Consider the following 72,089-nt stretch of genomic DNA (forward strand, 5'->3'; position numbering starts at 1 on the left):
TAATAAAACTATGTGTTAGGTTTAATCCTAAAACCCTAAAGGGGTGTGGCACTGATATAATTCTTCCTCCTGGGAAGAAAAGTCTTATATTTAAGTTACTGCCACTGATTCATGCAATTTCTATTTATAATGCTAGTCTATTCCAGCAGGTCAAGGGGCAGGGGTGTATTGGTAAATGTTTAACAATAGTCTCTCCAAAAAACAAAAAAAAAGCATGCAGGGCACAATTGAAATAGTAGCCTATTATTAACATTTTCTCCATCTTTTTAAGTCTACACAATAACATAAAAATAAATTAAGCCCTAATTTATATCACTTGTTGATTTTCAAAGTATAGATACTTACACTGAAAACTCAACAACCACTTTTCAAAGCCTGAAGCTGGCTGTAGCATATCCTTGGCCAAGGGGCTCAAAAAAGAATCCAGAAAAAAAAGGAAAGAAGGAGATGTAAGCTAGGTTTCTCTAAGGGACCTTTTAAGCATGCTCAGTTTGCCTACATGATGCTTTCAGAGTCTCGCACCATGTGGGAAGGGGGAAAAGCCTTCTTTCTTTGGCTGTCTGTGTCTGTAAAACTGGTTAGACTGAGGCATTTGCTTTCCCTCCTGCCATCTTTTTTGACTGCACTCTTATCTGCTTTGCCCAGCATGGATGCCCTGAATTGAACCATGAAAAAAGGATTTGCTTCCCTCTTTTTTTATCCCTGGCTCAGAGGAATGACTCTGGCATTATTTGTTTCTGTTTGTGTTGTTTGTCCTCAGTTTCAACTGCTGGAAGTGATCTCCATGGGACCCAAGAGTTTTAGCCTTGGTGACCATGGAGTCTGAATTACAGAAAGAGTGGTTCATGAGTCAGGCTGTCACAGAAGCTCTTAGAAATGAGAATGCCTGGATTCAATCCTGAGAGCAGTTTTTGGACTTAGAATTGGAAATGAGCTTTATGGGAACTGATCCTTAGTTATGAACTTAATCCCCTTCCCTTCCCCAGAGACTAAGGTACAAAAAGGGGGAAGGGAGTTATGTCTTCCCCATATTGGGAGGGGAGTACTAAATTTATATATTTGTGATTATACTTTTGAAGTGTAATGTTTCAAAGTTAAAGAGACATAATTTTTGGATAGTTAATAATTTTTAAAATAACACTAGCATTTTAATGAAAAGAAGTCAGTGGGGACTCTCAAGTGACAAAAACAATCATGGCTTCACCTCACAGGTTTATATGTCATTGGAAGAGTGGTATTTCTAATCAACTCTGATTAATTAAAACAATTAATGAGCAATGATTATTGCAATGGGGACTGGACCTATTTTATTGAACTTTGTATCATTTACTTCTAAGTTACAGTCTTGGGCAATCAAGGATCTATCCCCAACCAAGCTTGATTAAATAGAATTCACCTTAGATTAGAGATTCCTTGCAAGGCTGGGTAGGATCTTGAGGAGATTGAGGAAAGTTAATTCAATGCCCTTCAACAAACTGAACTTTGAAATGAGAACTATTAAAAAATGGGGAATTCCAGATCTCCTCAAATCATTAGTAATTAATGATCATTTCACTCAGAAGTAAATATTTCTTTGTAAAACTTCCAAATTGTTTAGTCATTTTTCAGTCATGTCTGACTCTTTGTGACTCCATTTGTTTTTTTTTTTTTTTTTGGCAGAAATACTGGAGTAGTTTGCCATTTCCATCTCCAGTTCACTTTATAGATGAGGAAACCAAAGCAAACAGGATTAGATTACTTGTCCAGGATCACATAGCCAATAAATGTCTGAGACCTAATTTGGACTCAAGATGATGAGTCTTCCTGACTCCAGCCCAGCATTTTATCCACTATACTTCCCACATAATAAAACAAAGATATGTTAATATGTTGTTTTTAAAGTTAATATGCAGCCTGCAGAAATTCTTACCTATGGTCTATGAGTGTATGGTCCCGTGGTCTCCATTTGGATTTGAGCTCGGCATCACTAGTTTAGAAAATGTTCTGAGGAAAATACTAGAGATAGAAAACCAGGACCCACATGGGAGGATTTGATTGTTTCTATTAGTACAAATAGAATTAAAACCAAAGCAATGAGACCTCTGAAACTGTTATATATGGACACTATATCATAGATGAGGATGGTGAAGATAGAAATGAAGCACTTGGGTCAATCCTATAACAAGAGGCATGAAGATATTGATAGGATGCAGCTTCTAGGAGAAATATACCAGTAATCCTGAAGACCCCAGACCTTAGCAGTTTTATTGTTCTAACAATCTGTTTGTCAATGATCCTAAAGTCTTCTGGCTTTAGGAACCCTGTACTAGAGTCCTAGAAACATTACTGACTGCCAGAAAACATGTTGATCAGTGATAATGTTGAGATGCCTATTGGACTACTCCTCACTTCTACCTCTGGGCCATAAAATTAGCAATCAGTGATATGAAGAACCAAATCTCTCTATTTTTTTCTGTAAATTTATCTTCTTGCTCCTGGTTCTTTACTAAAATCCTTTTGGAACTTGGCTCAATTCAATTGGTGTCATAATTATAATAAATCTTGCCCCTTGACTTGGAGATGGGTTAAAGCCTGCAAATTCTTTTGAGACACCTCGCATTATAATGGTCTGCAACCCCAACCTTTTGAGGTCTCTTTTGAACCTCAACAGTATGTTTTATTCCAACTTAATGCTCAGGAGTTTTTCCCTTCAGGTGGGCTGTGATTGAAGAAGGAAGAATCCAAATAGCATGATGGCTTAAAGAACACAAATGATATTTGGGAATATATTCCAGATCATATCTCTCTAGATCTTTACTAAAACAGAAATAAATCTGGATTTGGGGCAAAAGAAGCTGGGTTCAAATCCCTGCTTGGACACTTAATAGCTGTGTGATCTTAGGCAAGTCACTTGCTCTCTTTTAGCCTCAGTTTTACATCTATAAATCAAGAAGGTTGGACTAGATGAACTTTCCAGCTTTCCACCTATGATCCTATTAACCTGAGAAGTTGCTCAGTTGAAAACTCTCAAGAAAGGAAGAATAGTTTACTTGTAAGTATTCAGAGTGCCATCTGGTGGCCAAATAATAGATAATCTCAGTTCATTAATTACTTATTTAGCACATCAATTAGTCATGAATGAGCCTGTTCTCTTCTCTATGAAATTGCAGACAGAGGAAATGAGCAGGGTGGTGTAGGTGTCCTACAAAGCACAATCTAATAGGTATCATTCTCTCACACCACATACATAACTTGTGGGAGCACCTAAAGATCTTCAAGGAAAAAAATTAGGGCAACTTTAGGCATTAACTAATCAGTGGTTCTCAAACTTTTGTTCTCAGTATCTTCATGTTTTTAAAAAACTATTGAGGATCTGTTCAAAGAGTTTTTGTTCACATGGGTTATATTTATAGCTATATTAGAAATAAAAGAATGACTTTGAATTTGTAGACCCTCTGAAAGGGTTTCAGAGACCCCAACAATTCTTTGGACTACACTTTGAGAACCACTGAAATCAACTAAATAGGCTAAATCAGTAAGTTAACCAAATAAGCGAAATTAATAAGTCAACTAAAGAAACTAAATCAATAAGTTAACCAAGGCAAATTGATGTTACTAAATAAGCTAAATTAATGAACATATTGACTAAATAAGTTAATTGTTAACCAGACTTACTGAGTGGTAGCCTAGTCTAACTTAATACAAAGGCATAAACAAGGACTGAAAGAGGCTAGGAAATAGATAGATAAAAAGACATGAAGAGTTAGCGAGAAGTATGAAGTGGTAAATGGAGAGAGAGATTTTCCCAGGAGAAGCTGTTACTAGCAAAATGGCAGAGATCTTGTCCTATATCTGTAGGATCCTGCCAGAAATCATAAGGAAAGAGAGTGACAGTGTGATTCATGCTTGGCCCTGGATAGTCTGATGCCATAGCACAGAGAGAAGGAAAGAATCACTTATCAAGTGTTTACTATAAGTCAGGTATAGTGTCACAAACTTAACAAACATTACCTCAATTGATCCTCACACTAACCTGATGATTTCCCATAAATTACATATATATTACAGGTGGGATGAATGATATGGGCTACAGCACTTAGTAGTGCTATAGAAGATAATGCTATTATCATCACCATTTTACAGTTGAGGAAACTGAGACAAGCAGCAATTAAATGAGTGACACAGAATCATATAGCTTGTGGTAGGTATCTGAAATTAAATTTGAACTCTGGTCAAGAACTCTATCCACTGGGTCATATAATTGCCTAAAGTGAAGCTGGAAGAGAAGGAAATTAGGGATAGGAAAAGAGGCAAGCGTGTTATGCAGACAGGAAAGAACAGAAATATAGGAGAGGGAGTAAAAATGGTGTTTGGACAGAGGAAGAAGAGATTTGCAGAGATAGTTTTTTTTGGGTGGGTAATGCCTGGAATGCAGACAGGATTTTATATCTAGAGTAGTCTGTCCAGTGAAAGTTCCAAGAAAAAGTTCATTTTGAACAGTTCTCAATTACTCAGGGACTTCAAGTTCTCTTGAGATTCTTAGAAGATGAAAATAATGCCTTAAATGAAGGCTTGAGAAATCACTAACCTGATTTCATTTATCTTTTATAGATATCAGTTTTCTATTCATTTATCACACATGAATCTGGAAAATCTGTTCTTAGTCGGAGTGAATCTTAGTGAGAAAAAAGCAGAATTATCTTGTATCCACATTATCATGTACAGATAGAGCTATTTTGTTATCACATACAATCAGGAGATTAAACTAAAGAGGTCAACTCACAAGTCTATCTTGTATAAGCAGGACAACCACAGCCATCAATTGATTTACCGATGTACACAATTAGCATAGTTATCATATCTTGTTTTGGGTCCTTTTCCACCTTGCTAATTGCAAGCTCATTAGGAATTTTGCCCATTTTGTGGCGTTATAATTAAGCTTGGCTCCTTGATCTGGAGATGATGTGAGCTTGTAAATTTATTCTGGATAACTCCCCTGCTTTGTGATTTGTACTTCATCATGATTTGTTGCACCTCATTGATAGTGGATAAAACATTAGGCTTGGTGTCAATATAGAAATGAGCTCAAATCCTGCCTCAGGTGTCTATTTGCTGTGGGACCCAGGGCAGGTCATTTAATCTCCCCCAATCTCAGTTTCTTTATCTATAAAATGAGGGGATTGGCACAAATCTAGAGAGAACAGAAGATGAAACACACTGATAAAGAGGTAGGAGACTTAAAAAAACAAATGAGATGTATCTTTTTTTTTTTGTCATGGCCAGTGTTGGAATTGGTTTTACTGCATTGTACATATTTGTGATGAAGATATCCCCCATTTTATTTTTGTTCCATAGAGAGGACAGTGAGAGGAGATAATACTCATAAAAATAAGTTATAAATAAATGAAAAAGTGAGAGGGTTGCAAAGACACCAGTTTCTGGGATAAGAATGCATTATTTGACAAAAATTGCTGGGAAAATTGGAAATCAGTATGGCAGAAACTAGGCATTGACCCACACTTAACACCGTACACCAAGATAAGGTCAAAATGAGTTCATGACCTAGGCATAAAGAATGAGATTATAAATAAATTGGAAGAGCATAGGATAGTTTACCTCGCAGACCTGTGGAAGAGGGAGGAATTTATGACCAAAGAAGAACGAGAGATCACTATTGACCACAACATAGAAAATTTTGATTATATCGAATTGAAAAGTTTTTGTACAAACAAAACAAATGCAAACAAGATTAGAAGGGAAACAATAAACTGGGAAAACATTTTTACAATTAAAGGTTCTGATAAAGGCCTCATTTCCAAAATATATAGAGAATTGACTCTAATCTATAAGAAATCAAACCATTCTCCAATTGATAAATGGTCAAAGGATATGAACAGACAATTCTCAGACGAAGAAATTGAAACTATTTATAGACATATGAAAATATGCTCCAAATCATTATTAATCAGAGAAATGCAAATTAAGACAACTCTGAGATACCACTACACACCTGTCAGATTGGCTAGAGTGACAGGGAAAGATAATGCGGAATGTTGGAGGGGATGTGGGAAAACAGGGACACTGATACATTGTTGGTGGAATTGTGAACACATCCAGCCATTCTGGAGAGCAATTTGGAACTATGCTCAAAAAGTTATCAAACTGTGCATACCCTTTGATCCAGCAGTGTTTCTACTGGGCTCATACCCCAAAGAGATACTAAAGAAGGAAAAGGGACCTGTATGTGCCAAAATGTTTGTGGCAGCCCTGTTTGTAGTGGCTAGAAGCTGGAAAATGAATGGATGCCCATCAATTGGAGAATGGTTGAGTAAATTGTGGTATATGAACGTTATGGAATATTATTGTTCTGTAAGGAATGACCTGCAGGATGAATACGGAGAGGACTGGCGAGACTTACATGAACTGATGCTAAGTGAGATGAGCAGAACCAGGAGATCATTATATACCTCAACAACGATACTGTTTGAGGATGTATTCTGATGGAAGTGGACCTCTTCGATAAAGAGAGCCTTAATTGATCAAAGATGGACAGAAGCGGCTACACCCAGAGAAAGAACACTGGGAAATGAATATAAACTGCTTGCATTTTTGTTTTTCTTCCCGGGTTATTTATACCTTCTGAATTCAATTCTCCTTGTGCAACAAGAAAACTGTTTGGTTCTGCACACATATATTGTATCTAGGATATACTGTAACCTATCAACATGTAAAGGATTGCTTGCCATCTGGGGGAAGGGGTGGAGGGAGGGAGGGGAAAAATCGGAACAGAAGTGAATGCAAGGGACAATGCTGTAAAAAATCACCCTGGCATGCGTTCTATCAATAAAAAGATATTTAAAAAAAAAAGTGAGAGGGTTGGACTGAGTCTCTAAATTCCCTTTTAACTTTAAATTTATGACCTTCTGATTTTTAGAAGTTGAAGGGGCTTTTGAAATTATTTTATTCACCTTTATTTTATAAATGATGAGACAAGGAACCTTGTGATCTCAGGGGTGATAGGTGACACAGTTAACAAATGGCAGAGCTGAAGCTATGATATAGGTCTTCTGAATTTCTGTTCAGTGTTCTTTCTGCCATAACAAGTTATAGTTGAAGTTTTCTCTCTTCAGCAGGATAGAAAATCAAGTATCTGTTCTTGGTGCTGCTGTTAAAATTTCCAATCATACTTAACGCTTTCTAGTTGTGTGACCCTGGCCAAATCACTTAACCCCAATTGCCTCAGCAAAAAAAAAATTCCAATCAATTTTTTATTGTTTATTAAAATTAAAATTCAGTTTTATGTTATTACAAATTCTCTCCCTTCATCTATCCATTAAGAAGGCAAGAAATACAAAAACCTACTACAAATATGAAGTTATGCAAAACAAATTTCTTCATTAACAATGTTCTGAAAAAAAAGAAATAAGAAAATTAAAGTGAAAAAAAGCTTCCCTCTGTGCTTTGAGACTATCAGTTTTCTACACAGAGATGGATAGCATTTTTCATTACAGTCCTTTGTAATTGTCATGGGTCATTGTCTCTTGTCTTTATGACACTGTTGTTACTGTATAGATTGTTTTTCTGGTTCTGCTTATTTCACTTTGCATTAGTTCATATAAATTTTCCCAGATTTTTTTCTAAAACTATTCTTTTTATCATTTCTTATAGTAAAATAGTATTCCATATATCATGACTTGCTAACCATTTTAACTGAGGGGCATCCCTTCAGTTTCCAATTCTTTGTTAACACAAAACAAGCTACTATAAATGTTTTTGTACATATAGGTAGTTTTTCTCTTTTCTTAATCTCCTTGGGGATATAGATTTAGTAGTAGAATCGCTGGGTCAAATGATATGTACAGCTTAATAGCTTTGGAGCTATGGCTTCAAATTGTTTTCCAGGATGGTTAGATTAGTTCATAAGTCTACTTACAGTATATTAGTTTACCAATTTTCCACTTCCCTTTCAGCATGTAATTAAAAAAAATATCATCTTAGTCAATCTGTCAGGTGGTACCTCAGAATTATTTTAATTTCATTTATTTAATTATTAGTTATTTACAGAAAATTTTCACATGACTATTGATAGCTTTGATTGTTTTCACTGAAAAATGTACATGTCCTTTGGCTATTGACCAGTTGGGACTAATTATAAATTTGGCTTAGTTCCCTGGATAGTTAAGAAATGAAACATTTGTCAGAGAAATTTGTTGCAAAGATTTTTTTATCCAGTTTCCTGATTTTTTTTTTTCTAATTTTAGTTGTGTTGCTTTTGCTTGTACAAAAAGGTATTTTTCAATATCAGAATATATTTTATTCTGGACCTCTTTCAGACTTGATTCAAATTACAACTGTCAGAACAATACAATACAAAAGGCAGCTGCTACAGAAAAATATGCCTCAGAGGGATGGAGGGTAGAAATTGGGGGCAAGTCATTATGATGTAGAACCAAAAAACATCTTTAGTATAATTCACATGGTGTAAGATAATATAGAATATCATTATTAATCTTCCCTAGACAATAATCATGAATACTGAATAAAATTCTGTTAAATACAAACTCTCCTACCCCCAAACTCAAAACTGTCTTAGAATGTTTTACATTTTGAGGATAGATTTAAGTTAACTGAATAATTAAAGAAATAATGCAGATGTTTGAGTCCAATGGTATATAATGTTTTCCTGAATTTAACTACAAATTATATATATATATATATGCATACACATGTGTGTATATATATATATACACATATATATATGTGTATATATATGTATATATATGTATATATATATATTATTGGGACAAAAGGACATGCTCTATGTCATCATTGCTTCAATACTGTAAATTTAAAGGCAGAAATGGAGAATATTATACCTCTTTGAAATACTAACCTAAGACACTATCTTTAAATTAAAAACTTTAAATCATAAAAAACTCAAACTAAAAATATAACTTCAACTTCTTACTTAAAAACTTTTCTTTCTTCTCTTTTATCAAATTTGTCTTTAAGAAAGAAACTCTTGGTAGTGAACTGTGATGTATCAGAAAGATCATTAGTAGAAAAGTGTTCAAAAACTTTATAATTTTATGTAATCAAAATTATTCGTTTTAATTCTTATGAACTTCTCTATCTTTTTGGTCATGAACTCTTCTCTTATCAACAGATCTGACAGGTAATTTTTTTCCATGCTCCACCTATCTGCTTATGAAATCACTCTTATGTCTAAATTATGTCCCATTTTGAATTTATTTTGGCATATGGTGTGAGATTTTAGTCTATGTTAGTTTCTACAGATTACTTTTCAGTGTTCCTGACAGTTTTTGTCATAGTGAATTTTTGCTTCAATATTTGGGATCTTGGGGTTTATCAAATACTAGGTTACTGTGCTCATTTTCTTCTGTATATTATATATATAATCTGCTCTATTGATCAACCTATGTATTTCTTATCTAATATTACATTTTTCGCACTAGAATTCACAAAATTTACTCCATCAGTTATGATCAAAAAAGAAGGTAGATAAGTTATCTGTCAAAAACAAGAGATTATGGATTGACATTCAAGTCAATCAATCAAGAAGCATGTATTTATGTTCAAGGCAATATGTTAATCACTAAGGAAATAAAGACAAAAAGAAAACAACCCCTGCACTGAAGGAATTGACATTCTAGAATCTGAGAAAGCATGGATGCGTGCAAGTAAAGTTTAAAGACAAATTATAGTATTTTATTTTTCCAAATATATGCAGATAGTTTTCAGCATTCACCTTTGCAAAACCTTGTGTTCCAAATTTTTCTCTCTTTCTCCTCTCCTCCCCCAAACAACAAGCATTCTAAAATGGGTTAAACATGTAGCATGCTTTTTGTTTTTATTTTTATTTTTTGATAATTGCAACTTTGTAATTTGAAGTTTAATTCTGTGAATAAGAAATTTTCAGAGGAGGAAATGCAATCAATGATCATATGAAAACATACTCCAAATCATTAAACAAGAAAACTAAAAGAACTCTGAGATTCCCTTCCTATTTAATCAAAGTCAGTGGAGATCATTCATTCTAGAGTTAGAGGACCCATGTTCAAATCTTGCCTCTAATAATTATCACTATTGAGATGTTAGGCAGATTGCTCAATATCTTTTGGCCTCAGGTTTTATTGCCTATAAAATAGGACCTATATGGCTTCTAAAGTCCCTTTCAACTCCAGAACTCTTATCATTATATATATGCTTATGAAATTGACAAAGATAAGAAAAAATGGAAGTAATCAGTATTAGGCTATAAGAAGAAAGAAACATTAATATACTAGTGAGCAGTGAATTGGTTTGATTATTTTGGAAAGCAATTTGGAATTATACCTTGAAAGTAATTAAACTATTCATAGTCTTTGACCCAGAGACCATACTGCTGGGCACATACCTCTAAGGAGATCAAAGACAAAAAGAAGTGTCTCACAAACTGACCAATATTGGCCCTAGAGAATATGAGGAGATATGTCTCTTTTTCTTTCTTTCTTTCTTTTTTTTTTTTTTTTGAGAGAGGCACAGAGAGAGACAGAGATAGATATAGACAAATGCACACATACATGCACATGGACAGAAACAGAGATACACACATAGAGACAGAAAGACAGACAGGCAGAGAGAGAGACAGAGACACAGAAAGAGACAGCTACAGGAAGAGGTATTTAGTGATTATAATACTTTAAGACTTTTCTTAATTAATGTATCATGTTTGTAATTTTAAAAATAGAAAGAATAGGTTATGATAATTTATCACTTTGTTATTTTGGTGGATTTTTCTTTGGTATAATCCTCCAATCAAACAGATTCTAATATCTCAACATTTATATGCAATTCTTATCTATCTATGATCATAAATCCTCCTTGAGTTCCACCTGGCATTCTGGGACTTTCAGTCTAGTGATTTTGACTTTGAGTGGATACCAGTGGAAAATATATATTGTCCATTATTATTCTTCATTATCAAAAGATATACAATATATATTATTATTCATTCATATAGCTCTGGTTGATTAATAAAAAATCCATTTTTGTCACTCTCCACAACAGTGGCAAAGCATATTTCCCTGTTTTATATCATGCTTGAATTAGACAAAGTTATCTTTGTTGTCATATCTCAATATGAATTATATGATTTTTAATGATGTGTGCATGGGAATTGTTGAAGGAGAGATTTTAATAAATAATAACGTCTTTCTTTAAAAAGTAAGCAAACAAGCACAGTGGGAACTTATATTTTCTATACCCTTCAGTGACTGTAAAGACATTCTTTGATGTAAACTATCATCATATCACTCTGCCAGTTCCTTTCATCAAGAATGCCTTTGATCCTTTTAAACATAATTTTCCTGAAGATTTTGTAGTGACAGCAAAATAAGCATGTGGTTCTATATTGACTGATACTTTTTCACTGCATTTCATAGCATTCACTGCATGGTAATTATAAGTTCCATGATTTTTCCAAGCATTTGCTGTCTTTCCTCATTTCAGGCTTTTATATTCCTCATTGCCATTAAATGACCAACACTGACTGCCTCTTTATATAATAGGCCTGGTCTAGCCACTTTTCTCATATTTGTTTCTTTTGTGTAATTTTTACTTGCTTATGCAAAACACTGGAGATTATGATGTTGGGTTCAAATGTAGTGACTCCATGTAATTGTTGGAGAAAAGACTGTTATAAAACTGTTGCCAGATTCCACCCTCTCCCCAATTTCCCTTTGTTTCTTCTCTACCTAGTTTTCTCTGGAAATGCCCTCAACTGATCTTCTTAATTGGGTCTCTCAACAAGGATTTTTTTGGGTAAATTTGTTTTTTCTTTTACAGATTCTCATTTCTTCATAAAGTTATTTTGCTCATAATTTCTATCATCATCAGTTTAAAAATTCGTAAACATGTTTATATTCTAATCTACTGTTGATCCTGACTACTATATTTCTTTTTTGCTAGGAAATTAAGCATTTTCTGGCTGAAGCAGTTAGTCTTTTTTTGGTTTCCTTGTGGCAATTTATTTATAGTAATTAAAGCTTTGAAGGAGATAGTAATGGCTTTTCATCTTTTTAGTCATTTTCCAATTTTCAGCATTTATATCTTATTATATAGTTCAGGTTAGAGCTGTCTCTGGTGCAAGTCATATCTGATTCTCATTTTTCTTTTTTCTTTTCATTTGGTATTGATTTTGATCATTACTCTAACAAGTTGATAGTCTTACTGAACTTAAATATCTGACTTTGAAATAAATCCCACATTAGTAACTAGTTGTTTCTTATCTTAGAAATTGAGAATTGTTTTGGTGATATTACTATGACTGTCTTCTTGAAGAAAGCATTCGACATTTATAGATATAAAGTGAAACTTATGTATTGCCTATATGTTTTGGTCTCTCCTCTCTCACTTCTTACTATTGAATTCTCCTTGTCTCTTTGTCTTCGTCCCTCTGTACACACACACACACACACACACACACACACACAGTTTCATATATATATATATATGTATGTATGTATCTTTGAATATATTTAGACTCGTCCTATATAACCACTTTTGAATTAAACTCATTGAGTACTAAAGTATTGCTAATATACTTGGGAAGATTCTTGTTGAATTCTTCATAGAATTTCTTTTACCATCTCATTTTATGCATCAGATATTTCCACAAGCTGTAATTGTCTTCATGGTGATCTTTCTTCATGCTTATCATGGTGTCAGCAAAACCTTAGACACTAACTGGTCTGGGACACCAACTAACAGTGTAATGTTGGAAAAGTAACTTAGTCCCTTACTTATTTTGTTCATTTGTGAAATGGGATAATCATATCATTTATCTACCAGATTGTTATGAAGATCATATGAGATATTTGTAAAGCACTTTGTAAACCTTTATATAACTTTGTAAAGTTATATAAATGCTATTATTACCATTATTTACTACTACAATTAGTGTTATTATTACTACTGCTACTATTACTATTCAACTATTACTGCTACTAAACAACAATAAGAACAACTACCACTACTACAATAATATGAAATGACCAAGTATCTGGGAAGTGGTATTTTTGGTTGCCTTTGGTTAAACAATTATACCCATGTCATCTATTCCTTTTTGTAAATTCTTTGCCTCTCAAAGGAGAAATTGTGAGCCATATTTCTATTTAGTTGTAACTACCTTAATCAGATTTAATCTGATTTTATTTATAGTGAGAAATATCAAGATTGATATAATTTAATTTGTCTAGTACATGTCTATTTGTTTGTCACTGAATAAAAATCTTACATTAAGAAGATTACCAACAGCTAAATTATAATTCATAGCAGTCCCCCAAGCTGTGAGTCTTAGTAACTTCCCCCCCCCTTTTTTAAAGTAACTTTTCTACCACTTAGATAAAAAAAATCATTATGGGAGGGAAAAAAAAAAACTTTGAGGTTTTTGGACAGAAACAAAAACAATTGCTCTTTATACTTACTCTAAGTCATCAAAAGCCAAACAATGACCAGTGAGAACCAGAATGATTTGGGTATAGTCAAATAGCTCCATTTGAATTCCAATGAGCTTTACTAAAGCCTGGCTTTTCAGAAATCATTTTCAAATCTATTTCAAGAAATCATAAATAAAATTACATGGGACAAAGGAGTTAATTGTTCCAATTTTCTTTTAAATGATAGAATAAATAAATAGGGAAGAGGAAAAAAATCTAGTCCTTATATCCCAAGATATCTTGTGAGGTTTAAGTTATCAAAATTTATATTCCTTTGGGCAGAGCACTCATATGTAAGGGAATGATTCTCCAAGTTAAAGGGAGAGGAGGGAAAAAGCAATCAAGGAAAAAAAAATCAGATATAGGCAGTAGCCAAAATCCAAACAGACATAAATTATCATAGGGCAATGACACAGAATATGTTAGATCAGACCCAAAATGGGTTTAAGCAGATGACTGATTTAAGGATTAATTGATGTTAATAGGGTAAGGTTCAATCAAATTAGACCTAGAATAATGAGATGCTTTCTCCAGTACTTTGGATAGTTCTTAATGAGTGAAGTTTCCTGATAGCTTCTGAATGAAGGTGAAGTAAGGTAATGTCCTGAAATCTAGACTTAGTTGTATGGCTTTAGTCTCTATCTAGATGTCAGTTGAAATCAGTTTAATACAGATGTTTCCCTTCTCTTTGGAGATGGAAACATCCTCATCTAGTCTTAAAGTATTTGGTTTCTGAAAGAGTTGGAAGAGTCATATCTTCAGGCATGTCCAGAATACACATTGTATAATCAATAAGTCTATTCTGTTAAACCTTCAATTCAGTACTCTACCAGCATCTTCTAATGCTGAATTGCTATTGTTTTCAAATGTACCATGAACTATTAAGCTCCAAGAACAACACACTCTTCCTGAAAGCATGCCAGTAGATTCTTAAGCAAACGTGGCTATAAGTTTTCTGCTAGCATATATTGTCAGAATTCTGGGCTCTAGGTGAGCACGTAGTCCTAAGAAATGAAAGAGAAGGAGAAAGAGGATTTCAGGGTGAACTGACTCTTTGATAAAGAAGAGGACAATGAGTGGGGAAAAACCCCAAGCATGAAGTGGAATTTGCTGGAATCACTGAAACTTAGATGTCATCCAAATAAATAAATAAACTTCAAAAGTTTATTTGGATGGAATAAAAATTGCATTTAGATGGTAGAGTGTCCAATGAAAGTCTATTAAAAGAGGTATATGGAATAAAAGTCAGGTATTACAAAGGAAATTAAAAGCTTGGGACAATAAAGCTAGAGATCAATGAGAGTTGAGCAAAGAAGCAAGAAAAGAACTTCCACAGATAAGGAGAGGAATGTAGAATGTCTCTTTTACCGTGGATTCATGAGTCAGAAAGCCAGTGTTATTTGTTACAGAATGTGTAGTTGCTCAGTGAAGGGTGGATATTTGGTATTTGGAAAAATTACTAGTAAATAATATAGGCATGCTAATTTCTAGTTGTGAAAAATATTTAAATACATAAACTAGTGGTTGAGTAACAAGGGCAAGGAGCCATGGATTGAGGTGAGAGCAAATATCTTTTTGAAATGGAGAGATAGGATAGTCATCTAAGTTGTACAGTAGTAGGGACTCTGGATGGGTCTATGTTTTTTTGTTATGTCTGAGAGGAGGAGGAAATATGGTGTAGAACTGCTTTATGAATCAAAATACTGGACTTGTTGTCATGAAAAACCTACAGGAAGAAGAGAATATTTGGAATAGTTTCTTGAAGAGTGAAAGCAAATTAATTAGAAAGGAATAGAATATTTGCTTTTCTGAAGTGAGGGTCCAACTGAAATAGATAATATAAATTTATAGTAGACTAACTCACTGACATAGCTTTATGATTTCCTCCAGTTCTTTTCATCAACACATGATTAAAAGAAATAAGGAAGATAACAGGAGTAATAAAACAACGACAATAGACAATAGACACTATGTCTAGGAGAGTTCCTTTTGTGAAAGGGATTACATGGAATAACAGAATAAGATGAAATTTGATATCCAACATATCCAATGGGTGTCTTCCATGGGGAATATGCAGAATTATTTCCTTATCCTTTAATTCTTTGTTTTTCTGTCAGTGTTTCTTCCTGCTTCTTCCTCCAAGATATTGTTCACTATTCAATTAACACAGGAAAGAAACAATACTCATATATGCACTTACTGATTTGGGGGAAGGGGCTAGCTTTGTTGGAGGAGGTAAATTTAAGTGTATGTTTCAGATTGAGATTTCTGTTTAGTCAGAGTCCCCAAGGGTCTGAGGGAGTCCACTTGTACAGTAGAGAATAATGCAGCTTGACAGATGAGGGGAGATCAGCTTGTTTAAGTGAGAACAAAATGGATAAAGGATCAGAGAGTAAAGAGGAATCAGCAAAAAATGCCAGGAAGGTTTGATTGATGATGCAGGCAGAGGAACAGATCAAAGGTGAAAGTAACTAGAGAAGAGAGTGAGGAAAAAATGCATAGTAAGGAGTTTAACTTCGATAAAAAGATCAAAAGAGTGCATTCAGAGTGGGATCAGAGAGTTTTCTGTAACTACTGTAACTCAGGTGAAGCTATAATCTCTCCCTCTCTTCCTTCCTCCCTCTGTCCATCCCTCCCTTCTTCTTTCCCTTTTTCCTTTTTTCCCTCCCTCCCTTCTTCTCTTTCTCTTTTCCTCCCCCTTTTCCTCCCCCTCTGGATTTATGTATTTGATATGTATTTCTTCTGTGAGCGTGTATATGCATACATCTCTCCTGTTCTTAAAGCCATACATGAAGATGAACTCTGACTATGTTTATTGACAGATGTAGGAAGAGGCTTAGGCTTCTGTGTGAGAGTTGAGAGACACCATCACACAGGATTGTAGGTTCCATTATAGTTCAATGGGGAGGCTCTCCAACAGGCTTCCACATTATCTGGGGTCCATCGTTGGATGTGGTTGGCTCCTTTGGCTTGAGGACGCACGATGACAGTCCCTCGGGAAGCCAGAGATGGATCCTCAGAGAAGAAATTGAAAGGGCGGAGTAGGAAGCCCACAGAATTGCCAGGTGTGGCTGTATTAGGGATGTCCTCAGAGTGGGGGATGTGGAGGAAACCTACTGTTACCCAGGCTACCAGGTCCTGTGGGGAAAAAGGAATGGAAATCAATTAGGTGTTTAAAGTTGGACACGAGGAGAGAGCAGGATAATGGGATTTGGGCGATAGGATGTTGATGAGCATGACTTGTTTCAGAAAATATCTCATTAAGACCCAGGGACTTTCTATATTGATATCTAGGCTCCACCTTACATTAAGAGTCAGACCTTTTATGACCTCTGGACCTTATATAAATATCAGGGTTAATAGATATGCCCAATACACTTCTTCCCAACCATGTTTCAGTCCTTTGCCTTGATAATAAAATTGGAGTTTCCAAAGTCCTTCAGAGAGATATAGGATCATACATCTGGAGCTGAAAGGAGCATTGGAGTCCATCTGGATTTTTGAACAGATGGGGAAATTGAGGGCCATGGAGTCGGACTTTTCTAAGTTCAAACAAGTAATAAGCATCTGAGGAAGGATTTGACTTAAGTTCTTCTCAATCCAAAGCCAAAATGCTTTTTCTTCTTTTTTGGATGCCAGACATACTGGTTGGTTTTACTACCCAGAAAGAGGAATTGGTTCAAGCGGAGGAGTTAGACTTCGAGGCAGGGCTTATAAAGGATGAGGCAAGGATGGAATGGGATTTGTACCTCATTCTCAATGTTCTCATTGTTACGAAGAAATTCTTCAAAAACCACAGGTGGGTCCCAGGGATCATTCTGATTGTAGATGCTGCTGCTGACCAGCTCAGACTCCCGGTACTTGGTCACTGCCAAAGGGTACCTGCAAGCCAGGAGGAAAGCCAAGAAGTTTAGGATATTTCCCAATCAAGTTAGGATGCCCTTCCCAGTCAAGAAGGCTGCTATTAGTGAGAGAGCTACGTGTCCATTCTGAGGCTATGGACCTCTCCCCAATCTCACGTTCTTCCCGTCATCTTCATGTAGATGCCTCCCTAATTTCCAGCCTTATTCTCTTTCCCACTAACATCCCGATAGAACTACCTGGATGTCTTTTGGTTAACTCAACGTGTCCAAAATAATATAGTCCCTTCACAATCTTAACCTGTCTTCCCCTCTTTTCCAAGTTACCTAGAGTCAAAACTAGGCTATTTATTTATGAATTCTTTTTTTTCTTTCATTTCTCATTTCTAATTAGCTAGTCGAGTCCTAGTTAATCTATTCTGCAGTATCCCTAACTTTTGTCCATTCCTTCCTATTCCCTTTCCTTCTCATTCTAGATCAGGCTTACGCTTTATTTTAGTAGTTTAATTCCTATCTCATTATATTTCTTCCATTTAGTATATGGGATTTTCAGAACTCTGAAAAGTGGAGAGGTTCAGATTTTTTTGTTTTTCACTTTTTAAAAATGGCTTGGCTTAAAAAAAATTAAAGCTAAACCAAGTGTGTAGATTAAACATAATACATTTCTAAAATTAAAAGTAAAAAGCTTCCCAAACAAATCCAACCAACAAAACCAAAAATATTTCAATTTCCTTGTGATTGTTTTCTCTGACTTTGGTTTTACTTTAATCCAATTTTTGCTTTCTATCATTGTTAGAGTCATATTAGCAAACATTTATTACTTACCATGTGTGAGTTGCTAGGCTAAGTGCTAGGAATACAAATACAAGCAAAAAAATAAAAATAAAAAAGATTATCCTTGCCTTTAATGAGCGTATTTTCCATTGGGAAGACAACCATAAAAGGAAGCTGAAAAAGGTGAAGTGGGAAAAGGGAGTAAGTGCCTGTTTTGGGGATTGGCAGACAAGGACCTGGGAAGATAAGTGAATACAGTTGGCCTGGACACTTCCAGATGGTACTGTCAATTACAAAGGACTCATGATGGAAAATGCTATCCATAACTAGAGAAAGAACTTATGAATTCTGAATACAGATTGAAGATTCTATTTTCACTTTCACTTTATTTGTGTGTATACGTTTATTCCTTTTTTGTTCTATTTCTTTTTTTTTCACAATTGTGACTGATATGGAACTATATTTTACATGATTGCACATATGTAATCTGTATTAAATTGCTTACCATTTTAGGAAGAGGGGAGAGATAGGAGGGAGAGAAAAAATCCAAACTCAAAATTTAGTAAAGATGAATGCTAAAATTGTCTTTATATATAATTGGAAAAAATTAAGATACTATTTTATTTTATTTTTAATAGTATTTTATTTTTGCAAATACATGCAAAGATAGTTTTAACAACCATCTTTGTAAAACTTTGTGTTCTAATTTTTTCTCCCTCTCTTCCTCTCTCCCCCTTCCCCAAGACAGAAAGCAATCCAATATAGGTTAAAAATGTGTAGTTCTTCTAAACATATTCCCATATTTGTCATACTGTGCACAAACAATCAGGTCAAAGAGGGGGGAAAAACCCCGAGAAAGAAAAAAAACAGGCAAATAAATAATAACAACAGAAAGGGGAAAATACTATGCTTTGATCCACATCTCCATAGTTTTCTCTCTGGATGCAGATGGCACTTTCCATCACAAGTCTATTGGAATTGCCTTGAATCATCTCATTGTTGAAAAGAACCAAGTCCCTCACAGTTGATCATCACATAATCTTGCTGATACTGTGTACAATGTTCTTTTGATTTTTCTCACTTCACTTATCATCAGTTCATGTAAGTCTTTCCATGTTAAACTACTATTTTAAAAATGATGGTTCTATGAGGAGAATAATTTTTTTAAATATGAAACTCTGCTCATATAAATTCTCTGTCCCAAGAACTTCATTGAATTGTGTCCAGAATAATATCCAAGAACTTTTTCTAGCAGCAATCAAGGTCTTCCACAATCAAGGTTCACACCTGACTATTAATTATCACTCCCCTACTTAATAAAGAACAGCTTCTTATTATCTCCAGGAACAAATAGAAATTGCTCTAGCATCTGAAAACCCATAAAAATCTGGTGCCAATTTATCTTTCAGGTCTTATTAAAAATTGCTTCTCTTGACAATTCTACAGTACAGTCAAACTGACTTTCCCATTGTTCATAAACAGAACCCCATTTCCCACCTTTGGGCTTTTGCACATGTTTGGAATAAACTCTATACTAATTTCTGCCTCTTAGAATCCATAGCTTTCTTCAGAGTTCAGAGTGCTAGTTTCTCCATAAAGACTTTTTCTAATCCTCTCAGTGGCTATCTAATGATAGAAAAATTTTAAAAAAACAGTTAGCATTTATATAATATTTTATATGCCAGACATTATGCCTAGGTGCTTTGTAAATATTATCTCATCTTTTCCTCACAATAATCCTGAAAGTAGATGCTATTATTACTTCCATTTTTCGATCGAAGAAACAGGAAAATAATACTTAACAAACTTAATCAGGATAACAGTTAGTAAATATCTGAGACTAGATTTGAATTCAGGTTTTCCTGACACTAGGTCTAGCATTCAGTCTACTGCATCTCCTGGTTGTCTTCCATCCCATTAATTTTAATGATTAGATGAGTGAGAGCTAATCTAAAAGTCAAGAAGACTCAAGTATAAGTTCCATTTTTGACACATATAGGCTGTGTGATCCTGGACTGGTCACTTAATCTCTCACTGCTCTAGGTACTCCAAGAAGATAACTGAAGAGAATATGCTGTCTAGGAGTTTCATCACCAGGAAATTTTTTACAGCAATGAAATCACAGATCCTGTCCCTAGCCCCATGTGTATATGTATATATATGTACACACACACACACACACACACACACACACACACACACGTATATTGACCTTCTCCCTTCTCCAAATACCATGTTCTTGAGGGCTGGAGATTTTTGTCTTTCTATCCTTCACATAATGAAAAATTCAGAAACTCAGAAATAGATAATTATATATATATGTCTTGTGTAATATCAATCCAAATTTCATAATAAGGTACTGTAAATATTCCATAAAAGAAAAGAGAAGAAAAATCAGGTTTGCTGGTACAAAGGGAAGACCAAAAAATTATCTGCAGATTATCTAAATTTCAGGGATGCCATCCCTAATCCCTGTGATGAGGAAAGGATGACCATACCTTTTGATTTTATCAAACTGGATTGTTCATTGTTTCCTGAACTGCCTTCACATTTTGCTTCTTCCATGAATTTGCTTATGTTACTTAGTCTTTTAATGTGCTTCTTACCATCTTGGACTATTGAAATGTTACTTATTTTTCAAGGCTGAATTTTCTCATATCCTCCCTTGCTTAAATTCATCTCTCCTTTAGGCTTATCATAGAACTTTTCATTTCTTGGGGTTTCCCCATTTATCATTTTATATTAACGGTATTTGTGCATATCACTTTTTTCTTAATAAATTATATGCTCCTTGAGGGCAGGAACTGTACTTCATTGTAATTCCCTTGGAGCTTAGCACAATGACTTGCACACAGTAGGGGCTTTACTAATATGTGTTGAACTAAATTAAAGCAAGAGTTAACATTCTTGTGTGTAGTCTAATGAAGTCTGTGAACTTTTTAGAATAATATTTTCAAATACATAAAATAAGATACATAGAATTACAAAAGAAATCAATTATATTGAAAGAAGAAAGTAACTTTTTTCCCACTCAAATTCATGAATTCCCTGAAATCTACCCATAGACCCCAGAATAAGAACCCCTAAGTAAGAGAAAGCTCTCTTCCATCACCAGAATGCTCTGGGATCCTTCCCTCACCTGGCCCAAGTGACTGCTCGTTCTTCTTGCCAGTCTGGAGGGAGCACTTGGTCAGCCATGGAATGGAGTTGTATGCGGTAACTACGGTTATGACCCCAGGGGTTCTTCTTGGGGCTGGTGAACAGCAGGAACTTGGGGAGCTTCCGGCTAAAGCGAAAGGCTGCTTGACGCTCCCGGTGACGGTGTGTCCTTTCCAAAACTGGCTGCACCACATGGTGTCCTGGGCTCCAGGGGTTGGTGATGTTCTCTAGTTTCGTCCCCATTGTCTCAAAAGAATTCTTAGTGCCTGAGTGATGTGAAAGGAAAATGAAGAGGAACATGAAGAGATCCTTGGTCTCACTAAAGTGCAGCATACTACAAATCCTCCCTAGAGGCAGAAATATGGATGTTTTAAGTTCTTCAAAAACTTCATTATGTAATTCTGAAGAAACTCACCCAGTTATTCTATGTTTTCTTGTTTTGTAGAATGAGAAGGGCTAGTTTTGACATTTTAAAATCAGGAGCCTACTGGATCTGGCTTAGGGGAGTCCATTGTTACATTTTCAGTGTGAGCACTTACACTTCAAATATTACCAAAAACTATGAATCCCAGCTTGGTTTATTATCTTGCTAGTTATCTACCCTTAAAAAAATGATGGAGAAAAGGTTAATAGTGCTCATTGTATCCTCTGCAATTTTTTTTCTTCCTCAAAGGACTGGTGACCAAACGTTTACAAGTACACCCCTGTCTTTGAGATCCTTTCCATCTTAATCTATGATCTCATTCACAATGCATATAATATAACCAGCTTGATCATAGCAACTGAACATTTACTATGTCCTTTCTTGGGGACTTTCTTGGGGACTGTGAGATCAGAATATAGGAGGAATAGGTGCCACACTCTTTCCACTAACAATTTATGTGAGATAATTGTCCCTATTCAAATCACAAGCTACTTCAGACACTTATTTGTTCTGTGACCTGGGACAAGGTTTTGATGTTTGTTTCCTGCAGTTCCCTCTTTTTCAAAATGAGAATAATAATAGCATCTACTTATCACAGTTGTTATGAGGATCAAATAAGAATATTTGTAAAGTAGTTAGCACAGTGCCTGGCAGTATGTCCCCTCGCCACGTGTGTATCTATACATATGTAGACATACACACATATACATGCACACACTCATATGTATATATGTATATACACCTCCTCCTCCTCTTCATTGTCAATATATATTCTCTATTTACCTAGATTAGGTAATTAGTCTGATTTTCACAGAGTAAGGTTTGGGTGATACTTAGAACTTGATTTCCATAAACTTGTGCCCCAGTTTTCCCCATTTAGCATTTCTACTATATTTCAGGCCTAATCTCAATGCTGTCCTTAAGCTTTTAGGATAGAAATCTATAACTCTATATGTACCATATGATTTATATGACCTTAGCTTCCCTGGCTCTATTACAAGGGATGATAATTAACTCTAAAATGTAGGAATCTGGGCTGGGCAGGTCAGCTCTTTAAAGATTCTCAGCTAGAGTGATTCTGCTGTTATTCTGGCCAACTATCCCGAAAAATCCATCTCAAGGCACTGAGATTGTCACAAAAATTATTTCATTGCTTCATTTGTTTGAATTTCTCTGGGCAAAAAAGCCAGGTTATGATTCCATCTTTCCATTGTGTTTAAAATGGTACAAAGTTAGTTGCTTACTCAGAGAGCAAAGAGAAGAACAAAGCTCCCTGTATGTGAAGTCTCCATCTGGAAATGATTTTATTTCTATACTATGTCATTCAACTTTGAATCAGGATACTTGAGTTTGGATCCAACTCTGATGCTTATGAGCTAGGCTATCATTGGGAATCAATGAACCTCAATTTCATCATCTCTAAAATCAGGATACATTATTCTGAGGAGTCTCTAGGATTCATCAGATTATCAAAGTGGTCTATCATATATACAGAAACACACACACACACACAATATTAAAAACTCCTGCCCTAATTCACTTTAGTTTACACATTATAAAGTACCTGTTGGTGCAAGGCATTTTGCTAAGCTCTGAGGGAATTACAAAGATTAATAAGATATATAATTCCTGCCCTCAAAGATCATACCAGGGAATTTACCAGGGAAGAAAACACATGTACAAATGTATAAAATGGAATGTGGTAATTAGGGGGGCAGTGTGTTGTAATGAATAGTAGGCTAGTCTTGGGAATAGGAAGTGCTGGGTTCAAATTTACCTCTGACACAGGGACTGTTTTTGCCTTTCTTTGTCTCCCCAGAGCTTAGCACAGTCCCTAGCACATGTGTTCAGTAATTTTTAAATTATTAAATCATGAAATTTCAGTTCATGAATCCCATTTAGGTTTTTCTTGGCAAAAACACCGAAATAATTTGTCATTTCCTTCTCCAGCTCATTTTTCAGATGGGGAAACTGAGGCAAATGATTTAAGTGACTTGCCCTGGGTCATATGGCCAGATCACATTTGAACTCAGCTCCTCCTGACTTCAGGCTTGGTGCTGTATCCCACTGCACTATCTAGCTAAACAAGGTCTAGCGTATAGTAAGTACTTAATAAATTCTTATTGACTTGTCTTGACTTGACATACAACTTATGTGACCATGGGAAACTTTTCTTTGCTTCAGGCAACTCTGTACATAATAAAGAGAATTTGCTGATTTCATCATTGGAGAAAGTTGCCATACCAGGGAATTCCCCCATAACCAAAAGATCACCTGTCCAGTAAAAAGGTCCCCTTTAAAAACTCCTCAATTAAGCTTTCACAGAATTGTGGTGAAGAGAGTACTTTGTAACTCTATCTTATTCTCTCAGCTACAATGTATACCACCAAAGAGCATATTGGAGGATTCTATAATATGTTCTTTCTCATCCTCATTCAGGCAAATGGTCAATCTTGATAAAAAAAATGAATACTACATTCAAAGATATTATGGAGAGTTTTTAGGAGCACCCACCATTGTGCTTTCCCTCTTACCGAAAAATTATCAAAAGTCCAAGGGACTGGACTGGCTAATTGCCCTTTTGCATTAGTCTTATTTACCTCCACCCCAGCCCCCCAAGTCCCACCTGCTACATCCAGGTCAACGCGGTAGTGTACTAAGTGAGTGTGTATGTTGCCCAGCAGGTTGGTATGGAGGCGGGTTCCGTGGCGCAGCCCTTCAGGTGTGAAGAAGGTAGCATGGACGTAGCCTGTAGCATGCATCTTGGCCTCCATCACTCCATTGTGGTGAAAAATGAAGTCCCACAGGTAGTCATAGTTGTAGACAGTTGAGGTTGTCCGAAGGACGAGCACTTGGCCCTCGAGCCCCGCATAGAAGTTGAAGCCACCACGGAAATTGGAGTCAAAATGACGTCGGAGGGGCACCCCTGTGGGCATCTCAAATATGCAGAGGGCATTGGGGTAGTGGGTGGGGGCGTCGGAGTCATAAAAGTGGTGGGCATCCAGGAAAGTGGCCGTCGTGGGACAGTCTATGCCGGGCGCCAGCTCGTGACTGACACTGCCCAAGCCCCAGCCCACATCGATGTATTTGGTCTGCATGCCTGCAGGTGTGTGGCCCCCATATAGGGCCACCGCCTCCTGCACACTCACCTCATAGGCGATGTGCTCGCCCCCGAAGCGCAGGTTCAGAATCTGCAGTCCAGTGGAGGAGCGCATTCGAAAGGCGAAGCTCCACCCCCCATAGAGCACAGCGTTGCCCTCCACCCGGTAGCGTGGGCCCTGGGGTTCCACTAGTTGAGGACCAGGCACAGTGGTGGGTGTGTGGAAGTGGCCTCGGGGCTGGTAGGAGGAAAAGAGGGGCTGTTCCTCTGAATCCCCTCTCCTCTCTTCCTTAGCAGGGAGATCTTCAAGGATTACCACGTCCACCTTCCCTTCTTCATGCTTTTCTGCCAAGTCCTTTATGCTGTCATAGAATTTCCCATTGTACCAGACCCGTTCAACCTGCCACTCTTGGGGATCTGAACTCTCATGGTCCACAAGGAGCTCCAGTCCTGTGGGGTGTAAGAAGTAGCCCTCCACAAAGCGCTGCATAATAAACCAAGAACGGCGCTGGCCGGAGGCCAGGCCTCTGGGGGACACATCGGTGAAGGTCAGGCAGTGGTACGTGCAATTGGGGAGCCAGAAGCTTTTGGTATCTTGGAGGAAACGATGTAAGGGTGCAATGGCTTCCATCAAAGTATGGTACAAAAAATCATATTCAATAGTTGAGATGGGTCTTGATCCCCAGGAAGGATTATGGTCAGGCTTGGGGGGTAGCACTCTCATGTAAGTGGGCCAAGGCAGGGGTCCCACAGCAAACTCAGTGATGTTGGGAGATTCCTGGGCCCCGAAGAAGATGACAGCACGAGCCTCTCGCACAGGACGACTTCCATTCTCATCCAAAAATTTCAACACCTGGTACTTCTTGGGAAGCAGCAACTCAATGAGGAATATGTAGTTCTTGGCTATGGTGCCCCCCGTAGAGGATGATAGCTTCAGCTCTTTTTTGGCCCTCAGGAAACTCTGCACCGTCCGCAGCTCATCTGCACTCAGGTCTGCAAATACACTTGCCTTGTTCCTCAAATTCCAGTGGGAGTGTTCTGCCATTGCTACTGTCAGAAACAGCAGCAGCCCGGCAAGCATCCAGGGAAAGCCCAGGGGCCTTGGTGCCATCGCTCTGAAACATAACAGAGGTAGAAAGGATGGATTCCGATCAAGTCAGATCATTGGACTATCACATTTCCTGCCCCAGCCATGCTTTGCAAAGCTGAAGATGTCATTCCCCACCCTGAATATAGCTCCCATTGGTACCCTTCTATTGAATCATAGGAGTGTTAGGAAGGGATCTTAGGGAGAAAGGTCCAACCCCCTTACTTTACAAATGATGAAACTGAGCCCTACATTGGGGAAGTGACTTGCCTAAGATCATATTGTATTACTTAGTGAAGGTGGAATTAGAATTAGAATTTTCATTCCTAGTACCTTGATCTTTTTATACTGCTAAGACTCTTGTCTCTAATCTACTCCCTTTATCAACTGCAATTCCTTTTCCTCCCTTTACCTGCCATTCAATCTCTCTATCATCTGATAGACCCTGATAATTGTTTTCCTGGTCCAGCTTCTATTTCCCATTTCCATAGCCTCTCTTTCAATGTAAGATGTAGGCTGGTCTCCTAGTTGATATTACTGCTTATCATCACAAGAAAAAAATCCCCTAAATATCATTCAATCATGCTATTCATTTTTTAGAAAACTTTTCTGATGCTGATTCTTTATTACCCATTGAGCTTGGCCAAAGTTTCTCAAGATAATTTTTGGCATCCTCCATCAATAATTTGGTCTTTCCAAACCTAAATGACCTATATAAATACCTGCTATTAGGGACAGGAATGGGGAGAGATGGAAGGAATCGAGCATTTATAAAGCATTTATGTGCTAGACATTCTATTAAGCATTTTACAAATATTATCTTATTTGATCCTCACACCAAACCTGGGAGGTGGGTGATACCATTGTCCTCTTTTTACAATGGAGGAAATTGAGTTATACAGACGCTAAGTAACTTGCCCAGGATCACACAGCTACGAATGCCAGAGGATGTTTTTGACCTCAGGTTTTCCTGACTCTAGGTTTGGCACTCTAGCCACTACTCCAAGTAGAGAATAGGAACTAGTTTGGTCATTTCTCACTGAAGTAGGCCAAAGAAATTCCCTCTAGTAATGCAGGTTGGCACCTGCTCTGCAACATGTGGTCTTAAGGAGCTGCTTAGGGAATTGAGAGGCTAAGGTAGTTGTTTTGTCAGAGTAGCAGAGAACTAGATTCATAGTTAGGAAGATGTGAGTTCAAGTCTGTGAACACCTCCTGGTTGTTTATTTTGGGTAGGTCACTTTATTGTTCAATGCCAACTCTCATAGGCTCAGCAGTCTACCATTGGTTGAGTTGGTTCCCAATACTAATGAAACTGCTGGTCTGTCCTCTATTCCTTCTCTCCCCCAAAATATTGTTACTGATCCTCATACAGAGGTCTTACACTTCCTTAAATGCTATATCTATCTATAATGTTTTATATATAATATGTATATTATACAATATATATAATGATATAATATACAATATTATTATATATTACATATAGTTATACATGTATACACACACACACACACACACACACACACACACATAGAGAGAGAGAGGCAGAGACAAAGAGACTTTGAGGAAATCTAATCCTCATTCCATTTGGGTTCTATTGCTCTTGATTCTCCAATTCAGAATGTTTGGGTAATAGCTGACCCAAAGGAGTATCTTTCTTTCTGTGGATGGAGAGGTGTAAAGGAATCACAAGGAACAAGCGCCTGGGAATATTAACCCAGATCCTCCTAACCTCCATGCCAATGGAGACCCAGGCCTTGACTATTAATTCTGGGAAAGTCACAGCCTCCTGTCTTCTTTGCAGCTTTGACCTGACCAACTGAATGCTCCTTGGATCTGAGCTTGCCACTTAACTCTGCCCACTTTCTCTCACTCCCACTCCCACACCTCTCTGCTCTCCAGCTCAGATGAATTATATAAGTAGGGTGGGAGTGATTATACAATATGGAAAAGAGAGCACTTAGTTATCAAGAAAACAATAGGAAAACATGAAATGGGACTTCCTTTCACTCCCAATTCCATCTTCCCCACACCCTATGCAGGCAATTCTCTTGTTTCCCCATACTATCCCATTCTTAGTCCCCTAAACATAGGGGCACCTCTTAGTTACCCAATTCTCTTTAACTTTTCTTCTGATCATCCCTTACTCCTCTGGTTTCCCCAGCTCTTCTAGCTCTATCCCTTTCACCTCATTGGTTTTTTCTCTCACTTTTAACCTCGTAAATTTCTTCTCAATAGTGGCCCTGTACCCCATTAAAACATACCTGGGTGTTCTGCTCAGACACTCTGCTTTTGCATTTGCTGCTATTACTGCCAATCTTTGTCCCCGAGTCTTGATACCTGCCTGTACCCTCACCCTTACTCTGAGGAATATAACTTCACCAGACCCCGCCCAGGAAGGGAAGGACAGGGTGAGGCATGGGGCCAAGTTGTGTACATGTGGCTCAAGAGGTAGCAAGGTCTACAAATGCTGTAGAAGGAGGAAGTCAGAGGGTAAGTAAGACAGTCTCACACTGTCTCCTGGCACCTATTTCCCCCTCTCCTGGAAAATTTCTACCTGCCTTACCTTTGAGAACACCTCCCACTTCATCATTTCCAATGCCAGTCATTTCTCTCCAACAGACATATGCTTATTCATCCCCTTATATTTTCATTGTTCCCTCCCTGATGGCTCACTGTCCTCTTTTTTTCTATCATTGTAGCCCCAACCGCATTGTCTTTCCCCTAATGAATTATGCCATAGAGTTGTATTGACGTTTTCAGAGACTAAAGTAGTGGTCGACATTTTACTGAGCAATCTTGACTAAAATGAATGTCTTCATCATCATCATCATCATTAGAATTTGTATCAGAATTGTAGGATCTCAATGCACCAGATGCCCTTTAATCTAAACTGTACCTGAATAACAATACTCTCTACCATATCTACAACTGGCAGAATACGAACTAACAGATTCATGCTAAGAAGGCTTTCAATATAGGTCTAATGATGAACTTGGACTATCCTAGCTAAATTCAAAGGAGCTTATCACTGGTTTGGCTCAATGATAGTAAATATTTTGGTCATAGAAATTCTTAAATAGCTCCTAATTCATGGAGAATTTTGACTAGCTGCTAAGTGGTTATGTTGCCTTTGCTTGAAGACCTTTCCAGTGAAGGGGATCCCATTTTTCTCTGACACAATCCAGACTCCTTTTCTAACATGTCAACTGAGGAGCTCTTCCCTGACTTCCCTAACTTCTCTGACTGCAGCTAGGTGGTGCAGTGGATAGAGTCATAGGTCTGAATTCAGAAAAACCTGATTTCAAATCCAGTCTTACATACTTTCTAATATTTCTAGAATTCACCTTTATAATATAGTATGTTTCTTTGTGTTTCTTTGGGAAAGCCACTTAATTTCTCTCTGCCTCAGTTTCTCAATGGAGAATAATAGCACCAACCTCCCAGTTGTCATGAAGGTCAAATATAATATTTGGTACAAGGTTTAGAAGATAGTAGGCACAAAATGTTTGTGGCAGCCCTGTTTGTAGTGGCTAGAAACTGGAAATTGAATGGATGCCCATCAATTGGAGAATGGCTGGGTAAATTGTGGTATATGAATGTTATGGAATATTATTGTTCTGTAAGAAATGACCAGCAGGATGAATACAGAGAGGCTTGGAGAGACTTACATGAACTGATGCTAAGTGAAATGAGTAGAACCAGGAGATCACTTTACACTTCGACAATGATATTGTATGAGGATGTATTCTGATGGAAGTTGATTTCTTTGACAAAGACTCAGTTTCAATTGATAAATGATGGACAGAAGCAGCTACACCCAAAGAAAGAACACTGGGAAATGAATGTGAACTATTTGCATTTTTGTTTTTCTTTCCGAGTTGTTTTTACCTTCTGAATCCAAATCTCCCTGTGCAACAAGAGAACTGCGCGGTTCTGCAAACATATATTGTATCTAGGATATACTGCAACATATCTAACATATATAGGACTGCTTGCCATCTAAGGGAGGGAGGTGGAGGGAGGGAGGGGAAAAATCAGAACAGAAGCAAGTGCAAAGGATAATGTTGTAAAAAAAAGTTACCCTGGCATGGATACTGTCAATATAAAATTATTATAAATTAAAATAAAATATTAAAAAAAAAGAAGATAGTAGGTACTTAATAAATGTGATGACTGTGCTAGAACCCAGAACACCCCAGAATCAGCTGGAGTCAGGATAAGCAAAAGTCCTTAGTCTTTATTCTTGGTTTTTAGGGATAGATGTGAACAGTATAGAAGCAGAAATCTCTGCAACTATCTTCTTCCTTGTCCACCACTAAAGTGACTCTGGCTTGTCTTACTCCACCTCCTAGTCCCTCCTACAATCCTCTGTATACACCAATCATTGAGCCAGCACAGATAGTGGGAAGGGCCATTTTCTGAGCATATGCCCATAGAGTATTGTCCAATCAGTAATTAGCCCTAAGTGCTTGAACTGACCTCAGTGCAACCACTCAAGAGTTTCAGCCCTCTACATCTCCCACTTTCTTTTGTTTTTAGAACACAGGTGGTGACGCCATCCTTGACTTCTCAGGAAGGGAAGTGAAAACACTAAAAAGGATATGATCACACCCTCCCTGACATCTCAGGAAGGGAGATGAAAAGCACCAAAGGGAAGTGGGGATTGCTAGCAGGTTTCTGGGCTGAAGGGCCTTATTAAAAACAGGTATGCACAAACCCATCAACATGGGAGGTATTATACAAGCACATAGCAATAACGCACAGGCTATTAGTGGTGACCCTCCCCACAATCAGTGCAGGCTCAATGTGGTGCAATAAACATGAATTGTACATGCAAATAGTGATATAACAAACAATATAAATAAATATGGTATAATAAGAGATTTCCAAAAGTCCTAGAAGGAGGATATGTAAACAGCAGTCACACATACACCTTCTTCAGCAGCCAAGAGATAGTCCAAAACCAATCTATTGTCCATTGCTTCACGTGTCAGGGAATCCAATGATCTCCACAAGTTTTTGAAGTCCTGCAACAGTCTTTTTATGTTAGGGAATCCAATGATTCCAGCAGATTTTGAAGTCCTGCAACAGTCTTATCATTTCTCAGAAAAATCCAATGATTCCTGAAGGTTTTGAAGTTCTACAACAATCTTAACATGTCTCAGAGAATCCAGTGATTCCTGAAGGTTTTGAAGTCTAATAATTTTTGATGTCCATGAGTCAAACACCATAACTGCCACACTCTTTCAGTCGTGGGCACAGTCAGCACTGTGTTTCTTGGAACCACCTGATGTTTCTTGGGTCTTTTCCTTCGTTTCAAGGGTCTGCTCCATCTCTCTCTGATGGACAAGGTGAATACAGCTTGTTGGCACTCATCTGATTCCTTCTCCATCTGTGGAGATACAAGCAAACCCTCTCCCCCAAGTAGTTAACCTATTTGGTCCCTTTCATTCACTATTTTCTGAGTCTCTCCACATCACCTGATGATTATCTAAAGATAGTGGAGCTGCTCACACTGGACACGGCTCTTCCGGTGGGTCATAAAACCTGTCTGCCAGAGCCAGTGCATCTTTGTCAAAAATCAAGAAGTTAATAGTATAAAGGGTTAGATTTAGAAGTTCTCTAGGGTTACCTGTGGCTCCCCCTTTCTTTTGTTTTTGGAGGCATGTCAATGTCTCTGTTTCTCCCCTCTACTATTGCCTATCCTTGAGGATTAAAGGGTATGCCAGTGGTGTGTAAAATCTTATGCTGTGCACAAAAGTGTGCAAAATGTTTAGAAGTATATGCAGGTCCACTGTCTGTTTTTATGGCTTGTGGCACACCCATAATTGCAAATGCTTGTATAAGGAATTCAGTGACCACTCGGGCTGTCTCTTTTGCTGCTGGTATTGCAAAAGTGAATCCTGAAAAAGTGTCTACCCAATATGGATAAAAGACAGACGACCAAAAGATTTATAATGGGTCACATCCATTTGCCAGATTTCATTGGGTCTCAAACCACGAGGGTTTTTCCCTGGAGGCAATGTAGGAGTGTGGAAAGGAAGGCAAACTGTACAGACTTTTACTATGCTCCTTGCTTCCTCTCTTGTTATTCCAAATTGTAAATGTAAAGCTCGAGCAGCCTGATGATATTTAAAATGAGATTCTTGGGCTTCTTGAAATAAAGGAGTATTGGCCAACATAGTTAGAAGGCTATCTGCCTTTGAATTACCATCAAAGAGGACCTGGAAGTCCTATGAGATTGGACATGCAAGATATAAATCTTACCTGGATGCTTTCTCACTTGCTCTTGAAATTCCTTAAAGAGCTGATATATATTAGAGGCTACATATTTTATTTGGACTGTGGCAATTTTTTATACCACACCTACTGAATAGGCTGAATCAGGGATTATATTTATATCTCCTGGATAATAAGTAAGAGCTACAATGATTGCTACAATTCTTTCTGCTGAGTGGACTGAAAAGGAGTTCTGACTACTCTCTTTATAGTTAAGTCATGAGAGTACACAGCACAAATATTATGTTTGGATGTATCTGAAAAGATAGTTGTTCCTTTAAGAGGAACTTTAGAAACCTTCTCTTTAAGAATCCATCACCAATTATGTAAAAGTCTGGTTATCTTTAATGGAGACCTGTGTATAAAATTGAAGCCATGGCCAATAAAATTTGCCACTCTGGGATGGTTTCACAGCATACATTAATTTATGCATTAGTATAAAAGGTGTATATGTTGTCAGGTCTTATCCCAGATAATTGTACTGCTAGCTTAATGGCCTTTAACAAAATTCTAGCCACAAGCACTGGGTAAGGAGTAAGGCTTTACTCTGATTGTGCCGGGAGGTTCACCCACTCTATCACAGTCTTCTTGATAAAGGACTGTTGTGGGTGTCTATTGTCTTGCAAAAACTGATATTTCCAAGGGTTTTTGAGTGACTCTTTCAACTACATTGGATAAAGCCAGTTCAACTTTTCTCAAAGCCTCTTGAGCTTCTTTTATAAGCTGGCATGGTGAGTTTAAAGCACTTTCTCTCCTTAAAATGTTGTATAATGATTGTAACTGATAGGTAGTCAAGCCTAACACTGGTCACATCCATTGGATATCTCCTATCAATTTCTGAAAGTCACTTAAGGTGTTTAGCTTCTCTGTTCTTAAGGAAAGTTTTTGTACTGTAAGCACCTTAGGATATACTTCATATCCTAAATATTGAAAAGGAGCATGTCTTTGAATTTTTTCTGGAGCTATATGCAATTTGTAGTAGCTTAGTGTTTCTATGGTCTTTTGTAGACATGTTTCTAGTATTTGTTCCTTAGGTGCACATCCCAATATATCATCCATATAATGTAATAGCATAACTTTTGGAAATGCTTTTCTTACTGGAGTAAGAGCAGCAGCAACATATATTTGATACATAGTAGGGCTGTTTTTTATTCTCTGTGGCAAAACTGTCCATTAATATCTTTTATAGAGCTCAGCTAAGTTAACACTGGGCACTGAAAAGGCAAATCTTTTCATATCCTCCTTATCCAGAGGGATAGAATAGAAACAATCCTTAACATCTATGACCCGAAGAGGCCATTCTGTAGGCAATTGAGTGGAGATGGAAGTCCAGGCTGAAGAGTTCCCATAGTTTCCCTCTGTTCATTTACCTTTCTTAAATCAGTGAGCATCCTCCATTTTCCAGATTTCTTTTTTTATAACAAATACTGGGGAATTCCAAGGACTTAGAGAAGGTGGTAAGTGTCCTTGGTCAAGTTGCTCCTGTACTATATCTAATAAGGCCTGAATTTTATCACTACTTAAGGGCCACTGTTCTATCCACACTGGTGTATCAGTTTTCCATTGGATAGGAACATGTGAAAATGTTGGCAGGCCTTCAACAGCAGCCCTGCCTAAAAAACCGAAGTACTCATTTTTAATCATAATTGTTATAAAATATCTCTTCCCCACAGATTGATGGGGATTTTTTCAACTATAAAAGGAGTAAAAACTCCAGTTTCACCTTCAAAAGTCCATCTCAAAGGGGTAGCACAAACTTCAGCTGCTATTGATCCCCCTACACCAGACATGTAGGTGTCTGCCTTAATCTTTGGCCAGTGACTGGGCCATTTGGCACCTCTAATGACTGTATGATTTGCACCTGTGTCTACCAATCCTTCTAATAGTAGTCCATTTATATACATCGTGAGCATAGACTGGTCAGCTGTCACAGCTGCTGTCCAGTATATTCCTGGATTTTGTGGCCTGGAGTCAGAATCTGGGTGACTCTCACCAGGTTGCTTATTAGGATTCTGTATGAGTAAACCTGATGCTACTACTTCTTCTGGGTGATAAGTCACACATTGTCTACCTGTATTAGTGACTGGGATATTATCTACACATTCCCCAGTTTCCCACATCAGTGTATGGATGGACACTGTTTTGTATGTGCTCTCAGGAGGTGAAATGGTCAAGCCTGTGGTGCCTGGAGGCAAGGGATCCATAGGCTGGAGAGGAACAGATTTCACTTCTCCAGGGAGCATCTCAGTTGTCCCAGCTGCATACAACTCTATTCTCCCCAATTGTAATTCCTTTCTCCCATCAGGTTGCTTCCTGGCTGATTGGTCATGTCTGGGTACTGGACTTCTAGGCACTCTCTGGGTGTAGCATCGGCTGCCATCAAGCCCCAAGTGTTTTTTGTCTTGGGCCCTGGGGCTGGGCTCCTCATCCAGTTTCCCTGAATCTGTCTACATTCTGAGGCCCAATGGAAGCCTCTGTTGCATTTTGGACATGGGGTATTGGATCTTGTTCTCCCACCCTGTTTTCTCACTCTGTCTCTATGCCAACATTGAGATTTCAGATGCCCTACTTTACCACATTGAAAGCATCTACGAGTCTCTCTGGAAGTCCCTTGCCAAAAGGGACTCTGTCTTCCCATATTAGGATCTTGGGAAGTCTGCATCATAGCCTGGCTATAAAAGGTATTTTTGCTCACTGTGGCACAGAGTCTTATGAGCTCCTCTAAAGGAGCATCCTTGCATAGTCCTAGTATAATTCTTCTACAAACGTCATTAGCATTTTCTTTAGCAAGTTGCCTTATCATAATGTCTGTTACTGCATTTTCACTATTAGTTCGTATGACAGCTCTCTGCAAATGTCCCACAAAATCAGAAAGGGTTCATTTGGCCCTTGTGTTATTTTTGTGAAGGCTTCACTCATTGTTTTTATTGGAAAGAGAAGTCCATGCTTTGATAGCAGCAGCAGCAGCAATTTGCCCATAAGCTGCTAAGGGGTTATTAATCTGTACTGAAATTTCTGCATAAGAACTTACATCTGTCAGTTGGTCACAAGTGATTGGAGGACAAATTCCACTATGACTATTTTGTTGGGCTTGTATCCTACAGAGCTCACTATATTCAGAAAGCCACAAATTTTGTCTAGGTTCTAAGCATGTCCTTGCTATAGATTTCCAGTCCCTAGGGGTTAAGACTTCATAAGCCAAATTCTGTAATAACATCTTAACATAAGCTGATGTAGCCCCATAAAGAGTGCAAGCCCTTTTCAGGTCTTTGAGGATTTCTATATCAAAAGGAGCGTATCTTCTACTTTCTTGACCTAAAGAGTCAAACTGGTGAATCACAGGATACATTTCCAGTTGCAAATCATCTAAATTCTGCCCTTCTTCCATGGCTTTAAGTACTGCCTTTTGCAATCTAGTTATAGGAGGGGGTGATTTGAGTGGGGAGGTGCTGGTGGTATCACTGTCCCTTCTACTACTCCTCCCCCCTCCATACCACAAGGTGAGGTTGATGGGGGCATGTCAAGAATCAGTTCTGGTTTAGGCAGGGTTGAAGCTGCTTTGTGAGAGCAAGAATCACCACGCCCTTCACCAAGCCCTAACTCCCCATGCCCGCCAGTGATATCACTTTTAATCTCCCTCCTTTGTCCTCCTCATTTTCCTTATACTTCATTATCTGGCCATTCTGAAAACTTTTCTTTTTTCTATAACTTGTAGGATTTTTTAAAGGCCAATTGTGTTATGTTGTATATATATATATATATATAGTGTTTCTTTGGAAAATGACTTGGAACCATTATCATCATAATACGCACATAGTTGATCTCCTACAAGTTTCCAATTATTTAGGCTTATCTCTTCTTCCTCAAAGAACCAAGGGGACATACTTTCTAATGTATCCAGGAATCCATCAATCTGCTCCCAAGTCATAAATAAGCCCTGTCTCTTTATCTGTCTGAATATGCTTCCTGCAGATCTCCTTTGGGGTGGGGTTGGGGTGGGGGCTGGGGCTGGGGCTGGGGACGGGTGAGAATCTTTTCCTAATATCTGACCCATTTCAGCTAGAAAAGGTTACTAGTTTAGCCCTTAACAAAGTAAGCTCCCTGTTTGTCTATTAAAATACTCACCTATTTCCTGGTCACTGGAGACTTCTTCAGTGAAGTTAGGGTCCTCGAGCCCCACACTTGGGCACCAAATGTGGTGACCACACTAGCACCCAGGATACCTTAGAATCAGCCGGAGTCAGGATAAGCAAAAGTCCTTAGTCTTTATTCTTGGTCTTTAGGAGTAGAAGTGAAGTAGATGGAAGAGAATTTCCACAACCATCTTCTTCCTTGTCCATCGCAAAAAATGACTCTGGCTCATCTTACTCCACCTCCTAGTCCCTCCTACCTCTGTATACATCAATCATTGAGCCAGCACAGGATAATGGGAAGGGCCATTTTCCAAGCATATGCCCATAGAGTATTGTCCAATCAGTAGTTAGCCCTAAGTGCTTGAACTGACCTCAGTGCAACGACTCAAGAGTTTCAGCCCTCTACAAATAAATACTTGCTTCTCATTGTGCCTAATTTTCCCTTCTGGAACCATGCAAAACAAGGCTAATTCCTCTTTTTACATGCTAGTCCTTCAGACATTGAAAACAATTTTATAGTTCAATTTACAAAGTTCTTTCTTCATAATGAATCTTGGAGTGGGAAATAGAAGTCTTATCTCCATTTGCAGATGAGGAAATTAAGACAGAGAGAAGTTGGTTGGTACTTGAAAAAGAGAGGAGTCCATCATTAGACCTAAGGAAAGCCTTTTTTATCATGGATCTGCTAGAGTTTATGCTCTGCTGGCTTAGCTTTTGAGAACCCAGGTCACTTTTATACCTCAGAAAGGTATTGGAATAAGATTTCAGTAGAGGCTTAAGATGATAAAATTAGTAAATTTTACAATCAGAACTGAAGTTCTTTGACTACATGATCCTGGGGGATCATGTACACCCTATTGCTCTTCTACAAATAGAAATGAAGACTCAAAAGAAGTCAGAGACCAAGACATCAAAACAAAAGGATGAATAAATGGTTGAAAAGATATTTATGAAGTATTTACCATACTTTCTGTACAGAAGCATGGATGTAAAGAGGTGGTTTAGCATCTGGTGATAAGGGAATTGGACAGGAATGGGGACACAAGACCTAGCACAAAGAGTAAAGCAAAAAAGTGGAAATAAGAGATATTTGTGAAGGGAGAGGGAATAGTAAGTTTAGATGAGTATAAGTCAATTGTTTGTAGTACAGGAGTAGTTTTCTGGTCCAAACTCTTTTGATTCTCTCAGTTGGGCTGTTTAACTCCTTCCGTCCCTCAACAAATCACAGAATATAAATAATAAAGTTTTATAACTGAAAGGGACCTTAGGAATTATCTAGATTTTTCTTCCTCATTTTACAGATGAGAAAATTGTTTTGATTTTACCCCAGACACTCATTTAGGCACATTCTAAAGCAGGGCTTCTTAAACATTTCCCACTAACGTCTTCTTTTCATCCAAAAGATTTTCATGTGATCTTGGGTAGATAGATATGTACTGTAGGTATACAAATCAAACACTTACTAATAATAAATTATAGTTTTGTGATTCCAGATTCCTTTATGAGACCCAATAGGGTCCTGACCCACAGTTTAAGAAGTTGGGACCTAAAGAACTTAAAGCAACCCAATATTAAGTTGGCTTTTGTTTTCACCATCTGTTCTAGTCTTAGTAACTAGTTTCTTTCCTCATTCACTATGAGCAAACCTCTGCTTTGTGCCCCAGTTTGAGTATCTGTAATACCTATTATGTCATCCTGTCTAGTATAGGATTTTGATAAGGTTTGTTGCTCAGTTAGGTTTGCTTAGGCTTCTAAGAAACTAATAGTAACTGAAATAATTACTATTTGACCCAAAATTCTGTGATAGTTGTTTGTTGTTGTTGTTTTTTAGATTGTGACAAGCTATATTGCCTGGACTAGCTCTCTGGAGGGTCTTGGTACCAGTCCGAGTCCTTGGTCTTGGGAGCGGAGTGAAGAGGTGGGACTCATGTGGATGATCAAACATGGTGTCCATTTATTTCAAGTGCTCTCAGCCCTTATATACCTTACTACAAATACATCACTACAGCATGTGCTAACTATGCTAGACATGTACCAGCTATAGATAGGATGCTGAGCATGTGGGGCCACATAAGCATCTTGCTATTATTATGTAGATGCCTCTTTGCTGCAAGTATCTCTGTTTCAAGTAGAGCACTCGCGGTCATGCCCCCTGACCTCTCAGGAAGGCTGAGATGTCCCCAAGGGGAGATGAGAGGCAAACCAGGTATTGTCAACAGATTCCCTTTGGTCTGAAGGGTCTTATACTTCACCCAGAGTTCCCCCACTGTCTGTGGCTCTCTACAACAAGCTGCAGTGCACTGGGGAGACATGGACATCAGGACAATTTTATGATTATGGGAAAATGTTATTTATTTGATTATGCACAGAAAATGAAAAGGTAGGGTAAGATGGGGTTTTTGCACGAAGGATTTAGAATTTGAACTCACAAAGATAAGATAAGAGAGAGCAGGGTGAAAGGACACATTTCAGAAATGTCTCTAAATTTGAAGTTGGAAGTGATGTATATTAAATTTGCTGTTAATAAGTAAGTCTAATTGAACAGAGGAATAGATTGGAAGCAGATAATTAGAGAAGTGGCTCAGTGGTTGAACTAATTTGTCTGCGATTTCAGGTCCAGTGAAGTGTTAGTACTCAGCTTAGTGGTAGAACCACTTGTTCAATAGAGAAACTATGTTCGTTGAAGTGCTTTAATGAAAAGTTTCTAAATGAGTGCATTGGTGAGAAAGTATGACCCAAATTTATGTGAGGATTGTGATATATATAAGTATATATTTGCTTTAATATATGAGTACCTGTGATTTTTTGTCTTATTGTTAAGAACATACTTATTTTTAAGATCTAAAAGTATTATTATTATGAGTGACTAGTTGCAAAAATAGAAATGTATTGAAGAAGGTTCAAGAACTAGATTGTGAGAAAGGGGAGTGTGTTGGAATCCTTACTAACTGCTAACTAATTAGAGTTGATCTAATCTTACAAGAAGATGTTTTGGCCAGAACCTGAAACAAGGTACTAAGTAGAACTAATTAATACAAGGCTTGTGTTCACACCTTTACTCATTGGAGTTCAATGAGTTCACACCTCTCTTGAAGCTCTTTGGGCCAGAGAGCACTAGCATAAATAGAGCTTCAATGGGCTAGTCAAAGAAGTTCTTCAGAGTGAAGACGCTACAAGTCGGGATTTCACCGGAATGAAGAGTGGAGCTGGCTGGAGGCTGAAGAAAGCAGAGGCAGAGGCTGAAGGACCAGACCTTTGGATTTGGTGACATTCGGAGAGAGCTCTTGGAACCAAGCAGAGAGATAGACCTCTAAGCTAACCGGGCTATATTGGAGATAATAAAAGATCTGAACTTTTATCACCTGGCTGCGCTTTGAGAAGAAAAAGCTCACAACAGGAGTGTATTTCTTTTAAATGGGATTACTTAGAACCCTGGGAGAATTATAATGCAACTGTGTAATAGTGTTCCTCCTTTGTAAACCTAGATCTGTTAGTGTGGGAGAATGCTGAAGTAAACAAATTAGGTAAAAGAGAATTAGAGGTGTGACATACTATATAGCATGAATGGCTTATCCCATTCATCTTTTATACTAGTTTCCCTGTAATATTTAGGAATAGAGTCTTGCATTCCTACAACCAGTTTTTACTGATTTTAGCTACTTAAATGCTTGGACCTTTACCTCCTTCCCATGATTAGAGTTTCCTGATGCTACAGTTGCCTGGGTTACTATTAAATATTGCCAAATTTCCCTGACTCTTCACCCAATTTTTAAAAATTGGTGCTCATTGATGGGATCTTTCTATGTTACCTAGAGGGTTCCATCTAGTTTTGGATTCTGCCCACTCCTAATATGACTTGTCCCATTTCCAAGTGGGCTTTAAATTCTGACACAAACACTTGAGAACAGAAAAGAAAAAGAGTAGAATTTGAAACAATATGACCTGTAGAAATACAATTTTTTGCTTTAAAACTAGCTTATTTATTATGAACTTAACCATAAATAAGCATATTTTAATATACAAAAAAATAAAAAGATGATTCTACATAAACTCATGAATGTCTGCTGTGTTTAGTATTTTTAAAAAACATATTAAACTTAATACAATCTTCTGAAATTTCTTCTATTTTCTTTTGCATAATTTTTTAGGCTTCATTGTTGCAGTTTTCTTTCTTTTCTTTTTAAAAATAGAAACTTATCCTCATGTAGTATACTTTCTAGAATACTACTCCAATTTGAACTTGTTCCCCATGGGTTGGGTCTTCAGGAAGATATTGCTACCTCAATGTTTAGGGATAACTCTTTGGATCTACATTCCTAGCACTAAAATTAATGATCCTTAAGTAGTGTGCTTCCAATTAACAGTCAACCAGTGGACACAATTAACTCTAGAAAAAACATTTTCTAAGATAATTTAGAAAGAATAATACAAAACATTTTCTCCTCCCATTTGCCTGTTGTACATACTATTACACAAAAATACACACACACACACACATACTCTCACACACACACACACACACACACACACTGTCCATGGGAGGAGTGGGCTCAAATTTAGAATATCATGTGTAGGATAAATGTGTGATAATATACATTTCTTAGTACGATAGGATTTGAAAGTCTATTATCTCTTTGTGGAGTTATCACATAGGTCCTCTTGAGTATAGTTTCATTGCTGGCTGGATTACTTAGATAATTTACCAAAGTCTATTCCTCTCCTAAGTTGATTCTCTTATTTGTTGCCAAGATGCTTTTCTTGAAGTTGCTTCCTCTTTTGAGTAACTATCTCTCCCTTATATCAAATTGTAGTGTGTGTTCCACCACTCTGCCATCTGTTCCCTCCTGAATTCAATGTTTTTAACTGGCTGAAGTGCCCTGCTTCTAAGTGACTTAGCTGACTGAGGAAGAGGGGAGGGTTGGATCCCTGAGAAGCAAGAAGCCTCCTCATCTCCATCAAAAGCTTTTTGATTGGCCTAATTTCCCCTCTACTTCTGATTTCCAGTTTGGAACTTGTTCAAACCAGCTAGCTGTTCCTAGGGTTAAGTTATTTAAAGCCCTATTTTGGTTAATGTTTTCTTATCTATTGAGGTTCTTTTTGATTATGTTTTTTTTTTTTTTTTTAAAAAGGCGTGTAGAGATTAGAAGGGAAGCAATAAACTGGAAAAACATTTTACAGTCAAAGGTTCTGATAATGGCCTCATTGCCAGAGAGAATTGTCTCTAATTTATAAGAAATTTATAAGCCATTGTCCACTTGATAAATGGTCAAAGGATATAAACAGGCAATTTTCAGATAAAAAAATGGAAACTATTTCTAGGTGTTCCAAATCACTATTGATCAGAGAAATGCAAATTAAGACAACTCTGAGATACTACTACACATCTCTCAGATTGGCTAAAATGACAAGAAAAGATAATGCAGAATGTTGGAGGGGATGTGGGAAAACTGGGACAGTGATGCATTGTTGATGGAATTGCGGGTGGATCCAACCATTCTGGAGAGCAATCTGGAATTATTCCCAAAAAGTTATCAAACTGCGCATACCCTTTGATCCAGCAGTGCTACTACTGGGCTTGTACCCCAAAGAGATACTAAAGAAGGGAAAGGGACCTGTATGTGTCAAAATGTTTGTGGCAGCCCTGTTTGTAGTAGCTAGAAGCTGGAAAATGAATGGATGCCCATCAATTGGAGAATGGCTGGGTAAGTTGTGACATATGAATGTTATGGAATATAAGGGTCCATTAGAAAGGCCAGGTGGGTTCAGTTAGGATGTAACACAGGCCTGTGGCCTGGAGATCCCCAGATGTGATTGGCTATGAGTACATAGGGACTATCTTTGTGGGTGGGATCTCCAGCCATGGAGGGAATCCTGAACACTCTGAAATCGTGTCAGGAACGGGAAGTGTCTCCATCACTGATTGGCTGTTCCTGTGACCTCATGCAACTGAGATAAGCTTAGTGGGGGAGGAGCCCGCCAGACCCTTTTCACCTGGAGCTCGGGAGAGAAACTAAGAGAGTGCAGCAGGTCTTAGAGTAAGATGTAAACCACGCGAATAAAGCCTTTAAGCTTGCCTGCCAAACTCTTGGGTGCTCTGTTGTGCATAAACTGCATCCATATGAGATAGCAGCCAGAGGATTTCTGAAGGTCTCAGGAAGAGGTAAGATTGATATTAATATTTACCAGAGATTTCTCTGACGCCCTGGGAATTAGGAGAGACTGGCAATAACAAAGACAATTATAGCATGTTGCATGGATAGAATGTTATTGTTCTGTAAGAAATGACCAGCAGGAGGATTTCAGAAAGGCCTAGAGAGACTTACATGAACTGATGCTGAGTGAAATGAGCAAGACCAGGAGATCATTATATACTTCAACAACAATACCATATGATGATCAATTCTGATGGACCTGGCCCTCTCAACAATGAGATGAACCAAATCAATTCCATTTGTTCAATAATGAAAAGAACCAGTTACATCCAGCTAAAGAACTCTGGGAAATGAGTATGAACCACAACATAGGATTTCCAATCCCTCTGTTTTTGTCCGTTTGCATTTTTGATTTCCTTCTCAGGCTAATTTTACCTTATTTCTAAGTCCGATTTTTCTTGTGCAGCAAAATAACTGTATGGAGATGTATACATATATTGTATTTAACATATTCAACATGTATTGGTCTACCTGCCATATAGGGAAGGGGATGGGGGGAAGGAGGGGAAAAGTTGAAACAAGATTTTGCAACTGTTGATGCTGAAAAATTACCCATGTATATATCTTGTAAATAAAAAGCTATAATAAAAAAATTGAAAAAAAAAGAAAAGAAAAATGTATATAGTTCAGAGAAGTGAGTGACCACCATATAATAAAAAAGTTGGAGATATCTCTAGGCTCAAAACTAAGGTTTATTATACATTCTCCAAGAAGCAGGGGTCACTCCAGTTGCAGCAAACAATCAAAGGGGAAGAGAGGAAGCACCTTAGAGACAGGTCAGCAGTTTAAATAGTCTGTAACACAAGATCCCCTCCCCCCACTGACCCTCATCCTCATTGGCTGAGGGTCTTACATCCTAGGAACTACCCAGGAAATTGGCCAATAAGTAGATAGCTGCCCATATTTGGTTGAGATAGGAAGGAAATGATGTCATGGAAGAATAGCAGGAAGGGGAAGAAGGTATGTCCTTGAGTCAATGACCAAGGACCTTCGGGCCTACTCCAAATGTGGTGTAGATGAAGCTTTCCTCGATTTTCATAACAATCTTTTAGAGATCTCCTCTACATCATTCAATTCCCCCTCTTATTTGTCCACTGAGATCTCTTCAAATTTTTGTAACATTTTACATTCCTTATCTAATTCTTTCTCCTTCTGGCTCCTGTTGGTCTTCTTGGGCCACTGGCTCCCACCCTTGCCCTTTCAACACCATCAGTCTAACAGACCCTCCAGCTTTCCCTTCCAACCTAATCATTCTAGATAATGAGTTTGGGACTATTCTAGTTACCAATCAGATTAAGCAAGGTACACGGGTAGGGAGTAATATAACACCACTGAGCGTTATAATGCTTTCACCAAAGAAGTTGCTTCCATCAGCTTCCCCCAAACCAGGATCACCAGGAAGTATTGAACAGTGAGGTCCAGATCTGTATGGGAACAGGAGCAAGTTTCTTAACTTAATCACTAAATTCTTAGTGATTTCTTTCATTAGAATTCCATTGTTATCAATCCTTATACATGTTGATAAATTTAGTTTTGCACAAGCTCCCCCTTCTACAGCCAACAAATAGTTCAGCACAAATCTTATGCTGTATAATGGCATCTCTGGTTTGAGTAGCTTGGTTAGCCAAAGATCTAGCACCTTAGTTGTCTGCTTAGTGATAATCTCTATAACGCTTGAAGTCTAATTATCCTGTTCAAAATATATATTGGGGTTCTAGCTTCTATCTTGAGCCCAGGTGGCTGGCCCATACTCCTTAATTATTCTTTCTGGGGGCCAGGGGTCACCCCAACCATATGCATCTCCAGTCTGGGTAATGGAGGCATCTAGACTCCATTTCCCTCTGAATGGGACTAGGTGGAGAGTTCTCAAGTCGGAGTCTAGGCCTAAGTCACATAATCCATATTTCCAGAGCTGAAAGATCAGGTCTTGGGCCAAGGTTGCAGGAAATCACATGATCTCTGGGCCTAGAGATCTCTAAAAGGTTAAAGACCGTAGGTCAGCTACAGGAAGTGATGGGAAATGACATGACTTACAAGAAGCAGACAACATTGGGGGCCATTGATCAAGAATGGTTACTTCCTTTTAATCTATACAATGAAAAGGCTTGGGTCTTTTGCTATTTAAATCCTGACAAGTTTCTGGCTTGTCAGGTCCAGGAATACATGGGTGGAAGCTGGGATGACGCTCCGGGTGTGTTTGGACCTCTCCCTTCAGGGATTAAATAAATGATTTCTCTTTGTAGCTGAAGATGTCAGATTAGTTAATTTGGGAAAGGGAGTTTAGCACCCATCCCACACACCTCTTTCCAGATCATGATTTAATTGAACCCCGAAATATTTATCTACCTGTTCAGGAAGAAAGAAAAATTTTAGTCTTATTAATGCAATATAACAGATCCCTGTCCAGTTAAGAGGTAGGTGAGTCTAGGTGGTTAAGCCACAGATCCAATAATGGCCCTTTAGAGCAGGTTGTTCCCCTGAGAATATGCTTGAGTTATTTCTTGTAAAGGGGTAATATTGTTGCTCTCTCATCCCTACGGGACCATCTCCCATGAAGGTGACATATTGACATTTTCATAATCCTTGCTCTTTCTTTCAACAACAATTGACAACTGGCCATTGATCTGTTAAGTTAGAGGTACTCCAAAATGTGAGGAATAGAGTTCCATGTCCCCCAGGTGTTCCTGAGGTGACATTGTACCAACCCCATTCCTAACCTTACCCCTTGTATATATCCTCTTTTCTCTTATTCTCCTTTATACAATTTAATACATCCCACTTTATTTTATTACACTCTTCTGTTGATAGCAATATCCTTGTTCTCCTCCAGTTTCTGGGAGAGCATCCAAGGTGAAACTTTTCCAATCTTTCCCACATTTTATTTGGGGATTTGGGGATTCTGATTCTGACCAGAGTGAGAGGAAGCCATTTAGTTCAAGGTAGTTGGGTCTCTAAAGATGATTTAGTCAGTTGCCATATTATTTCTTGATTCATCTTTTCCACTTTCCCAGAAGAGGGAGGATGCCAAGGGGTCTGGAGATCCCAAGTGATTTCTAAGGCCCCAATCAGATTCTGCAATACTTGGGCAGAAAAATATATTCCCGGATCCGAGTCTATCCTCTCTACTACTCCATATATGGGAATAATTTGTTCTTATAGGACCTTACCTACTGTTGAGTCAGTTGCTCGGGCTGAGGGGAATGCCTCCACCCATGAGGTCAGATAGTCCACTATGACCAGCAAGTATTTGAGGCCACCCACTGCTGGCAGCTCAGCGAAGTCCACCTGGATGCTTTGGAATGGTCCGATTCCTGGAGGTCGTCCCCCTTTCAGGACCTGGCATTGAGCAGCCTTGTCCTTTGACAAACAAGACAGCCGTCCACCAGTTGTTGGGCCGTAGAATACAGGCCGGGGGAACATACCTTGTCAGCACAGCATCACCCAGGTTAGGACATCCCAGTGACTGCCCTGGTGCAGTTGCTAAAGGACCTGTCTCCTACTTGCTTTGGTCAGCTCCTGCTTACCTACTTTGCTCTGCCTTCAGGTAAGAGCCCTTGTTCTTCCGAGTTCCCAATTGCTCTGAGAGTCGAGGCCTTATCTTTTTCCTTCTGGGTAAAACTGGGAGAGGGCAGACTAGGGGAAGTAAAGGTATTAAGGCCATTATATGAGAAATCTCCTGGTCTCCAGATCCCTTGGCCTCCTCATCTGTTAATCAGTTTGCCCTTGCCTCAAAAGATCTGATCTCCTTTCTCCATCACATGTATTACTGCTACATGTTTTCCAGTATCTCTCTGACTAGTGTATGGTGGGACAGCTCTTTACCCTTATTATTTCAAACCCTCTTTCTTCTCAAATTTTTTCAAATATATGCACCACACCCCAAGCATATTTCAAATCAGTATATATATATACACACACACATACACATATATACATATATATGTATATTCCCATATATATACACACACACACATACACATATATATGTATATTCCCATCCTAGTCCCTTAATAACTTCAATGTTTGATTTAAGACATATAATTCACAAGTTTGAGCTGATCAATGGGCAGGTAGACTGCCCCTGGTAACAGCGGAAATTTTATCTCCATCAACAATAGCAAATCCATTTTTCCTTTTCCCCATCTACCACCTTAGAAGAGCCATCTATAAACCAATTTACTCCTCCAGGTATTGGGTATTCTTGTAAATCCTCTTACTTTTGTTTGATAATCAATTAACTCTAAACAACAATGTTCCTCTCCTGGAGATGGTCCTGATCCAGGGGACAAAAAGGAGGCAGGACCCCAGGTTATGAGTGATTACCAGATCATCCTTTTCTAATAGTATTTCCTCATATTTTAAAATCCTGGAATCTGTGAGCCACCTTCCAGCCTTCTGATTTAGTACTATCCTTACTTGGTGTGGGACACTTACTATAAGACTGCCTCCAAAGGTGAGCTTCCTACTCTCTTCTACCAATAGGGCAGTAGCAGCTATTGCTTGTACACAGGTCTGCCATCCTTTGGGTACAGGATCTAATACTATGGAAAGGAAAGCTACTGATCTTCTCTGTCCCCCTCTTATTTGAGCAAGAACTCCCAGAGCCATCCCGCCCTCAACATTGACAAACAGGTGGAAAGGTTTTTCCAAGGTGGGGAGAGCCAATACAGGTGGGAAATTAATGAATGCCTTAAGTCCTCAAACTTCTGATCACTCTCCAGATCCCACATGATAGAATTGGGACTTTCCTCCAGCACGTGCTTATCAAGGCTTTAATGATAGCGATATAAGAATCGATCCATACCTGATGATATCCTATCAACCCCAGGAATTTGTGCAACTCTTTCTTCGTTGTAGGTTTGTGTGTGTAATATTCCCTCAATTCTGGAAGGGTCCAATTTCTTGCTGCCTTCACTAATCAAATGCCCTAAATATTTCACCTCTCTCTCCACAAACTACAATTTCTCTTTTGATATCCTAAACCCCAATCCATGAAGTTTAATAAATCAATGATACAACTACTGGTATGTTCCCTTGTATCCCCCACTACTAATGGATCCTCTACATACTGCAACACCCATGTTCCCATCACTGGATGGAAGTCTCCATGCAATTTTTAAGGGCTCACCAAACAAATTCGAGGACTTTGTATAGCCTTGGGATAAAATGCACCACCTCAACTGCTGCTTTCTTCCAGTTACTGGATCTTCCCATTCAAAAGCAAAGAGGTGTCTACTATTTTCCTCTAAAGGGCAGCTCCAGAACACATCCTAATACACTGAACCACTTAGCAGAGCTGGGAATCTGGCCCAGGATGGTATATGATCCGGAACCACAGGGTGGGATAGAACGCAATCTTGTTAATCTCCTTCAAATCCTGAACTAACCTGTATTTCTTGTCTTTCTTCTTGATAAGAAATAACGAAGCGTGAAATACAGTTCTATTAATCCATTTCTTAATAAGACTTGAATCCCTCTCCTTCCTTTGAGTGAAATTGGGTATTGTTTGTCTCTTACCACCTCTCTAGAGTCTTTCAATGTGATCATTATTGGAACTATGTCTGCTCTGCCTGAATTGTCAGGTCCCACCCAAACCTCAGAGTTTACACAGACTGCTCCTCTTCATTCATTAGTGCCATTCTACTGGAATCAATACAATTTCTAGTTTAGTTATTAAATCTCTCCCCAGCAAGTTTACGCCTGCTTCTGAGATGAGTAAAAATCTGCCCAATGTTTCCCTTTTTTCCATATAAATTTTACAGGGCATGGTCATAGGTACAAGAAGATTTTCTCCTTTAATCCTAGAAATCACCAGAATCTCCTTAGACAATTTAACCTTTCAGGCAAATGGGTCACTGAAGAGCCCTGGTGTCTACTAAGAACACAACAGCTCCCAGGTGGGGCCCCACCCTTAAATTTATCAAGGGTTCTAGGTGGGAGTCTTTTAAGAACTCCTGATTTCCCTAATTTTCATCAAGCTCAACAAGGAAATATATCTGCTGTTCCATCCTCTGCTGGGGGCAATCTTTTTCTATATGTCCTTCTTTTTGACATTCCTAACAATTCAAAGGCTTCTGCCAGGGACAACAAGCCTCCTGTTCTTTCCTGAATATTCCTGTCTCCTTGGGGCCTTGTCCTGTTGGCTTTTCTGCATTCTTTGCAATTCCCTGTTCCATATGGACTAATGTTTTGGCTTTCTGCTTTTGTTTCTCATCATTTCTCCTAATATACATCTTGGTGGCCTTTTCCAATAGATTGAAAAGCCTCTTATTATTCCATCCTTCTACTTTCTGTAATTTCTTACTGATATCTGACCATGCATTGGTCGCAAAGTGCAATTTCAAGGTATTTTCTACTTCTGGATCGTCAGAATCAAACCCAGAGTACTTCCTCATGTTTTTTTTTTTTTAATAGTTTACTCAGATATTCAGCTGGTGACTCGTCCTTCCCTTGGATCACCCCAAAGGCCTTTTTCATGGTCTGTGCCTTTGGCACTGCATTTCGAATTCCCATATCCCTCACATTTCCCCAATGTACAGGGTTATTGTGATCCCAATTCAGATCTACTAAAGAAGCTGGGACTACTGCTGAAGCTCGAGGGTGTGTCTCTCCCACTCCTTCATAACTGCTCCGCTAATTAGTCCCTTTTCCTCTTGTGAGAAGAGAGCATTCAAAATAGACATAAGTTCTCCCCAAGTAAAAAGATTAGGGCCCAGGAACTGGTCAAATTGTTCTGCTAGCCCAGTGATCTTCTGCTAAGGGCCTCATTTCGTTCCTAAAGGTCCTGACTTCTGTGGTTCTCAGGGGAGCATTCACATATCTTATGCCTCCTGGAGCCAAGGGAACTTCTTCTAAAGGATACAACTTAGGACTTGGAGTCTTGGGGTTTGGAGGGGGGTAATTTTGGATATCCCTTTGAATTTCTTGTAATTCCTTCTGTAGTGGAGCATGGCCCCCGCTGGGGCCTGGGAGGGGTTAATTGAATCAAGTACCCTTACTCTCACTTTGCCCTGAGTTGCTCCACTTGGGGCCAATTTACATTGGAGAGCAGGAGGAGCCCCTGGATGCCTGGGGATGGCCTAAAACAGAATTGGGCGCAGGCCTGCTAGCACCCAAGAGCTTGCCTACTCACCAAGTCATGTGGTATGGACTAGCCCCCAAAACTGTATGGCTCAGAGAGGTGAGTGACCACTATATAATAAAAAAAGCTGGAGATATCTCTAAGAGGAAAACAAAGATTTATTATATGTTCTTACAAGAAGTAGGGGTCACTCCAATAGAGCAAGCAATCAAAGGCAGGAGGTGTCTTAGAAACAGGTCAGCATCCTCATTGGTGGAGGTTCTTACATTTTAAATGCAGAAACTACTCAGGAAATTGAACTTTGGTCAATAAGAGCAAAGCTGCCCAAATTTGGTTGAGGTAGGAAGGAAATGATGTCATGGAAGAATTGAAGGGGAAGAAGGTATGTCCTTGGATCAATGACCAAGGACCACCTTCAGGCCTTCTCCAACATGGGGTGAAGCCTTCCTTGATTTTCACAACTATTTTCAGAGATCTAACTCCATCTCAGTCAGTGGTGTTCATGCTTTATAAAGGGATCAGAAGGCATTAAACCTTATTAACATATTAAAGTCTTATTATCTGTGACTATCATTCACATCAACTAAGGGAGAGGAGGGAATTTTACACTTGTAACAAATGAGCATAGTTAAGCAAAACATCGATTTATTGGCCATATATGAAAATGTATGTCTCATTCTGCATCTCCAGTCTGTGGGGAATAGATAAGGTGAAGAACTTACAGGGATGTATGAATTCTTTTTCTGTATTTTATTATTTCTGTGTCTCCCCTATGACCTGTATAATATGTGCAGGCTCATATCTATTTGAGCCTTGGCCAGCTAGAAACATATTTACTTAACCTGAACTGATGACATTTATTGGTATTTGACATTTATCAATATTTAGTCTATTAGCTGGACCACTGTCTGCTTGATTAAGCCTGAAGGCCTGACTTTGTTTCCCAGAAATCAGGAGATTTCAGGGAAACAGAAACCTTCCATTCCAATCTCCCCAAATAGCAACAACCAATTAGATGCCTCCCCCTCCCCTTTCAATGCTCTCTTACTTGTGATGTAATTTCTTGTATAAAAGCTATGTATCTTTACTACTTCTTTAGCCCTCCTACTGCGAGCTTATCTTGCGATGGGACGGCTCATCCTCCGGAGGTTTTTCAATAAACAACTTTTCTGCCTTCTACTGAGGGATCTCTGAGTAGTCATTTTGGGTAAGGGTCTTCTACATCCCTCACAGTTGGGGGCTCGTCTGGGATGGGGTCTTTGGGGGAGATGGCTATGTGCACCCCGAACAGGGAAGGCGCCCACGGAGTAGTTTTCTCCATGGTCTCTGGCTCTGGGTGAGCAGCCTCCCTCCCCTCTTAGACAACGACCCGAAGCAGGAATACTCAGTGGAACGCAGAATTGAAGATTGAAAGAAGTAGAGTCCTGATGGCCGGCATTTGCAGCCTGAAAAGAAACATATGTTCTCGAGGTAAAGCTCTTGGGAAGTCTGGGGGTTTATTGGCTGGGTCGAGGGAGACCCTGAGGGATTAGTCCTCTTAAATTTATTTTTGGTGTGGACTGCTGTTAACCCCAACGATAAAGGACTTTTCCTAAGGAGGCTCTCGGGTGGCTGTGGGGGCATGAGGGTAACATAGGGCCTCCGCCTGGGCGTGAGGATAACATAGGGCCTCCACCAACACCTGGATCAGGTCCAGGGTGGTATAGAAGCAGTCCGAAAATTTGTATCAGGACGTTAGCTAGGAAATTCAAGACTGGAATGAACTTCCAGATATACAAGGGAAGAAAACTGGGAAGATGTATATCCCAGGATTATTTGGGTATATCAGACTTAAATCTGTATGTAAAAGGTGAAAATAGAGTTTTGTGAATGTCTGTGTGTATGTCTGCTTTGCATTGCCTTTGTTCTGTGTTAAAAGTTAGAAAGCTCATAAGAGATAAGAATTCAGCTCTGTGTTACAGGCTTAGAAAAATATCAGGATGAATTGTGGGAACTGGAATTCATTCAGAGTAGTAATTCTTTCAGAGTGGCTCAGAATGTATTGGTCTTAGAATTTGGGAATTTGTTTTGGGCTTCTCAAGAAAAGAAAATCATTTTTCTCTCTCTCCCTCTGTCTCTGGCAGTGGCTTTGCAGGAACGGGGAGAGAAGGGGAAAATAAAAACATAGATTGAAAGTTTGGAAAGTTTTGAGAAAATAGAAGAACAGTGGCTATCGCTCCTGTAAACAAGGAGCCTGTTATCAGGACTCAGCCAGAGAAAAGAATTCTCAAGGTAAAGCAAGGATTGGTGCTTAACTCTTTCCTGGTTACTAAAGAAAAGACATGGGAATAAAATATCTAGGTAAATTTTAGGAAATTTCACAAACTGAAGTAAAATAACTTTAAATTGGTGTGTGTGTTAAGACTGGAAAATTTAAGATTGGAAATAAGAAACTGCAGATATTGGAAGGGAGGAATAAATATAGAGTCAGAGAGGTAAATAGTTGAACACAGGGGCGTAATGACCTGTTGGACCTGTGGGAAAACTAGGCATACTTCTAAAGAAAACATTTTTCAGGAAAAGAAAGAAAAATCATTATTAGTAAATTTGCCTTCATGGAATTAGAGAACAGAAAGTTTAAGAAGACTAAACTGGGTAATTGTTTGCAATATTTGATTAAGAGTTTTGGGAATTTACTATATTTTAAAGAGGTACTTTAATTTTGAAATTGAAATAAAATTAAAATTGGGGGAAATAATTTACTGTTGCCTTACACATGTTAGATTTATTCTGAGTATAAAATCTTAAGAATTTTTCGAGTATTGTGGCCTTTACAACTGAAGAGAAAAACTTTTCTTTTTTTTTATTATTTGGTTGGACTTCAAATTGAAATATAGGTTATTAAACAAAATGCCAGTAGATTACTTTAGGGGGGGCTTGTGTTTGTATCTCCCTCCTTAAATGGTATGTTGCTTTTTAAAAGTATTGAGTAATTTGTAAACTATATTATAAGTTTTATGAAATTTGATTCAAAATTAATTGTGAATCTTGAAGTTTAAAGTTTAAAAAAAGATGATTTAAAGACAAGGGAAAAGAGATTGATTTACAAAAGCAATTAATAGTTTAAATAGAGCATCTAGTCGGAAGGATTTTTGGTTTAGGAGTGTTTAAAGTATGTAATAAATTTTGAGCAAGTAAGCATTGGGAAGAGAGAGAGACAGAGGGATGGGATAGGAGAATGAAGGTAATTTAAGGATTGATTACTAGAAACAAATGATTTCAAGAAGTCGTCAGTGGGAAAAAGAAGGAACTGGTTGGAAAGGGTAATCACAGAGAGATGGCTGTGAGAAGGGATGTATTTTTGTGGGAGGAGAGAAAGCGAGCAGCAGTGGAAAGCAGCAGCCTCTTGGTTCCTTTGGCTGAAGAAAACAAATGGTTATTTAAAGAGACAAACTGCTCTTACAAGATGTTAATTGATTGAATATTTGTTTCTTTAGATACATAATGGTTATGAATATTAAAGAATATGATCAGAAATGTGGTATATAGTTTGAAAGGGTAATTTCAAAAAGTTTAATTGATGTTTTCAAGAACTTTTCAGATTCTTTTTATGTGAAAATAGGAAGTTTTAATTAACTGTATTGATGCCAATTATCTGAAATGGGACTTTAAGGATAATAGTTTTTGCCTTCTTCCTTTTGAAAATGTTTTTGTTGTGAACCATATGTAGTTTGGGATTTTTCTATATATTGGGTATTTTAAAAGCAAAATGATTGGTATATTAAATTTATTCAAGATGCAACATCTACTTGGGTATATAAGGATTGTGTGAATTTTCTGGGATAAATTTCTTACTGTTATTGATATAAGGTCATGGTAAATAACTGAGATTTATTTGAAACTTTGAAGACGAAATTCTTTGGGCTTGTAATTAATGCTATTTGGAAGTTTTAAAGCTCCACTCTTCGATGTGCTGAAGATTGAGTTTTAACTGCTTATATTATGTTATAGTTATGTTCTTGCATTTTTTCCTCCTGTGACTGATTTCTATGATCAGAACAATAGTTAATAAGAACTGTTAATGTAATTCAAATATGTCATACCTTGCTGTTTCCAATTTGGTTATATGTAATCATTATATCCTAAATACTTAGGCAAATAAGTATTTAGCCTGGTCATCTGTCTGTTACTGGATATTTGTGTTTTATTTTTAAAATGTTTTTTTTTTAATGATAAGAGGACAATTTACAATGGTCTGTGAAACCTAACTGCTATTTATTGGAACTATAGCTGTCTGACTGTCCTGTGAAGCAAGCTTATTCCTTCACACAGGAACTGCTGGCCAATCTATACTGGCCTCCCCACATATTGTTGCAGGTCCAGACTATTCTAACTTTGTTAGATTTAGTTTTTTTTGTTGTTCTAGATTTTGGTCAAATTACAGATTATTGAATCTCTTCTGAGACATGGATCGGCCCATCTGAAGCTTATATTGACACCACACCCACACCCCTGCATGGATTGAGCACCTTCGCCCATTTCTCAGCCTGTAGCAGCTAAGATCGAGACCATCGCCAGTGCTCCTGATGTAATTTGGATTGATATGGGGGAAGTGGGAAAGTGGTTGATGAATTATTGTTAAAATTACAATTCTATTACTAGAGTTAGAAAAAAAATGCAAACATTACTGTGTGTTTAAGATTTGGGATGGAAATTATTAAAAATGGTAACTATTGCTGTTAAGGAAGTTATAATATGTTTATAATATCTATGTTCACTTCAGAATATGTAATTATTTAAGGTATTTGATTTGATTTGATTTGATTTGATTTGATTGATTTTAGGAAACTCCTCCTGTACTAGACTGTTATGTATGTAGGAACTTTAATTCACTCTTGGGATTTATATGTGGATGGTTATTTGACTATTTATTATTATTATTTTTTGGATGATTCCTTTCCATGAGGAAAAAAAAAAAGGGGAGAGGAAGAGATAGGGGACTAGGGAAACTGGTGGATTTTTCTCAAAATACCTAAAAGAGTGGGAACCCTTAGTTTTCTTTCACTTTTGCCTTATGTACTTCTGCCCCACCCCTATACCACCAGTTCAGATTGAATTGGAAGTCCTTAAACAATCCTTTTTGTTTTTACTATGTTTTAGCTTTGAAACCCCTTATTCTGTGGAATTGCCCTGGCAGACTCAGTTTTGGGAACTATTCTGTTTTAAAGAAATCTCTAAGATAAAGACACTTGTCTTGGGACTGGCAATCTCCAGCCCTGTAACCTCAGTTTCTTAACTGGTACCTCAGCATTTTTAATAACATTGCCCTTTTGAGATCAAGCCTCTAAAGTTTGGGGTTTGTCTGCCTTCATGTTCTAACTGTGCATGCTCTGATAGCTCTGCTCAGAAATCTGTATTCTAGTAGCAGCCCTGTCTGTCCCTCTGGGTGGAGACAGGTGGAGGTACTCCAAGCCTCACCCTTCTCCCCTGGAGTGGGTTGCCCTTCTGAATGGGCAGCATGACTGTCTCGAGCCCTGCTACTCCCTCTATAAGCAGAAGCTGAGTTAAGTGCACAAATGACTGCAGACCACCTAACACAGTGAACTGTCCATCTCAAACTGGATTCTCTGGCTGAGATGAGGGCTTTTGTACTGCTGATAACTCTGGGGTTGTCAGGAAGAGACTTGTCCTTGCCATAAGTCCTTGCATTTTCTAGTTTCATTTTGATTTATTTGCCTCATATTGGGTTGGTCAAAATTATGGTGCTGAGACCTCCCAGGTTTCTAGGGAAGGTAATTCAATAATTCAAATATTCAGAAGAAGAGTGTGTAATGTTGTGCCTCAGTTTCCCTAGATTGTCATCTTTATTTATCTTTGTATTTTTATGTTTGCCAAATGCCAATCTGTTCTGTGATAACTGTTTCTAAGATAGTTGATGGAAGCAATTTTTATGGTATGAACTTATTGCAATCAATGGTATTATCCTGTTGCTGCTATGTCTATTCTGTATAATTACATTAGTAACCAGAATAGTTCAGTGGTCCCTATCAAAATATTGCATACAGAAAATGCTATTAAAATGATGATTCTTCAGAGAAAAGACTGGAATGTATTAAAGAGGGATGATCTTGATTGTGAACTTGATAAACAATGTATAGATATATTAACTGATTTTGAAAAGTGTGTAAGTTCTTCATAGAAATATGATAAAAATCATTTACATATTAGAAGGGGGGAGCTGTGGGGAATAGATAAGGTGAAGAACTTACAGGGATGTATGAATTCATTTTCTGTATTTTATTATTTCTGTGTCTCCCCTATGACCTGTATAATATGTGCAGGCTCATATCTATTTGATTCTTGGCCAGCTAGAAACATATTTACTTAACCTGAACTGATGACATTTATTGGTATTTGACATTTATCAATATTTAATCTATTAGCTGGACCACTGTCTGCTTGATTAAGCCTGAAGGCCTGACTTTGTTTCCCAGAAATCAGGAGATTTCAGGGAAACAGAAACCTTCCATTCCAATCTCCCCAAATAGCAACAACCAATTAAATGCCTCCCCCTCCCCTTTCAATGCTCTCTTACTTGTGATGTAATTTCTTGTATAAAAGCTATGTATCTTTACTACTTCTTTAGCCCTCCTACTGCGAGCTTATCTTGCGATGGGACGGCTCATCCTCCGGAGGTTTTTCAATAAACAACTTTTCTGCCTTCTACTGAGGGATCTCTGAGTAGTCATTTTGGGTAAGGGTCTTCTACATCCCTCACAAGTCCATCACCTCTCAGCCAAGAAGTGAACAGAAGTTCTGTTCTTCTGAAGTTGTGACTGACCACTGTATTGATCAGAGTTCTAAAGTTTTTCAAAATTGTTTTCCTTCATATTGTGGGAATCATTGTGTAAATCATTCTCAGCTTTGTTTAATTCACTCTATCAGTTTATAGAAAATTTCCCAGGCTATGTCTAAAGAGGTAGATCAACATTCTTTTACACAACCAAATTTCAATTAGCCTTTTCAGAGAGTGTCCATGCTCTTTATTTTTCATTTTACTTCCTGATACTTATCTGTAGGTCATTTATTATTTATTATCATAGAGTCATCAGAAGAATGGAGGGAGGGAATGAAGAGTTGAGAAATATAAAGATTAACTATGAGGGATTGGACTTACTGTTAGTTGTTAGAATGTGGATTCCTTGTAGATAGAGACTATTGAATTTTTCCTTTGTATCTTGTGTGTTTAGCAGTTACTTAATAAATGCTTGTTGATTTATAAATATGAACTTCTATGTATCTAAAGAATTGAGAAGTGGCTTTCCTGGGGAGATCCTTACTAGAGTTATGTGTACATTTTGGGACCTCTAATTTCAATGGATTTACCTCAGAGCAATTTCCAAAGATAACTGGAAGATGGAATCCAGGACCTAAAAAGGGAGCTGAAATGGACAAGTTTATTAAATAAAAAGAAAAAAAGCCTGATGAGGCAGAAAGACTAGAGTAAAATACAGAGATGCTAATACCTTCCTCGCTTGAATCTGATGTTTCTCATAAATTGATGTTGTATGGGACATAAAAAGACCCCTACCCCAAAATGACTACTCAGAGATCATTCATACAAAGCAGAATTATCTATTAAAATCTGGAGAAGCAGACCATCTGTTTTGCAAGCTGAAGTTCACAGCAGAAGGGCCACTCCTTTGAGAGTGGTCACAGTTTTTATACATTTCAGACAAGGAACCCCCCAAATCCCACCTCTATATGTTGTGATTGGTTACATGTCTCTATTCCCCTATTTGGTCAGTGGAATGCAGTAGAAAAGGTGATGTATAGCTTCTTGGGCCACTATACTTTTTAATCCCTTCTGTGGACAATGGAATGTAGTCCATAGTCTAGGGAAGGGGGTGGGGAGGAGGAGGGGAAAATTTGGAACAAAAGGTTTTCCAAGAGTCAATGTTGGAAAAATTACCCAGGCATATGTTTTGTAAATAAAAAAATTAAAAAAAAAAGAAATAGCCCAGAAGGTACATGTAGCCAGAGGGAATGAGGAAAAGAAAGAAAGAGAAATTATATTACAATCCTCAAACAACAAGGGGAGCAGATGAAAGTTATGCTTCAGATGGTGCAAACAGTTGCTAAGTCTGTAATGAAAAATCAAGCACAACCTGGTAGAGGCAGGGAATGGAGGGCTTTTTGCCATGAATTCCAGCCAATAGGAAATTCATAAAAAGGAAGGGGAATGGACTTCTCAATATGAACTCCATTAACTTGTTTCAGTTGTGTACTAGAAGGACATATGATCAAGGATTGCCCACAGGGGAAGAGGGAACAAAATATCTACTCCCTCATAGAAAAGGGGGAGGGGTGTCAGGGGCTCATTGAAAGAACCCACCCAGAGCCCTTGATAAATTTAAGGGTGGGATTAGACAAAGAGCAATTGGTTTTCTTGAAAGATAATTGGAGGACACCCTACTTTTAATCTGCTCCTGAGAGCTATTTTCTCTAGGCTTCAAACTTTGGTTTCTCAACTGCCCTTCAGCTGGGAAAAGATGGGATGACTGATTGGGGACAACTGACCAGGACAAACACTCCTTAGATTCCCTACTGCCATTTTCAGTCCCACATCTCATGCCCCAGGTCCTGGCATGAACCCCCAAAATTTCTATGATCCTTGTCAGCTTAAAGCAATTACATGAAGTTGAGATCTTTGTCCTTTTTCCCATAAATGAATTTAAGTTTTGACTGCTTGTGGGGGGAATGAAGAGGGTTGTGGTCCCTTTATGAAATTGTATTTCTTATTGATCTGTGATCCCTTTCAGATTCCCAGCCCCTCTTGGCTGAGGCATATCCTCCCCAGACAAGCTGTCTTTCCAGGATGCCAGAGCCTTTGATTCAATTACAAATTCTGGTCAAAAAGCATCCCTTTGAATTCCAATAGAAGATCCAGGCTGTCCCAGTCCCTACTGGTTCTGATCTGCTCGGGCTGTCCCAACCCCTACTAAGACACTCAATATTAAAAAGCCAAACTAAAATCCTCTCTTTTCAGATATTCCAAACATGCCAGCTATGCCATGCTTGCAATGCCAAGGAGTCACTGTCCACTGGAATAGTCTTTTCCAGTGCTACCCTCTCTTTACCCTTCCCTATTTCCCCAATGAAACTTTATGCCTCTGTCAGGATTTCTAACCTTACTCCCCAATCCCTATAATTAAACCTCTTATCAATCTAAGTTTTTGGGTCTGTAAATTCCTTTACAGCGAACCTCTGCATCACCAGAAGGGAGTCTCCAAAACTCCCTACCCTTGTGCCGAATCCCAAGGGGTTGCAGGGGAGCCAAACCTCTCCATTTGGTTCCCTGAACCCTGAACCTGCCACTAGACCTTATCATTTAACTCACTGACCACCAGGACCCCTAATCTCATTTTGGTTCCCTAAATCTAAACCTTATCACTGTGAGGACCAAGGAGAAAGGCTGGACTTGCCATGATGATGTGCGTGAATGAATGAGATCACTTCTGCTCAGAGAGATTCAGAAGCAAAAGAATTCACTAACCCCAAGGTCTATGGCAAAAAAAAGAGATTTTATTTTTCACTAAGAGGCTTTCCCTTAGTGGGCATATTTTCTTAATGAAGAAAATTTTGCAAAGAATGATTAGCAAGAGATCTATTTTATGAGTAAATCTGGGGGCAGTTTGAATTGATAATCAGAACCAGGATTTCTCAATTGAATGAAAATTACTTTGAATATTTTAGAATTTCTTGAGTGAGGATGTGACTTCCCAAAAGATCAATGGGAATTGATTAATCCTTGAATGATACTGCTTAATTCACCCTGGGAGGAGGATGGGCCTTCCTTCTAGACCCTTTAGAGCCTGGAAAATACTGATCTCTCTTCTTTTTCAGATCAAAGGGAATATGGTTTCAGTGATTATTTTACACAATTTTTCAATGATTATTTTACACAATTCTTACTGAGTTCACTTGTGTCAGCCACACTCAGACTAAGAAATCAGCTACTATTCCCATGCAGTGGACTGTGTATTTAAACCATCCTGATTTACCTCCCACCAGATGGATACATGAGCCTTGGAATATTTCGGAAGTTTGTGATTCGTTTCTTTTAGCATTTGTTATTGCTGACTTTGGTGATAGACACTTAATTACTGGGGACACAGGAGGTTGGGGTGATAGATGGCCTCAGATAGGCCTTGGGGGCACAGGAGGTCCAGTTAGAAAATAATGGAATACAGTAGAGAAAAAGCTCAAGCTAGGTCCAGAGAGATTGGAGACTGAGAACAATCTGGTTGAGGAAATGTTATCAAGAATGGTGTGAGACATCTTCAAAGGATAAATAAAAAGTGGAGGGGTTGTGTGGAATTAGTGGAATGAAGATGCTCTCTTGGGAATATAGCCTTAAGCTATACTTTAATTGTGAATTGAGAATTAAGACAATTCACCCAGACTTAATTATAACTAATAGAGCTATAGCTAAAAAGTTGTAGGTGTTGTCACCTCCTATTTCCCATCACCTCTTAATTAGCATTTAAGTACTTCTTTTAAAGGTGATGATGGCTTTGAATTCTCTTAAGAGTTTACTATTTGTATTCTTTTATTTCTGAGTTAGATTTCCTAATAGAATGTAAGCCAGGACTCCTCCAAACAATGGGAGAAAAGGCCATCCTGGGGAGGCTTGGGACTTCAAGGCTTCCATCAGACCCATTTATCTTCTTTCCCAGTTTATGTTTTGCACTCCTTTTGCTGACAAATACTTTGTCAGATGGGAGATGCCCTTTTTGCTTTTTCTTACTGAGAGTCTCTGTTTTTGTGGAGGATACTTTTCCACCCAGGTAAGTAGGCATCCTGAGAAACGGCAAGCTAGATTAACCCGGTTCAGATCAGGTTGCATGTGGTTACAGGGATTCTCAGAGGATAGCTGGTAAGTATGATATGTTTTAGTTTTGACAGCTTCCATTTTTGTATTTTAGGAATTCTTGTGTGATCTTAGTGTAAGACAAGTACAATTGGATTGTCAGAGGCATTTGGTCTCAGAAGAGCAAGTGAGATAGCAGAGAGACCATTTGGAGGGGGATACAGGAGGAAGGTCCGAAGTTGAAAGAGAAGACTGTGGCCAGGGTGAAGTTGGATTGGGTGGGAGAGGGGGAAGGGAGAGGGCCAAGGCCAGATAACAGAGAGGGCAGAAGTCGCAGTGGCACAAACAAACAATAAATGAGACCAAAGTCCTGGATAATTAGCGCAGACATTATTTTCTTAGGCTCAACTCTCTTTCCACTCCACTTTCTCATGCTCAGGTTCTCTACCTTTACTTTATTTCTCTTACTAAATTTGATGAGATAGTAGTGACCATCATGCCAGCAGTAACAATTATCTTCATATCAGCTTTCAAACTACCCTGATAATAGCACCAGGCATAGAGGCTGTGGGAGGATTTGGGGAGAAAGTGATCTTGGCGATTCCATCATACCCTCATTGTATTCATAGGGGCATAAAAAAGGCATTTGAGGAAGAATCCTTTGGACTTAAAAAAAAAATCTCTCCTCTATTACAGTTGGAATCTGGGAATATACTGACATACTCATAAAAATCCTTATAATAGTACCCCTGGGCACACATGCTTCAAGCATTGGACTTTGACTCTGTCCCTTTATGCCATATACTGTGTTGTTAACCAGAGTAATCTGGAAAATCTCTGCTCTCCAAATTACCAGGGCAGAGGATGTCAGGGGTGTGTGTGTGTGTGTACTGAACTCAGCAAAATATTAGATTTCAAACAATATGCTCTTTCCTAGTTAGATAATGGTTGCATCATCAATGTGCTTTAAGAAGAACAGACAAACCAGGAAACAGCCTGAGAAGGCGATTAGGTTGTTGGGAGAACCTAAATTGTGGCACCTGGACCCACGTTAGACTTGAGGTGGACATGCTGGCTGTCTTTGAGCAGTTCAAGAACTCTTATCTAGCAGAGGGATTAGATTCTTCTGTGATTCTCTGGAGGGTGGAATGGCAGCAAATGGGTGAAAATTATAGGGCATGAATGGGGTTGATTGGATGAAGTTTTCTCAGTTTGTGAGACTAGGCCCAGGTCACATGATCCCTATTCCCAGAGCCAGAAGATGAGGTCTTGGGCCTCAGGTTGCAGGAAGTCACATGATCTCTGGGCCTAGGTCTCAAATCAGTGACAGAAGTTATGGAAGCATCGAGACCCACAGGAAGCAGACAACACTGGTGGCCATTGGTCAAGGGTGATTCCGTCCTTTTAATCTATCCAATGAAAAGGTTTAGGTCTTTTCCTATTTAACTGGTGTTCTACTTCCTGCTGGTGGGTTCCACAAGCACATGGTGGGAGCTGGGTATGCTGGACCACTCCCTACAGGGACTAAATAAAGCTTTCTCTTTGTACCTGAGATGTCTCTGGTCAGTTAATTTGGGTAACCTACCCCACACAGTCAGAAAGGACTGTGGACAAGGATTTGTGCAGGATGGGAAAATGTAGATGAATTTCATATTTAAGGTCATCCATAGATCTCCGTAGGATCATTAAAATGTTGGTTCAACAAAAATATAAACTTCTTAAAATTACCGTTGTGTGGGAAGATGAGTTGACTCATGGGGGAGGATGTTCTGCCACTTGAAGTGCTCAGGTATGGAGGAGGACGGTATAAAGTTGTCAAACACGTCACTATCTGGTTGTGGGACCATGTATGCCAGTTTTGAACCTGTCTTAAACTTACAAGATAAAACTCTGAGAATTTCTAGAGGCTACAAGAACTTGAATGATTCATGGATTTCAGCTTCAGTCACTGGCAACTAGAAGATAGATCAATCTAGTAAGGAACACAGCTGATGTGAGCAACTAGGCGGTGCAGTGGATGGAGCACTCCACTCTGCAGTCAGGAAGACCAAGCTCAAGTCAAGACACTAGTTATGTGACTGGGAGCAAGTCACTGAATCATGTTTGCCTTAATTTCTTCCTCTGTAAAACGAACGAGCTGGAGAAGAAAATGGCAAGTTGACAGGAAAACCCCAAAACGGGGGCATAGAATCAGCTATAACAGAAATGACTGAACAAAACACAGCTAATAAGTTTCAGAAGTAGAACGAAACCTGAATTCAAGATTCCATGTCCAGCAATCTGTCCATTTGAACTGGTCACTCTTTTAACATATTAAAAATGCATAAAATTAATTACATAAAACATAAAGCAAATGTGTCAAAAATAAATATTATAAAATATATGATTAGTATCATAATGTCATTATGGTTGAACTTGGCATTGGTTGGGAGTTATAGTGGATGACTTTTGGGGCTTCTTCTAACTTAGTTGTTCTATTAACAGACATTAAGTTTGCCACCTCCCTCTCCAGTCATTGGAGATTAAAGCATCAAAAAGCTTAACTACTAGGTGGCCTTTCATTCAGAAATGATATACAAGTGATTCCAACATAGGGATGAAGGTTGACTCCTATAACTCTATGATTCTATGGTATTATAACACTTGAAGACCTGGGGACAAAAAAAAAGTCATTCATTATCTTCTTATAAATTAAGTGGAAGCCAAGCTTGAAACTGGCCAATCTCCAAATCCCTCCTAGGATTTTAGTTATCACATCTATGGTGGTAGCTATGGTAAATCAGACTCTTTTTACTCTCCTCACACCTATGTTAGCAGCCTTAGGATTTAGAACTGAAAAGGACCTTAGAAACTGCCTAGTCCAATATTCTTCTAATTAAGATGAGGATCCTGAAGTCCAGGGAGATTTACTGACTTGCTTAAGGTCAATCACATAGTAATTGAAAAGGATGAAATTTAAAACCATGTTTTCTTCCTTCTGATCCAGTTCTTTTTCGAATACATGAGATGCCCATGTGTCTAGTCAGATTTAAGTGTTTCTACCTTCATATTTTTCCTTGAATGTAACCCTTCCTTGCCACTCATATAGCCTCCTATTTTGACACTAGGAAGTGTTTTTTCCCTCTGAATTAAATGAAGTTATTGCTCTATTTTTGTGTGTTTACTTTGGAAATTGATTTAGAGTTTTGTTCTCTCTGTGCATGTAGGTATATAACATTTTTTATAAACGTACACATATATGCACACATTTATAAGTATGCATATGTGAATATAGCTTTATATCCATATATATATTTTGGAGAAAATAACATCACTCTACTAAAAAGCCCAATGCTTACTCTTACTGAAAGTAAATATAGTATATTTAGTATTTTAGTGACAATGTAGTTTAATCTTAAAAGAAAAACCAAGGTCAAGGGAACACTTCTCCATAATTTGTGCCCTAGTGATTAGACTGATGGAATTCTGATTATTGCCCTCAATTCAAAGCTGGCCCCTCCCCAGCCCAAACCCCACAGAAATCCTCAATAACTAGTTGACAGATACAGCTACAGATCTACATACGCTATAATTCCATTATTCATCAAGTCTAGACAAACCATAGAATTTAGTCAATAAGAAAGTAGCACCAACAGGATGTAGACCAAAACATTAAATTACAAACTTTAATAATTCTTTCTCCCAACATGGCATTTATACATTATCCTTGTTTCCTGTCCTTTGGGTAAATTTAGATGAAGTCAGGCTAATTATAATATCATTACTAGACATCAACAACTCCTTCTTCCCCCCATGAGCTTTTCTGTATGCATTTTGGATAACCACATGTATAGTTCCATCAAAGCTTTAGGACCTCCCCATGTAAGCAAACTCCTTCTGTAACCTAAAATAATATAACCAGATTCCATAAATGTCTTTGTCTTGCTTTGTTGGCCTGCTAACTCCTGATAAACTTCTAAAAGGAGCACAGCCCGCTTTGAGTGAGTGATTCTCAATTAATCTTAATGTCTTTACTTGATTTGGTGATGGCCTAAGTCTTGAATTCTTTCAAAGAGGACCCTGCAGATTATCTGCTTGAACACCAACAATTCAATTCTGCACCTGCTCCAATACTCCAGTGGATCTGAGAGCTCCTTGTTCCCTGCAATCATGTAGATTACTCTATGATCTACAACTCTTCTGTTCTCCCATTAGTTCACTAAAGGGAGTCCCCCTAACATGTCAGAGTTCTTCCTTGCTTTGTCCCTGCACCACTCTATGTAGAATAACCTTTTCTTACTGAGCTGAATATGAGTGCAGATTCTCAGAAAGTGATATGAGTCTGTACCAACATGGAGGTTTAACATGCTTGTACCAGTGGAGAACATCAGAAGAAATCTTTCAGCCCATTCGGTATCATTCTGGCTTCATTAAATTAGATGAAGTTTTCTTAAGGGAAAATAAAGGTGTTTGAAAATAAGGCACTAACTTAGAAGCTCTGGGAATTGGGTTTTTTCTCCTCCTCTCAGCGCCCAGAGCCAATAGATTGCCTAGTATCTTCCTACTGTCCTACATTCTTCAGCCTGCATTCCTCTCCATAGATGGTAAATTTGATGAACCCCTAGACAAGTTTATCTTGGCAAGGGTAGGACCTGGTGCCATGCAACTTTTATCTACAGTTATACAGACTAAATAGAGAATGATAAATTCTTCTGCTCTAAAGAAAACATCAAGTGATTAGTTTATTAAGAATCCACAGCATGTGTAATATGTGTTGCAATGTTCCTTTCTTATCTGAGTTGAATTCCAGTGCCATACTGGACCTTTCTGAGAAACCAGCTTCTTTACTGAGATCTTTGATGTGATAAGGGTTAGATCTGGCATCACGGATTAAATCAAGTAGTTAGTAGCATGCAGGGGTGCAAAGGCCAAATTGAACTCAATGCTAGTTCTCATCAGGTTTTTAGGGAGCCAATCATCTAGCCAAGGGAGGCACCATAAATTAGGCTATTTGTTAGACTCCGTCACACTATAGGGCTAATTCCTATCCTCATCATTCTGGAAGTCCCACTAGTAAGGAGCATTATATTATAAAGTTCCCACTGGCTTGATAAGCTTAAGAAAATCCCACTTTATATAGATTTTCTTTTCCCCTCATAAAGCTTATGAATATCACCTAGGATTTAGGCCTAAAGTTACTTTCTTCTCTTACACCCCTATGGACTACTCTAACCTGGTAGCTCCCCTTGGAGCTACTCTTAATGCCCATCCATCGATGGCATGGCTAGGCCACACTTACCTTCCTTCAGGCACCAATCCGGATCCCACAGAGACAGACCACCAGGAGGTAGGGGTGAAGCGAAAGAGAACTTTATTCTTTGATAGAACGTATTTATACCCCACTGAGGATCTGGGGGAGGGGAAGGTCCTCTAGGAACCTGGCATAATGGGATTGGCTGGAGAAGAAGGAGGGAGGCGTGCTAGGCTTTGAGAGCAATAAGGAGGGAGGCATGGTACCTGGGGTCAGATACCGCCTCCTGGGCTATGCCCCACCCCCATGTAGGACTCACCTGGGCCTGGGTACCTCTCATCCATCAAGTCCTCCCACATGCCTTGGACTGCACTCCGTGCTCCTAGAGGCTTTTTAACCCTTACATCTCCCCCTCTTTTATTAATAAGATCGAGTGTTCTCATGTTGATGAATGAGAAGCTATTCCATAAACACCTCTAAAGAATTTTTTTTAAAAAAGAATATGTATAAAGCATCCTAGCAAAGTAAGCAAAAGCAAAAGAAGCAACAATACAAAAATGGCTACATAGAGCCCATGGGATACAATAGAAGGGGATGGGAAAGGAAGTGTGCTGGATCTAATCACTAAGCTGGTCTGGCAAGAGTAGTCCTCTCTCAGCTAAGGCGCTGTTTCGGGCTTCTCTGGGTTATCTCCTTCTCTTCTTCTTCAGCCCCTGTTTAAATAGGGGCAACTTCCCTTGTTCTTTCTCAAATCCAGTGGCCTTCCCCATCAGGGTCTGCAAGACATAAATATCCCGGCCTTCTCCAAAGAACTAAGGATGGACCTTGCCAATGTCCTTCCTCATCTTTCCACAGGACCTTTTGGGTGTTCTCTGGTGCTTGAAACTCAGTTTTCATGGAGCTTACTTTTCTGTCCTGTCTATAAGATTGTGCCACATGCATCATTCCTGGAGAGAGGCTGGTATCCCTATCCAGGTGCAAAAAATTGGGCAGGTTTAATGACCGAAGGAGTGTTCTCATGGGAGGCCTCTGTGGCCCAAAGGAATCTAGAAAAGGTGTCAGTACAGACGTGGATGGCCACACGGCCCACATGGGTCACATCCATTTGCCACAAATCATTGGGGAATAAACCCTGGGGATTAACTCCTTTACTCGGTGGAGGAGGGAGAAACGGAATACACTGAACACACCGCTTCCCTGTCTGTCAGGCTCGTTCCCAGGTGAGGCCATAAAGGTGACATAGAGAATTACCAGGTAAGTGGAGAAATTCATGAGCTGGTTCGGGGGTGTGGTGACCGTGAGAAGGGAGCACTGTAAAGCACGGTCCGCCACCTCATTGCCAGCAAATATGTCTCCTGCACAGCACTGGTGAGAGTATAAATGTAGGATGTAAATGGGATGTTTCCTAGTCTGTAAAATCAGCTGCAAGTCAGCAAGGAGGGCAGCGACTGAAGAATTCCGAGGCTGTAGGACAGCATCCTCAATGCCTCTGAGCACTCGGACAGCGTATAAGCTGTCTGATAGGATGTTAATGGGCTCTGGGTATCTCTTACATCCTTTTAAGATGTCATATAAAGCTGCATCAAAGACATAGGAAGAGGGGCATGAGCCCTTAACCACTGAATTGGTCCAACTCGTTTCTGAAATAGGTTCAGAGTATTCACCTTGTCTAATTGTAAGTTAGGTACCTGATTAGTCACTGCAGAAGGCCCCACATGGAGCCCCAGGTAAATGATGGGACAGTTATGTTGGAGCTTTTCTGGGGCTACACCCATCTGTGTGGAGCGAGAACGCTCACGGTCTCCTTCAGCAGGCAGAGAGATCTTTCCCAGGGCTCACTGATAACAGCATGTCATCCGTGTAGTTCCGTATCCTGGCAAGAAGCCTCACCTTCCTGGTTGACTCTAGCACTGGCACTATGTACACCTGACACAAGGTGGGGCTACAGCACATCCCTTGGGGAGAACTTTCCATTGGTAGCACAGATCAGACTCTGCATTGTTTATGGAGGGAATGGTAAAAGCAAATCTTTTCTTCTCCTCTGGAGCCAGAGGGACGGAGAAGAACTATCTTGTGTGTCTATTACTGTAACTGGCCAGCCGGGGGGTACTAGGTTAGGAGATGGCACGTAGGGCTCCCATAGGATCAATAGTAGCCTCAATGGCCCTAAGGTCTTCTTAATTTTCCATATTTTCTCTTTATAATAAATACAGGGCTATTCCACGGGCTGGACATTGGTCCTATATGTCTGGCCTTAAACTGCTGTTGCCTAATTTCACATAAGGCTTGGGCTTTATAAGCTGAGAAAGGCCATTGGGGCACCCAAATGGGGGTGTTAGCTTTCCATGTTAATGGTGTGGGCGGGATATGAAAGGTGGTACCCAAACCCCCAGTGACCCCAATTAAAAATCCCGTGGAGGTGGTATATAAACTGAGGCCCCATAAGCCTTCAATATGTCCCTGATTGTACCTGAGACCTGTGGCCACCAGGGGTCGGAATATCCCCGTTTCTCTGCAAACTGCCAGGGCAGGTCTTCTGCTGCAACCCCTTTAGATATAACAGCCGGGAGGGCATCCATTTGAAAGGCACTGGAACCGACATTCTCACAACTCTTTATCATCTCTTCCAGGCCAGCCTCCCCATGTACAGTGAGCACGGCCTTCTGGCAGTTAGTATCAGCATTCTCCCCTGCCAATTTCTCTATAAGGAAGCCAGAGCCTTCTCCTCTGCCCACTGACCTCTCAACAGCCGCCTGTAGGAGGGCCACAAAATCAGGAAAAGGTTCATCTGGGCCTGTTTAATCCTAGTCATTGAAGGCTTCTGCTTTCCAGAATCTTGAATTTTGCTAAATTCTTGTTGAGCACATTGGGACACAGCTGCATACACTGCATATCTCCTCAGGGAGGGCAGGGGATCAGGGAGAAGGCCATGCCTTGGAGAGAAGGAGGCAACCTTCCCTCTGTTCATTTTCTCCTCCCTCGTCTTATCACTGTCCTTTTTCTCAAGGTCACATGTCTCTCTGTTTACTTTCTTGTTACTCATCTTATCCCTGCCCCCTCCTGTTCCGTTATATCCACTTCCTGCTTCTTCCTCACTACCTCTTCCTTTTTTGTCACATCCACCTCCTTCGTCTTCTTGTTTATTTCCTGATTCTTTTCCACAGCTAACTTCCACTGGCTCCATTTTATGGACATGGCTGGTACCCATGAGTGCTGGTTTACGACCCTCATTTCTTTTATGACTCTCTGTTTGCACTTTATTATATTCTTTTAATGAATTGTGTTTTGCACTTCTTAAAGTGCCCCCAATCACTTGATGTCATTCTGGGATGTCTCCTGGAGTTTCTTTATCATAGGAAGCCATCTGACTACCGACTATCTCCCACATTTTAAAATTCATTTCCAATCCTGCTTGTTTTACCATTCTTTAAGCTTCTTTCCCTGGTACCTCCTAATCTGGGACCCTCACAACAATTTGTCCCATTTTCCTAACTTTCTACTCACTTTAGAGCAGAGTTCTGTCTCTCTTCCCACCTGTAGGCTTGCTACAAGGTGAAGTCCTAGCCAAAATTGTCCTTGTTCAGGTGCCACTTGTTATGCCTCCTATGGACTACTCTAACCTGGTAGCTCTCCTTTAAGCTACTCTTAATGCCCACCATCGATGGCACGGCTAGGCCACACTTACCCACCTTTGGGCACCAACCTGGATCCCATAGAGACAGACCACCAGGAGGAAGGGGTGAAGCGAAAGAGAACTTTATTCTTAGATAACACATATTTATACCCCTGTGAGGATCTGGGGGAGGGGGAGGCTTTCTAGGAACCTGGCATAATGGGATTGGCCCAAGAAGAAGAAGAAGGAAGGTGTGCTAGGCTTTGAGAGCGCTAAGGAGAGAGACATGATACCTGGGGTCAGATACCACCTCCTGGGGCTATACCCTACCTCCAAATAGAACTCACTTGTGCCTGGGTACCTCTCATCCCTCAGGTCCTCCCACATGCCTTGAACTGCATTCCTTGCTTCTAGAGGCTTTTTAACCCTTACACCTTCTGCATTAATTTCTATTCTTTATACATACATACATATATATATATATATATGTATACATACATATATATATATATATATATATATATATATATATATGTAATAGCTTTTTATTTACAAAACATATGCATGGGTAGTTTTTCAACCTTCTGTTCCAACTTTTCCCCTCCTTCCCCTCCCTCCCCCCTAAATGGCAGGCAGTCCAATACATGGTAAATATGTTAAAGTATATGTTATATACTTTCTTGTATATACAAGATACAGTTATCTTGCTGCTCAACAAAGATTGCATCTAGAAAGAAAGAAAAAAACTGAGAAGGAAAACAAAAATGCAAGCAAACAACAACAGAAAGAGTAAAAATGCTATGGTGTGATCCACACTCATTTCCCATAGTTCTCTCTCTGGGTGTAGCTGGTTCTCTTCATTACTGAACAATCGGAACTGGTTTGGATCCTCTCATTGTTGAAGAGAGCCAAGTCCATCAGAATTGAACTTCATATAGTATTGTTAATGAAGTGTATAATGATCTCTTGGTTCTGTTCATTTTGCTTAGCATCAGTTCATGTAAGTCTCTCGAGACCTCTCTGAAATCATCCTGCTGGTCATTTCTTATAGAACAATAATATTCCATAACATTCATATGCCATAACTGATGGGTATCTACTCAGTTTCCAGTTTCTAGCCACTACAAAAAGGGCTGCCATAAACATTTTGGAATATAAGCCCAATAGTAACATTGCTGGGTCAAAAGGTATGCACAGTTTGATAACTTTTGAGCAGAATTCCAAACTGCTCTCCAAGTTGGATCCATTCACAATTCTACCAATAACGTATCAGTGTCCCAGTTTTCTCACACATCCCCTCCAACATTTGTCATTATCTTTTCCTGTCATCTTAGCCAATCTGAAAGGTGTGTAGTGGTATCTCAGAGTTATCTTAATTTGCATCTGATATGACTAGAAATAGTTACAATTTCTTCATCTGAAAATTGTTTACATCCTTTGACCATTTATCAATTGGAGAATGGCTTGATTTCTAATAAATTTGAGTTAATTCTAACTCAATTATATATTTTAAAAATGAGGCCTTTATCAGAACCTTTGAATGTAAAAATATTTTCCCAGTTTATTGCTTCCCTTCTAATCTTGTCTACATTAGTTTTGTTTGTATGAAAACTTTTTAATTTAATATAACCTAAGTTTTCTATTTTGTGATCAATAATGATCTCTAGTTCTTCTTTGGTCACAAATTTCTTCCTCCTTCACAGGTCTGAGAGGTAAACTATCCTATGTTCTTCTAATTTATTTATAATCTTATTCTTTGTGCTAGGTCATGAATCCATTTTGACCTTATCTAGGTGTATGGTGTTAATGCTTAGTTTCTACCATATTAGTTTCCAATTTTCCCAGCAGTTTTTGTCATATAATGAGCTCTTATCCCAAAACTGGGGTCTTTGGGTTTGTCAAACACTAGATTACTATAGTCATTGACTATTTTGTCCTGTGAACCTACCCTATTCCACTGATCAATTTGTCTATTTCTTAGCCAATACCAAATGGTTTTGGTGACTGCTGCTTTATAATATAGTTTTAGATAATCCAGATTAGTTCCCTTGAAATTCTTTACCTTTTGTTCTTCTAGATGAATTTTATTGTTATTTTTCCCAGGTTAGTAAAATGGTTTCTTGGGAGTTTGGTTGGTACAGCACTAAATAAATAGATTAGTTTAGGTGGTATTATCATCTTTATTATATTCATTTGACCTATCTAAGAGCACGTAATATTTTTCCAGTTGTTTAGATCTGACTTTATTTGTGTGGAAAGTATTTTGTACTTTTGCTCATATAGTTCCTGACTTTCCCTTGGCAGATAGATTCCCAAACATTTTTTACTATCAGCAGTTATTTTTAAATGGAATTTCTTTTTGTATCTCTTACTGCTGGATTTTGTTAGTGATTTATAAAAATGCTGATGATTTATGTGGATTTATTTTATATCCTGCAACTTTGCTAAAGTTGTGGATTATTTCTAATAGCTTTTAAGTAGATTCTCTGGGATTCCCTAAATATACCATCATATAATCTGCAAAAAGTGATAATTTGGTTTCCTCATGACCTACTCTGATTCTTTTAATCTCTTTTTCATCTCTTATTACCAAAACTAGCATTTCTAATACAATATTGAATAGTAATGGTGATAGTAGGCAACCTTGTTTCATTCCTGATCTTATTGGGAATGGTTCCAGTTTATCCCCATTACATATGATGCTACAAATAGATGTTACTGACTATTTTAAGGAAAAGTCCATTTATTCCTGTACTCTCTAGTGTTTTTAATAAGAATTGGTGTTGGAGTTTATCAAATGCTTT

At 38.6% G+C, this 72,089-nt stretch overlaps 1 protein-coding gene and 1 long non-coding RNA gene across 2 annotated transcripts; one reads left to right on the plus strand and one right to left on the minus strand.

Annotated features, from left to right (window-relative positions):
- Positions 1–16,268: 16,268 nt before the first annotated feature.
- On the minus strand, positions 16,269–28,231 carry AOC1 (amine oxidase copper containing 1). Its single transcript, XM_052001299.1, has 5 exons — positions 28,147–28,231; positions 24,322–25,910; positions 21,252–21,537; positions 17,228–17,360; positions 16,269–16,616 (listed from the first exon to the last, which is right to left on the minus strand). Exons 2-5 carry the CDS (start codon positions 25,904–25,906, stop codon positions 16,347–16,349), a joined length of 2,274 nt encoding a protein of 757 aa, XP_051857259.1. The 5' UTR covers positions 25,907–25,910; positions 28,147–28,231; the 3' UTR covers positions 16,269–16,346.
- Positions 28,232–50,287: 22,056 nt separating this feature from the next.
- On the plus strand, positions 50,288–56,295 carry LOC127564700 (uncharacterized). The gene is made up of 2 exons (XR_007954339.1): positions 50,288–51,060; positions 53,996–56,295. It is a non-coding gene; the product is annotated as an uncharacterized LOC127564700 (long non-coding RNA).
- The last annotated feature ends 15,794 nt before the right edge of the window (positions 56,296–72,089 follow it).

The sequence above is a fragment of the Antechinus flavipes genome, chromosome 5, assembly GCF_016432865.1.
Source record: "Antechinus flavipes isolate AdamAnt ecotype Samford, QLD, Australia chromosome 5, AdamAnt_v2, whole genome shotgun sequence".
NCBI classification, from domain to species: Eukaryota; Metazoa; Chordata; class Mammalia; order Dasyuromorphia; family Dasyuridae; genus Antechinus; species Antechinus flavipes.

What these genes read in the sequence shown, in the direction of transcription:
- AOC1 (XM_052001299.1), bottom strand. Translation starts at nt 25,906, where the DNA reads ATGGCACCAAGGCCCCTGGGCTTTCCCTGGATGCTTGCCGGGCTGCTG. An exon ending in CGTTGACCTGGATGTAGCAG is followed by an intron (nt 21,538 to 24,321) that starts GTGGGACTTGGG and finishes CACATCACTCAG; the next exon opens with GCACTAAGAATTCTTTTGAG. An exon ending in ATGAGAACATTGAGAATGAG is followed by an intron (nt 16,617 to 17,227) that starts GTACAAATCCCA and finishes TTTTCCCCACAG; the next exon opens with GACCTGGTAGCCTGGGTAAC.